A 72089-nucleotide genomic window follows, 5' to 3' on the forward strand; every position below is an offset into this window, starting at 1 on the left:
AAAAAATCTCTCTCATTAGAATTTTCAGAAGCTAAAAGTCAAAGAGAAAAATGTACCTTAGGGGAGCTTTAAATAGTACACAATTTTTTATCGCATGAGAAAAGCAACTATCTAGTATTAAGATGCACAGGAAAACTTAGCAGATATTTGACATAAACTCTCAATCATATATAAGCATATTCAATTTATGCACAATGAATTGAAATATCAGGCAAAAACACATACAATATCTGAAAAGCTATCAAAAATAAAATAAAATTCTGCATCTTCTCCCGCAATTTTTTTTTTTTTTTTGAAAAATAAAAGACAAAAACAACAAAGACATGCTTAAGAAGGAAAAGAAGATATGTCTAGACAAAGCATGTAGGTAAGAGCAAACCTGTCCTCAGGGAGAGAGGTTTGACTATACCAAGACAGAAAAGCAGTGACATGCTTTCTTTGTCATCCCTAGAATGTACTTGCAGAAAATTCTCAAAGCAACCAAGAGAAAATCTAGGGATAGAAAAAAAATTGTTCCATTTCATGCACAAGATATGACAATATAAAATATGCAATGCAAGTGTACCTGACATGCCCTAGGATTTAGTAACCACAATCCTAGGCATGGGAGCCCTCACCTACTAGGTGAGTCCACTCCCCCTCAAGGGGTGAATGGTCTCATCCTTCCTTACCCATACCTTCTCTACCTGTGAGGCAGGGGTGTGAGCCATGTCCAAATTGATCAGTCTGACTATGACACTCTTCATCATGTTGACAAGCCCTTCATTGGTTTGTTTCTTCTTGGACTTGTGAGGCTTCATTCTAAAGCATTCGGCTTTGGTGTGGCCATACTTACCACATAGACGACATGAGGGAGAACCCTTTTGAGGATAATGCCGTTGTTGCCGAAAAGAATGATGAGGCTTGGAAGGTTTAGAGCTAGACTTATCAGTCTTTTGCTCTGTTTTCCTGATCCGAGGCTGTTGATGTTTGGATCTGAGGACAGTGTGGCTTGATGTGTCCAGAGACACCACAATGATAGCAGGTAGGTTGACTTTGTTTGCTGAAATGCTTCTTGAAAGACTCTGCAAATTTAAGATTAGCATTTTCACAAATAACAAAATCCTTACCTCTTTGAGATATACGCCTCCTATGGGGCGGGATATATTTATCTGAAGAGGTTTTCTCAATAAAGCCCTTTTTGGAATCCTCTTGCTTCTTCTAAGGTCTGTGGGATTTTAACAGATAACACTTTGGTCTAATGTGACCAATCTTCCCACAATGATGACAAATAGGAACAAACTTATCTTGTGTTCCTGAATCCTTGGAGCTAGGCTTCACATAGTTATTTAAGCAAGAAATATCTAACCAAGCTGTATCTTCTATCACAGGCTTAATATCAAAAGAATCTAATTCAGAATCAGAAGCATGTGAAATAAAAGTACTTAAATCATTAACAATTAAATAAAGCTTGTTAGAAATATCTGTATGAATACAAATCATGCTTTTCAAATTATTACTAGAGAATTTTTTCAAGAGATCCTCTGATTCTTTTAATTTATTCTCTAGTGCATCAACAATATCAAACAACATGGTATTCTCAGATTTCAAAGAGTCAATCAAAACATGTGATTCAGATAATTGTAAAATCAAAGACTCTTTTTTTTGCTTAATCTTCTTGAGTTCTTTATTGGATTTTTTAAAGAGTTTACCTATCAAAAGGGTATCTTTAGAGAAATCATACATATCATCTTCAGAGAATTCATGAAGATTTACGTTAGAAGAAGTCATGGATCACACTTAAGAAATAAATCTAAAACACAAGTGTAACCTGCTCTAATACCAATTGAAAATAATTTATTGACTTCTAATTTAAACCAAGTGTGTGTTTGTGTGCAAGCAAATATCTTAAATGCGAAATTTAAATGAGACAAGATATTTGTTACGAAGTGGAAACTCTATGAAGAGAAAAAACCACTCCCGGGCAGTCAAACCCAGGAAATCCACTATCCAAAAACAAAGCTAGTTACAAGACACTCATACTCACATAACCCTATGCAGTAGTCATACCTTTAACTCTGACGTGTAGCCCAACACGAACGCTTCCCAACCAGATCTTCCACCCGAAGGGGTTTTTGATGGATTCCTTTACCTTATGGCCGACCCCTAATATAGACTTCACTCGAACACTTGAGCACACACCGGCAACGGCTTGAGAGCTAGCAAATCTTCGATTCTACCTAAACACCCTCTCAAAGCCCTATGGAATTCGATACTGAATTTATACAATTTACAAGCCTAGATCCCCCTATTTATAGGCTTAAAGAAACCCTAAATCTGATAAAAAATGGACTCTGACTGTCGACCGTCCGGAAGGCATTTAGCCCCGTCCGGACAGATTTCTACAATATCTTTTCAGAAACAGCACAATCTTGGAGGCCGTTCGGACGCTACTCTCTTTCCATCTGGACGGTGGGCCATCCAGACGTTTTCTGGACGTTCAAGTTGTAGGATTTTTTCTTAACTCTCCAACGATACCAATTTCGTCTCAATCCGATACTCGAGCAGAGAATTATGATAAAAACACTGAGACGTGCGCATAAATCTTCCTGGAAGCTTGAAATGCGTCCGGACGGTTAACTACAACCGCCTTTCCAAAATAGCACAATTATATCCTTATTAGGTCCACGTCCCGACAGCTTGGCCGAGCGTCTGGACGATCTTCGTTGTATCTCCTTTCCATGCTCGTAAAGGATACCTGGAATATTCTGGAATGCTGGACATCGTCCGGACGTGTTGCCACGTCGTTCGGACGTCTTGCAGAAACTTCCCAAACAGTGTCGACTGCTGAAATCTAACTACGTGTAGAAATTAGAGAAGCTTGACCTAGCGTCTGGACGGTGTTGCTCTAACGTCCGGATGTCTTCAACGCTGAAGCTTCTAGACACTGTGGGGCGTTCGGACGCCTTCAAAGGCCCGCCCGGACGGTTGCACAGGAACCGACTGTTCTGACTTGGAAATTGCATGGAATCTTCATGGACATCTTCTTAGAAACTTGTGACCATACACATGGCATGAAATGAGACACTGTCCATATTACTTGAAGACTCTGAGTAGAACCGATAATCCTGTTAAAAAGCAACCGTTATATAAAGTGTTTTTGTTAACCAGAATGTTGCCAATATAAAATACTAACACTACTCATTATGACCTATTGGACCACCAAAGGGAAAGGGACACGCGTCCCAAACTGTGACACAAGCACGAAGCTAAAAGATCACAGCTGCCAGAAGTTCAGGGCATAAGCACTCGAAGAAAATGACAGCACACCACTTGTAAAAGAAGAAGGGCAACCTAAAATTCTGGAGTTAAGGAATGACCAGATAAGATTGAAACTCAGATTTAAGTCTCTGGTGCCCGGATCGATCATCCGAAATTCTGGAATTAAGGAGTTATCGGACGAACTCAAAACCCAGACCAAGACCGAAGATTAGATAATTCCCTTCTCTCAAACCATAGGCTCGGATAAGGGAATTAGGGGGTAACTGTTGAGAATATTCCCATTGATACCAGCCCATAAAGCATTTGGGCCGGCCCATCTTAGGGAGGTACAAATAGAACCTGCGAGTTAGGTTCTTGGCCCAGAAGGCCGGACAAGCCCATGGGCCTGAAATTGTAGGGTCTAGGCCCGGGTAGCAGAAAGAAGGCCTTGACCCATAGTGAGGATGAAAGGTCATCCTCACCCTCTAGAAAGGGCACAAACACCTAGACGCTCAGAAGGAGTGACAGAAGCGACGTCAATTCCCATCATCAAAAGGAATATCGGGGCCCACAAAGAGTGAAAGGACAGTAGCAGTGTAGGGGGAGGTGCTGTCCCTACTAGATCATAGTTCGGTCAATCCTATGCAATAGGAGCACCGGAATACCGTCCCTATGAGGTCTCAGTAACAGATAGCCCTGGCATAGTCGGGATGCTGGGCATATGCAGAGAAATGATGGCAGGTGATGCTGAGATGTTCATGCAGGTGTAGAATAATGATGATGGACAGAGATGCATTCCTTAGGGAGGAAGGAAGGTATCCAAGAAGGCGGTGGATGGTGCCAAGCCAAAGGATCTATAAATACAACTAAGTGACCAAGTATGAAGCATAGATAGAGAATACTCTCAAAAAAAATATACTCAGACTAACTTAACCATTGGAGGAGGCTCCGTCGGACAATCCCCGGCGCGCCTATATTGTTTTGTAGGAAATTGGATAGCAGAGGTGGGCCCAACCAGGAGTTGACGTGTCACCATCCCGAAAACTGTCCCAACACCTTCAAAAAATGCTTTGAGAAGGAAGGATGCCCATAAAATATAAACTTCACAAGTCTTATAACTCTTTGATATGGCATTCCACACATCCGTGAGATGTGTCATTCGGTCGCAAGAACTAAAGGCAATCCCTACTTCAACTTGATACATATATTTAATTGGTAAAATAGTGGCAGCAGCCCCACATGCACGGCAGGCGACGACAAAGGTGTTCCAATCGATCAGACAAAGATTTTGTTGAAGTATGAGAAAGGGGTGGTGAGTAGGGATTGAGATCCCCGGCAATAGCGAAAAAATTGCGATCTCAATCTGGTGAGTAGTGACTGGCATGGGGTGTGATGTGCATCTTTGTCAAATAATCAATTATTATAAAAAGCAATCTTAGCGGACAAACCGCGGTCGGTGACACAAAAGCGAGTCATCTTTGGAAAAAGCATGCAAGCGCGAGGCACCCAAGTCGTCAAAGTGTATGGTGCTGCCTGTGTAAATCTGAGAGGGACGGCAAAAAGAAAAGATTATCAATTCAAGTGAGGGCCGGGGAATCTTCAGAGCTAAAAAGAAAGTAGTATTATCCTAGCAAGCAAAGCAGCAAAAGATGGTAATATTAGAGGCTAAAGCTGCTTGCACACCAAGTTAAGCACCTTTAGTTTTTTTTCTTTCTTTTTTCTTCCTTTTCCCTCTTTATCTACCTTCACTGCGTACAATTTTCCTTAATTTTTCGTTTAAATTGAGAAAAAAAGGAACCAGAATTCCATTACACATATGCAAACAAGGTGAGTGATCGAAAGTGGCCAAAATACAAGCATCATTCAGTAGTATGGCGTCCACGGTTCGGAAACTGAGAGTAGAAGTAGTTGAGGCCCGCGATCTGTTGCCCAAGGATGGACACGGCACGTCCAGCCCGTACGTCCAGGTGGACTTCTATGGGCAGCGGAAGAAGACACAAACACGCATCCGCGAACTCAACCCAACATGGAACGAGGTGCTCGACTTTAACGTTGGCAAGCCCTCGTCGGTGTTCGGCGACATGCTTGAGGTCGACGTTTACCACGACAAGAACTACGGGCCGACGAGGAGGAACAACTTTCTGGGTCGGATAAGGTTGAATTCCACGCAGTTCGTCAGGAAAGGCGAGGAGGCTCTAATGTATTTCCCTTTGGAGAGGAAGAGCTTGTTCAGTTGGACTCAAGGTGATATTGGGCTCAGGATCTATTACGACGATGAGGTGGCCCCGCCACCATCTCCTCCGCCTCCTCCGGTTGAGGAAGTGAAGCCCGAGCCACCTCCTCCGGTTGAGGAAGTGAAGCCCGAGCCGCCTCCTCCGGCTGAACCGGCCCCTCCACCGGAAGATCAGCCAAAGCCGCCAGATGAAGCTGGAAAGCAAGTCGAGCCGGCGCCACCCGCTAACGGTGACAAGCCTAATGAAGAGCCACCAGCTGATCATCAAGCTCAAGCTGATGCGGCAGCAATTGCTGGGCCGGAAGCCGCGCCGCCAGTGGAAAATGCGGCTCCTGAAGTTGAGAAGCCAACAGAGGAGCCCCAGTCTGAGACTTCCCTGCCAACAGAAGAGAGTAAAGATCAGGTGGGCCAACCTCCCGCTACAGAGTCTGTGCAACCTGGTCCTGAGATCCAGATGATGGCAGCGTCTGTATCTAATCCAGTGCCAGAAGTCAAATTCGCAGGATTTAACGGTCCGCAGCCGATCAATATGCCGTTTGCGCGGAAGAACTTCACTACTTTGGACCCAACCGAAAGTATGACGATCGAACAGTCCTCATTCGATCTCGTCGAGAAGATGCACTATTTGTTCGTTCGAGTAGTGAAAGCGAGGTCGCTTCCCACCAATGGCAATCCGGTTGTAGAGATCGCGGCTTCAGGTCACCACGTCAGATCCAAACCTGCCCGAAAAACAAATTTGTTAGAGTGGGACCAGACATTCGCCTTCCTCCGCGACTCTCAAGATTCTTCGTCCCGCTTAGAAGTCTCGGTGTGGGACCCGCCTGCACCGGGGGATCACGGTTTCTTAGGTGGGATTTGCTTTGATGTATCAGAGATTCCGCTGCGGGACCCACCGGACAGCCCGCTGGCCCCACAATGGTATCGATTGGAGGAAGGCGGGGCCCACGGTGGGGACCTCATGCTTGCCACGTGGGTGGGCACCCAGGCTGACGAGGCGTTCCCGGACGCGTGGAAGACGGACACTGCCGGTAACGTTAACTCACGTGCCAAAGTTTACCAATCCCCAAAGCTATGGTACCTCAGAGCGACTGTCCTCGAAGCCCAAGACATTCTTCCACTAACGGCGTCAAAAGAAGTCTCCTTTCAAGTTAGAGCCCAGCTGGGATTCCAAGTCTCGAAAACCAAAGTCTCCTTCTCGCGCAACGGCACCCCGTCATGGAACGAAGACTTGATGTTCGTAGCTGCCGAGCCATTCAGCGACCACCTAATTCTCACCGTCGAAAACCGGCAACCCAAAGGAGCAGAAACTATAGGGGTGGCCAGCATAACACTCACGGCCATCGAAAGGCGCGTGGACGACCGGAAAGTTACGTCACGTTGGTTAAACTTGGAGGACACAAACGGCGAGAAGAGGGCTTACAAGGGTAGGGTCCAGCTCCGCTTGTGCTTCGACGGGGGGTATCACGTGATGGACGAGGCCGCGCACGTGTGCAGCGATTTCCGTCCCACCGCCAGGCAGCTATGGAAACCCCCGGTCGGTAAGGTCGTACTCGGCATCATCGGTTGCAAGAATCTGATGCCGATGAAGACGATAAACGGTAAAGGCTCAACTGATGCTTACTGCGTCGCTAAATACGGTTCCAAGTGGGTACGTACACGTACGGTTTGTGATAGTTTGGACCCCAAGTGGAATGAGCAGTACACGTGGAGGGTGTACGACCCATGCACTGTGTTGAGCGTTGGAGTATTTGACAGTTGGGGAGTGTTCGAAACTGACGGCTCGAAGGAAGCCACGCGTCCCGATTTCCGTATCGGAAAGGTTCGGGTACGTATTTCCACGTTGCAGTTGGGTAAGGTTTACAGAAACATGTACCCGTTGTTTGTGTTGTCTAATACAGGGGGGAAGAAGATGGGTGAGGTGGAAATCGCTATAAAATTTGTACGTGAGGCTCCCACGTTGGATATCCTCCACGTGTACTCCCAGCCCTTGCTGCCATTGATGCATCACATAAAGCCGCTTGGAATGGGCCAGCAAGAGATGTTGAGAAACACGGCCGTGAAGATTGTAGCCGCACACCTGTCACGATCCGAACCGCCGATTAGGCGCGAGGTCGTGCTTTACATGCTGGACGCTGACTCGCAAGCATTCAGCATGCGAAAGGTACGAGTAAACTGGTTCAGGATCATCAACGTGATTGCAGGTCTGGTCGATATCGCGCGATGGATGCACGACACGCGTCTTTGGAAGAATCCGACGGCTACAATTCTTGTGCACGCATTGCTTGTCATGCTCGTGTGGTTTCCTGATCTAATCGTCCCCACGTTGGCATTTTACGTGTTTGTGATAGGTTCGTGGAATTACAGATTTCGGTCACGGGACCCACTCCCACATTTTGACCCGAAGATCTCGCTAGTTGATGTAGTTGACCGTGATGAGCTGGACGAGGAGTTCGATGGGGTGCCGAGTAATAGGCCAAATGAGATGGTGCGGGCGAGGTATGATAAGCTACGCATGATTGGGGCACGTGTGCAGACGGCACTGGGGGATTTTGCGACGCAAGGTGAACGAGTGCAGGCGTTGGTGACGTGGAGAGACCCACGTGCGAGTGGGGTATTTGTTGGATTGTGTTTTGTGGTGGCGATGATATTGTATATGGTGCCGTCGAAGATGATGGCGATGGCGCTTGGGTTCTATTATTTGCGCCATCCGATATTCCGAGATCGGATGCCGTCACCGGCTTTGAACTTCTTCAGGAGGCTTCCTTCCCTTTCTGATCGAATTATGTGAGGCTAATGATATATAGGAAGGCATGCTGCGTGTTGGCCTATATGTTTCTCCAGGTTTTTTTGCTTTTTCTTTTTTCTGTTCTCTTTTCTTTTCTTTCCAGAATCGTGTAGTTCTTCTTACTTTCCTACCATCTCTTTTGCTAAATAACGATGGAAATTTTAACTAACAAATAAATCTCTTCGTTATACAAATTGCAATTGTTATAAACAAGCTGAATACCTAACAGAAAATAAGGAGAGAGAGAGAGAGAGAGTATGTGGAATTGTCTAATCCTAAGAAGTTGGGTTAAATACCTTTGATTCTTTTGGGGTTTAATTTTATTTGTTTTCATTTAAGTTTTAATTTGTATAATAAATAGTACCTTACTTAAGTGTAAAAACGGATACGGTCTCTCCATTTATAAGATTAACGGTATTACACACCAAGAGGAATGTAGGGTGAGGCGGCCTATAAGCTCATTTCTCTCGATCTTCAAGAGATATGCCCTTTTGAAGAAATGTGTTGGATTCATATTATAAAACTGTCTGCATTTACTTTTTTCTTTTAAAATTAATCCGATGTGTTGTGACTTCATCAAATTTCTCATTTTTCTTATTCTATAAAATAAAAAAAATTAAAAAAAAAAAAAAAAAGTACACTTGGCTATCCTTTAGAACATGACACATGCCCCATGGCTTATGGATATTATTTATAAATTAATTTTTTTAAAAAAAAAAAATAAACAACTTGAAAACACTAAAAAACAAAAAAGAATGGCGAGCCACCCCTTGTTCGTTTCTTCGTTCTTCTAAACGAGTGAGAGTGTGTAACACAGAAAAGAGAATCGAACTAGTGAGATATATAGACCCTGTGAGCGAAAGAATCAACGAGTTTCCTTCTCTATTTTGAATTGATTTAGAGTTTGAGTTAATTTTGGTTGATTTGGTGTTTTGGGGTTTCAATTGATTTGTGATTTTTTGTGGGTGTTATTAATTCTTGGTGGTTGATGTGATTGATTTGAGCGAAATGAGAAACATGAGTCGTTCTTGATATAGCTAAAAACGAAGAGAGGAAGAATCAGCTCGATCTTGGGCGATCAGGTTAAGAGCAATTCCAATGTCCCTTTGAAGAACGCCACGTTCACGCCGGTATCGTTGGCGTCGAACAAGAAGAGATGGATCAATTTGAGTTTGTGGAGTATTTGATGGGCTACAAGTAAAATAATGGAGAATGGTTTAATAAACCGTCTTATCTGAATGGGTATTTCCACAAGCCATTGATTAATTCAAAAGAGGTATATTGAAATGGAAGGGTATGCCCTCTCTGAAAGTTTTTTCCAGAAGAATTTGGTCCTCTCTAGAAATAGAGGATGAGTAGCGAAATAAGGAGCCTTATCGATGAGTGCTTCGCGGACTACTTTGGCGCCGCTTAAAATAATCAACGAGTATGGGTATGCAGAGAATGTATCTACGAGGGGAACACCTATCTCCTTTATGAGTATGCGGAGAATGGATCTCTGACCGATTGGCTTCACGACAACAAGTATCCAAGCTCTTCCCCCACTGGCATGGAAGAAAGAGAGTTCAGGCTGTTCCCCACTTGTAACTATAAGCGGGGAGGAATGCTACATATCATCTCCTTGTCCTCCTTTTGTCCTCCCAAAATTAATGTGACTCTTAAAATCACCATTGAATTTATGATAGATCATTGTTGGATTTTGATCAAATGGTGATTTTAAGAGTCACATCAATTTTGGAAGGACAAAAAGAGGACAAGGGGATGATATGTAGCATTCCTCGTAAGGGAAATACCATTTACGATACAAATTAAAACTTAAGTAAAAATAAATAAATTTGTTAAACTATATGGGATCAAATGTATTTAACCCTAAAAACTAAACTAAAAGAAAGTATTATATATATATATATATATATATATATTTTTTCGAATTAGAAAGTACTTTATAATTACAATGAATTGTTTCGTCCTACCGTGGTTCTTTTCCGCATAACTAGAAATAAATACTCACTACGGTGATTTCCCACTTACTCCAGCTCTGATATGTCGGAGTTGGATTCAGATCCAAAGTCGATTCAGTTGGAAAGTCAGAGTTTGGACATACTTGAAAAAAATTTAAAAATCTCATATTTTATTTCGAAAAAACAATGTCGAAAAATCTCAAAAACAAATTAGAACACTTACAAATCTCTTCTTTGTCGTCTCGTCCCTTCAAAGACAAAGAACTTATCTTCAATGTAGACAACGAAGAATCAAAGATCTCTTCATCTTCAATAAACAAAGATATGTAGTACTTGAACTTATTCATCTTCGACCTATTCTTTGTCTTGTGAACCAGGGAAGAACAAAGATGATAACAATGAATGAAGAAGGAAAATACTAGTGAGAGAGAGAGAGAGAGAGAGAGTCTATGGATTAAACCAAAGAGAAAAGTGAGGAGCTCGTCTATCTGGAGGACGAGAGTCAGACTCTCGTCCTACGTGGCATGCAATTTTACTTATTATATATATATATATATTTTAAAAAAAAAAAAAAATCAAAAACAAAAACTGCTGCATCACGTGTGAAAGCCTTCCCCTTTCCCCCCATTTCTTCCCCCAAATCCCCTAACCACCAACCACTTCCTCACCGAACGCATCGGCGATGCCCACCCACGGCACCAGCTCGAAATCCGACGACGCCCATTGACACAGGCCACGCCCACAGTCCAAAAAAGCAACGCACCGACGACGCCTACCCACGGCACCAGCTCGAAATCCAGCGACGCCCATTGACACAGGCCACGCCCACAGTCCAAAAAAGCACCGCCCACGAAGACAAAGGGCCTACCGACCGATCGCCGCCCACCAAGACGAACGGCCTTCCGACCGGCCAACCGACACCATCTCTCTCCCCTCTCTCTCTACGGTCCGTCTCTCTCTGACTTATTATTCATGGGTTTTTGAAGTGATTTCTCGATATGGGTAGTTAAGATATGGGTTTGTTTGAAGTTATTGATGCTTGTGATTTATTTTTGTTCTTGAAGGTTAGATTTTTTTTTTGGTTTATGAATATGGGGGTGGTTGTTTTTTTTTTTAGAAACAACAGATTTTTTCCTTGGATTGGTGTTACTTGCTCTAAACACTAAAATATGATGATTATAAGCTGTTCTCATTTCATTGCAAAACGATTTTACATTTTATTGACCTTTCGACAGAACAATCATTGGATTTTTTGTGTTCTCCGGAGCAATATTTTTTAATTGGATTTTTGTTCTTAGTCTCTGAGTTTTGGTACATGGGTACGTGAGATTTTTTTTGGGTTTGTGTCATCCTGTGGTTGAGACTGAGCCTCTTCTCAAGCTGATCCCACTTGGGAATTTTTGACAAAGTGCTGGATTCTTTGTCTGCTTTCTTGTTTTAAGTTCTTTGCATGGGAGATGTGCTTGAGCTTTTCTGTCTTCAACTGGGTTTCTATTGGGTATTCTGTTTAGTTCTGGTATATATTTGCTTTCTTGACATTGAATTGATATAACTTACAAAGAAAACTTGGTCTTGGTTCATTTTCCGCTTGTCTTCGCATAATTAAAGTTTGAATCTTTGGTTCTGGTTCTTTGTCTCTTTACCCTTTATGCGATTTCCATGTGAGGTGTGACTGAGCAGTTTTATCCTCAATTGGGTTTCTGGGCTTTTATTGGATTCTTTTCAGTTTTGGTATGTATTAGTTTTCTTGACATTGGATTGAAGTATCAAGTGAAGTCTTTTTGGTTCATTTTCAGCTTGTCGTGGTGGGCTTAATTATAACTTTTGCTGATCAATTTCACAATTCTTTTGCATTTTTCATTTACTGCCTCTAAGTTTTATCACTTGTATTGTTATGCAGTCTTGTAGTGGGTCTTGATGAACACAGGAATTAAGTATTTGATATTGGCTTGATGTAATGGATCTTCTCTTGCTTGTTGGCAATGAGATGGTGTGTGCTCTATTTTTCAACTTGAACTGTTGGCAGCTAAGATTGGTGCAAAATTAAATGGCAGTACATATCCTTATGCTATAATCACTTGCTGTACAGAAAAGCAGTTCAGGTTGCTTTGATCTTTTTCCCCTGCTTTGCCTAATTGTCTGATTGGTTAACTAATTCTGTAGCTTTATGTTAAAGCCTTAAAGGCATTAGTGTACTTATGATTATAGTTCAAGTTTAGGAATTTTAGTGTTTTATAATTTCACATTTAACTGTTAGCTCTTGGAAAGAGCGAGTTGGTGGTTGTGAAATATGTGATTATTATTGAGAGTAATTTCATATTTAACTTTCATAAGGTTTGTACTTATGATTATGTTGATGAATAATTTTATTTCCTATTTGTTTCAGGCTTTCAAGAATTCACAGTTATCATGTCCTGTAGTGTGAAGAAAGATATAGCCGTTGATGGAGCTGAATTTTTGGTAATTAGTTTGTTGGAGGATTTTTGGTCGTTTTCTCCATTTAGGTTCTAAAATTTTGGAGGCAGCTTAATGTGTCATTTGTTAGAGCAATTGTTATGTTGTAATTTGGGAAATAGTGATGAATGTTTCGTGTTTCCATCTTCATGTGGATTCTGATTTGAATGAATAAATTCTTCTTATTTTTGCTACCAAATACATAAGCTAACGTGTATCCAAAGAAAAAGGGAAACCAAAAAGAAAAACAAAAAATCTTAACATTTTCCACAGATGATGCTTAAGGACTTGGTTCCATTGCCTCATATCAACTACCATCAAGTTGTTGCCATTATGTCCATTAAAATACAATGCAATCATCTTTAGGTACAAACCAGAAGAAATATGGACAACACAAAATTAAATCTTGGCTGCATCAATTGGTCTCATCCCTTGCTGGTAGTATTGGAAATAGTTATCAACATAATTTTTTACCTCATTTCCCATCAAAGAACTATATATATATATATATATGTGCATGTAACAATCAAAGGCCATCTTCACCTCATTTCCCATCAAATAAAATTCTCAATGTTCAACAACTGAATTGAGGAAATAAATGCTTGTAGCACAACCGCATCCTAGACTTACGTAATGTACATCTTTATCTTTATTCTTTTTCTTCTTCTTCTGTACCACACCAAAACCCTCTTGCTTTGCATAACTCCTATAATACTCATGAAGTTCCTCTATGGAGCCAAATAGCGTCCCTTCCTTAGGTTCCTCAGCATTTTTAACTTCATCTATGAGCTTCAGCTTGGAACTGCAATTGTCCACATCATCTTTCAACTGTTCATCAGCTATAGTTTCTATTCCATCATCATCTATGAGCTTCAGTTTGGAACTGCAATTGTCCACACCATCTTTCAACTGTTCATCAGCTACAGTTTCTATTCCATCAATATCAACATAAATAAAACATTATGTGAAGAACCTAACCATGTTTTCTAACTTTCACTCTACTACGATATGTTACAAAAATTAAAAGTATGAATTAAAGGCCCAATATACCATTTTCAAGGTCTATTTGGATGGACACAACATCATCAAATTGTTCATGTATCAACGAACAATCTTTTTCCCATTGTGACTTCAAGGCTGATTGCTCAAAGTCCATCTAAGAGTTATTTCGCATAAAAACTTTAATCAATCAACTGTATTTAATCACTTGAGTGAATATAAAGCATATGGTAGAAACTAAAAATATATACATATACATAATATAGATCTTATCATAAGGAAGAACTAAGATGTTATGTGCATATAACCCAATCATAAGATCAAACAAAGCAGCACAATCTTAATTAACAAAAAAGGATCAAAACTAAAAGCCTCATTCCACAATCATAAAGGAGAAGTTAATATACCATCATCTTTAATTTATTTTTACACTACCTGAACAAAATTTAGGAAAAATTTCAGAAAAAACATTAACCACAGGATGACACAAACCCAAAAAAAATCTCACGTACCCATGTACCAAAACTCAGAGACTAAGAACAAAAATCCAATTAAAAAAATATTGCTCCGGAGAACACAAAAATCCAATGATTGTTCTGTCGAAAGGTCAAAAAAATGTAAAATCATTTTGCAATGAAATGAGAGCAGCTTATAATCATCATATTTTAGTGTTTATAGCAAGTAACACCAATCCAAGAAAAAAATCTGTTGTTTCTAAAAAAAAAAAACCACCCCCCACATATTCATAAACCAATATATATATATATATATATATATATATATATATATATATATATATATATATATATATATATATATATATATATATATATATATATATATATATATATATATCTAACCTTCAAGAACAAAAATAAATCACAAGCATCAATAACTTCAAACAAACCCATATCTTAACTACCCATACCGAGAAATCACTTCAAAAACCCATGAATAATAAGTCAGAGAGAGACGGACCGTAGAGAGAGAGGGGAGAGAGATGGTGTCAGATGGCCGGTCGGAAGGCCGTTCGTCTTGGTGGGCGGCGATCGGTCCGTAGGCCCTTTTGTCTTCGTGGGTGGTGTTTTTTGGACTGTGGGCGTGGCCTATGTCAATGGGCGTCGCTGAATTTCGAGCTGGTGCCGTGGGTAGGCGTCGTCGGTGCGTTGCTTTTTTGGACTGTGGGCGTGGCCTGTGTCAATGGGCGTTGCCGGATTTCGAGCTGGTGCCGTGGGTGGGCGTCGCCGGTGCGTTCGGTCAGGAAGTGGTTGGTGGTGGGCGAAGGAGGAAAGTGGGAGGGGGAGATAGAGCAGCAGCGTGGGAGATTTTGAAAATTTTAGGGGATTTGGGGGAAGAAATGGGGGGAAAGGGGAAGGCTTTCACGCGTGATGCAGCAATTTTTTTTTTTGATTTTTTTTTAAATATATATATATATATATATATATATATATATATATATATATATATATATATATATATATATATATATATATATAAAATAAGTAAAATTGCATGCCACGTAGGACGAGAGTCGGACAAGCGTCTGACTCTCGTCCTCCGGATAGACGAGCTCAAAAGTGAGAGACGACGTTAACGTCTCAGCACAAATATGTAATATATACTCACCAAAACGACATCATTTTAAGTATAATTTTTTAAAAAAATTCAGGTCAATTCAAAAAAAATTCAGGAAGCATCCGACTTTTCACCCAACTTTTTTTAAAATTTTAAAAGGCTTCTGAAATCCGACCTGTGCAGGTAGGAATCAAGTCAAATTTCAGAATTTGGTTTTTTTCCAAACCCTGTTTAAGGAAAATATTTCAAAACTCAAAAGGGAACTTAAGATGTGTAAATGGGAGATTTTGAAGTCATTTAGAGAAATTCAGTGACAAAGCAAAGATATACACTTATAAAAATTAAAAAATTAAAAATATCTAAGATAAAGTCTCAACCGTGCGATTCAACAAATCAGGAAATTTGCTTGCTCGGCAAGTTGCAGGAAAGACAATAGAGATATTCAGCATACTAGGCTAAAGTAAAGCATAAAGCCAAAATTTAGGCTACATAAGAAGAAAGACAATGAATTTGAAAAAAATGGCATCTGGGGTTATGCAAAATGGTGATACAAATTATGGCACTGGAGAGGAATGAAATGCCCCTTAATTACTGCCACTAACGATAATATTATTTTATTATTTATTGTAATGGTTAATAAAAGAGATAATATGCAGATTATATAACCACCATGATCTCAATAATTGTTTATCACCAATGAGATCTTAGGAAGAATTCACATCAATTTTTGAGTAAGAGTAAAAGATCTAAATATACAATAGATATGATGATTATTTTGTACAAAAATTGTGTGATGCTATAAGTAAGAGCATATCATCAAGAACATGTTGAGATCTCAATAAGAGTGATGAGTGCTAAATATTGTCTATTTGGACCCCTAGATTTACACTAGTTAGACCTTTGGCTTTGTTATTTTCTGATGTTTTGGCTAGTTTTTTTGTTTTGTAGGTCAATAAGAGAGAAATGACAAAAATTTCATGTGAAAATGTTAGGAAATTCAGAAGTCCCCGAAAGTCGATCGATCGAACTCAAAAGTCGATCGATCGAATTTTGCCCGAAGTTGATCGATCGATCGAATTTTCCTAGAACTGACTGTTGCAGAAGCGCGCCAGAACGCCTAATCAAGAGCTTCTCCACGACAAAAAGCAGTTCTGCCTCTGATTTTCACAGCAGAACACGCTGGTTTCGTGACCTTGGTTGTCTCTAGCAAGAGAGGAACCCTAGAGGGGGTTAGAGGAGTCATTTTACATGGGTTTCTAACCCTAATTTCCTTCTATAAAGCCATAGCCATGCCTCCTTGTTGGAGGGAATTTTGAGAGCAGTAGCTAGGTTTAATTTCGTGCATTTTGTAGTTTATTTCAGTAGCTCTTTTCTTTGGACATTTGTCTTTGTAAAGCTTTTCTTCTATTTTCATGTTTGTTCTTCAAGTTTTTGGGGTGTTCTTAGTCATGGGAGGCTAGAACTCTCAACTAAGGTTGAGGATGAAACCTCTCCATTGACGACACTCACACTCTTATAGTACTACTTGCACATTTAATGCTATATCATTATGTTGTTCAAGTTCCATTCATTTAATGCTTTATCTTTTGCAATGAATGTGGTTGGTGGTAGAAATTGGACATTTAATGTGTTTCAACCGATGGATACATTGTTTTATCGGTTTGAAAGATGATATCCATTATGATTTATTATTTGAATGGATACAATGGATGATTTGATTTCAAATGGGTACTCTTTGTGATTTATCTTTGAGTTAGATTCATTTAATGGTTCTAAGGTTGATGGTTAAGAGACTTGAATGACACCCTAAGCTTAATGTTCTTTGGGTGTTCAAGTGGAAACCAAGAGTGTGAGTTGTTGGATTTGGTTTAGTGAATTCCTTATCCTTAGTCCCTTTTTACATATTTCATTTCTTCCTCTTTACTTAGCATTTTTAGTGCATGTTTAACCCTCAAACTCTTGGAACTAGGTTAGAATGAGGTTAATTAAACAAGACACTGATTTTTGACCATTTCCCTGTGGGATCGACCTCGCATATGCAAAACACTATATTGCAAACGATTTGTGCACTTGCGAGTATTAAAATTTGCACAACAGAGAGTTCATTACAGAAAGAACAATATTCATCAGATCAAGATTTGAGAAAGAGTAAAATATATAAATCTACATTAGGTATGGTGGTTACCTCATACAGAAATTATACGATGCATTTGTTAATATGTTCCATGAAAATGTCAATATTTATTTTATATGTAATCAATAATGTATCAAGATCAAGATCTCAATAGGCCATCTCCATCATAAGTAAATGACGCCGTTTCATACCACGATTAGTCTGATTTAGTCTTTATTTATTTATTTATTGTAAGTTCTAATTTAGCGTTTAGGTTTAGGGTTTCAAACAATTCACCTTTCGATTTGTCCCAACCATGTCCACCACCACCATGAGTCCATGACAGCAAGTGAAGAACCACCAGACCTAATCACCTCCCTCACAGACGACGTTGTTTTGGACTGCTTGGTGCTAGTCCCGTGCTCCGACCACCACACCCTATCCCTGGTGTCATGTCAAAATATTTTTTCAATTAAAAAAAAAAATCTTTAAGGGATATCAATCACCATTCCTATGCTTCAGTTTTCTGCTTTGGATCCTCATTTCTCTGCATTGCAGCGTTCTGCCACTACTAGACAAGACATTTGGCCTTCACATCATGAAGCCAGCCGTTTGGAAATCCTTTGATACAGCTTTTTGGATATGAAATTATTTCCAACGACGTCCCCTAATATACAGCTTTTTGGAAATCATTTGGCTTTCCCATGCGTGATGTGTGACTACTAATCAGATGAGTTGAAAACCATGTGTGGTGCTAGGACTATATATCCTTGACACGGGAAGCATTTCTACTTGGGTGTGTTATCTCCTGTAGGCATGTCCACAATATTCATAGTATCCCCTCATATCTGCGTCTAACTCAGTCGTGAGAAGCATCCAAACTATGATCCAATTGATAGATATAAACAACTCAAAAACCAGTAGACATATGAATGGGGAAAAAGCTAGTATGTTGCACATCTTTTCACATGATGCTGCAGATTGCATTGGATTTGAAAATCGAAATTGACTTCTAAAATAAGACAAGTTTGTGTGAACAGTGTGCAACAAAATATTAAATGCGGAATTAAATGAGATAAATATTTTGTTGACGAAGTGAAAACTCAATTAAGAGAAAAACCACTTCGGGGCAGCCAAACCTAGGAATTCCACGATTCAGAAGACAAAGGTAGATACAAGATAGTAACACTCACATATACCCGATGCAGTGGTCGTACCTTGCTCTTTGATGTGTAACTCAAAACGAACACTTCCCAACCAGGTCACCTACCTGAAAGGGTCTTCAATAGAATCCTTTACCTTAGGGCCAACCCCTAAGATAGACTTCAGATGTAGCGCAGCAACAGCACACTTGAAATGGCTTCAGATGAAATATCACGTCTCTGAGCAGTTGTGGAATTCAATACCGAATTCTTGCAGTTCTCAATGCCTAGGGGCCTCTATTTATAGGTTGAGGTGTAGAATGGGTGACTGTTGTAATATGTACGGACGTCGTCCGGACGGACAACTGTGCGACAGGATTTTCTGAAAATTTCGCTGAAAATCTTTACTGTTTAAGAGCCACGTTCGGACGATGAGACACTAACGTCCGGATGGTTGCACGTCTGCTGCAAGTAATTTCCATATAAGACTTCGCGCTTCCGGACCAAGGGGGAAGACCGTCCGGACAGCTGAACTTCAACACGCAATTTTCATATCTGCTATGAGCGCGTCCGGACCATGAGAGGCAGACGTCCGGACGATTAAAGTCGAATCGGCAATTTCCTTAACTGATAACTTCTCGTCCGGACCAATGCTGACTGATATTTGAATTGCGATTCTTGCCTTATTTATGAGCGCGTCCGGACGGGAAACCACATCGTTCAGTCGGTGTATCAATCTTCCCATATTTTGAACTTGGAAAGAATCTAAAGCTGATCGATCACTGATGGACGTCCGGACGGGCTGCTGAGACGTCCGGACGGATGCAAGCTGGAATAGAAGCTTCTCGATACAGTGGAGGGTTCGGACGAAAAGATACGTCGTCCGGACGGATGATGCTGGTCTGTCTGGCATCCAGACGGTATGACACGTTGTCCGGACGAATGGAGCAATGGACAGATGGGTGTCCGGACGGGATAAAACGTCGTCCGGACGGCTGACAGGGAATCTGAAATCTTCTATCTTTTTCGCAGTTCAGAGTCTTCTGAAAACCCTGTTTACAACATCTTTACACATAAGTGATTTTGTCCAAACACAGAATGAGGCCAAAATACTAACAGGATTTACTAATCAATTTCGCCTCATTGTTTCCACTTTGAGTCGGGTATGACTTGCAAAAAAACGAATTTCCAAAACTGTTGAAGAAAACTTGAAAAATATTGAGTTTCAGAAAATACACACAACACATGAATTTTCTAAAAATTAAAAACAATTGAAAATAAAACGACATCCAAACATCCATTTAATTATCTCAAAACCAACATCAAATCACGCATAAGATCCATTTATTCATTAACCTCAATTAAACATTAAAGATAAAAACTTTAGTTTTTTTTTTTTCTTAGTAAATTCCACGAACCCTATCTTCATTTTGTTTTGTTTTTTTTTTTTTTTTTTGTTTTTTTTGTTTTTTTTTTTTTTTTGTAAAAATATTTTTTCAAAATTTGAAAGTTTACACCTAAACCCTAATTTAACATTATCCAATGAATCCAAGCATATTACTACGTAAGAATTCTTGCGTTTAAATCATGTTTAACCTTATTATAAGAAAGGTTGTGTTCTTTGGGCCATTAATGTCATTACATGCTATTTTACTATATTTTTCTATTTTTAAAAACTCATTTCAACAATTTATATCTAAAACACTTGGCAACCCTAAAAATACACATATTCGGTAACCTTCAAAAAGCAAATTTTACTTCTTCTTCAAATATTATTTCACCATTATCTTGAACATATTATGACAATGTGATAACATGTGTAAATGCTCCAAAATAAAAACACCTTAAAATTAATTTTATAAATTCAAGAGAACAATTAAACAAAATTTTGCATATATTTTGGTCACTACGCCTTTTCTATGATTTTGATTTCTTCATCATTTTGCCAACAAAATGTTGGCATTATAACTGTATGAAAATCATAATTTAAACATTTAAACATCTTTATAAATTAAGAATTCAAGATAGTTAATCCAGAATTTTGCATATAATTCCGGCATTATGACTTTTCTATGATTTTGATTTCCCTTACTTCGCCAACAAAATTTTAGCATTATAACAATATTAGGATCAAAATTAAAGCTTCATAATGGTGCATAAAAATTAATTAACGAAATTTGAATGATTTAACTCATAATTGAACTAATTTAAGAATTAAATGAAACAAAATAGCAATTGAAGATTAATAAGAACTCAAATTGGAAGAGATTTGAGAGAGGGATCTTATCAAAAAATATCTTCCTCCTCTCTTCCCACGTTTATCTCTCTCTCTCTCTCTCTCTCTCTCTCTCTCTCTCTCTCTCTGAGCTTTTTTTTTTTTTTTTTTTTATTATTATTATTATTTATGTCTTCCACACTTTCCACACTCGCTAACACTCCTGTTGGTCGTGGCTTGCTTGATTGAATGAAGGAATGAAGGGGGAGGGGCCTTAGGTATTTATAGGCCATGTGAAAGCAATGGATTTGGACTCTCCATTGGTTTGGCTAAATGGGCCTTAAGAGCAGTCCCAGCAGCTTATGGGAATTTTGAGTAATAGGTAATTAAAACCTCTTTTTGCTATCTTAGATAACCAGTTTTCAAAACCTCATCCAACAGCTTATCTAAAATTTCCTCTACTTTATTAAAATAATCATTTTTTAAGACAGGCCCAAGAATCCTCAAATCCAGGAATAGCTTCGCCCCCAGTCTTCTTCTTCCCCTTCCCCACACCCCCTCCTCCTCCTCCAACCATCAAGCTGTTTTGTTGTTGTTTTGAGGCGAACTGGATCCTCCGATCAGGGGCGTTAACGCGAGCGGCGGAGACCCAGCCGGCCTCCTCAAGCGAGGCCACCCAATGGTCTTGGAAGAAGAGCCACCCGCCTTTCCTCCGACCAAATCCCATACCCATCCTCCAACTAATTGCATAAACAACCCAAAAAGAAAACCCAAATCCAAATCCTTTACCAGACGAATGGATCGACGGGTCGGCCATAGTGGTCCAGATCAGCGACGTGCTCGACTGCGGCGGCGACGAGCTCAAGATCCTATATTTGCTGGAGGGACTAAAGCGGCAAGGACCGGCGGGACCATGATCACCATGAACAGCAACCACGAGATCATGAACGTGGAGGGCGACTTCCGGTACGTGACGAGAGAAATAGGAAGAAAGTGAAAGAAACAACAACTCTGAACCTTGCAGGAGAAAAAGGCAAGAGAAAAAAGTAATAAAATAAGTATCCATTTGTGCACAGTGTGGCGTGATACTGTGCACAAATATAGAAGAAATCTTTTCTAGCGTTGGGTTGCATGTGGCGTGATACTGTGCACAAATGTAGAAGAAATATTTTCTAGCGTTGGGTTGCATAATCTGTTGGACGAGGGTTTTATCGATTTTGCTATCTACTTTAGCCAAAAGTTGAGTTTACATAAGCTGCTGGGGATGGTCTAATGGGCATCTTTTTATCACATTTTATGCATTTTTGTTGCCTCCAAAAAATTCCTATTGGTTTCAAACTGAACTCAGGTTTTTGGTATCTCTAAAATGGGGGTTATTGAGCTTCACTTTGACTGAAAATCTCATCCTAACAAAGTTTGGCATGAGAAAAAACCAATCGGGCCCAAAACTAGCCCACTAGGCCCATAAAACTAAGGAAAAATAATTAATGATTATCTTCGGTTCCAAGGGTTTCAAAAACTTTCTATAGGCCCAACATTCTTCCTAATACTTCAAGAATAAGTTTCAAAATTTTATGAACGCATTAAATAATTTTTCTCTAATTTATTTATTAAATTGGGTTTTATGCGAGAAATTCATTTTATTATTCTAAAATTCAATTTTAATTAAATTTCACTTTATTCTGAGCTTTATAGAAATATTTCATTCCAAATTCACTATTATGAACTTTATGGACTCAAAATAAAGTTTTTTTTTTTTTTTTTTTTTTTGAGATTTTGAAACATTTAGTAGGCATTTTTCATAAATTGCATAAATAGCCAAAAATTCAACAAAAAATCATTCCTCACTTGTTTTAATTTTTTTAAAGAATAAAATTATTTCATGGCTGAATAGTCCAAGTTTCCCAATGACATTGTCCCTAGCTCACAATTTTAAATTTCTCTTTTATGGCCGAATATATAAATACTCATAATAAATCCACTAATTATTCTAAATTCTTAGAAATTCTAATTTAAACTCCTGAGGGCTCCTAAAAGTAACTAATTTTTTTTTTTTTTTGAGTTTAAATAATTATTTCTAGGCTTAAAGCGAGGTATTAGTGTATTACACTTCAGGCCCATTATATAGACTAATGACCAAACCCTAACTATAGTCTAATTGATTTTGGGCAAAACCCACTTATTGAAATACAAAACAACACATTTGACAAGTAATGCTAGAAGTTACTATTTTCCCATTCTTGTGTTCCTCCAAAAATAATGTGCCTTATTATAAATTTAAAGCACCACATCATGGATGGATGTAAGCATATTATTTGGTTTTCTTTTCTTCTTAATCAGTTGTGGGAGTAATTCATATTTAAAGAGGCCCGACTGTATTAAAAAAATAAAAAATAAAAAATCAAGAGCAACAAATTTGTTAAATTTAAAAAAAAAATCTTTTTAATAATTTTTTTATTAGAGTTGAGGGTTAGGTTGGGGGGGGGGGGGGGGGGGTTGGGTCTGTGCTTGGTTCCGTCTCCTAGAGTAATAATTCAATATGGAATCAATCATCATTTGATTTTTAACAACTCGAGCAATAAATGAATGTTTGAGTTTGTGATTTTATAAATAAAAAAAAGTGATTTTAAATCAAATTATAGGAAATAAAATATTTGAGAATTGTTTTTTCTTTTCATTTTCAAATCGTAGATAATGTAATTTTTTTTTGAAAGCGTAGAATTTTAAAAACTAACATGTAGTCTTACATGTCAAACTGCGATTTTATCAAATACTTAACTGCGTTTTTAAAAATCACTTTGTTAAATCGCACATTTTAAAATTAATATTTTTAAATCCCAGCTTTTTAAGTTGCAAACCTATACGAAACTTAAATTTTATCAAATTATTGAATCTTTGAAAAACTTGGTGTTTTACCGAAGAGAAGTGCTATATATATTTTTATTGTCATTTTCTCTTTCTCTCTTTTTTTTTTTTTAACACACATTTTCAAAATTGTCATTAAATATGTGGGGTCATGTGTGGTATACACTTGGTCCCCACATATCTAATAATAATTTAAAAAAATAGGAGGATCAAAGAAAAAAAGAAAAGAAAAAAGGAATAATTTCACTTTAGCAAAATATGGTAGAGGTGGCAAAGGTGAGGATGACAAAAGATTGCGAACAGAAGCTATATATTAATATATATCCGACATGATGATGTGAGTGATTCGCGTTGAAAGTTCAAGTTAAGAATAATAACAAATGGACTTTCAGATCCCAAAGGAATCAAAGGATGAAGTCATTACTAGTTTTAGATAATGTAAGCAACGTGGAAAGCGAGTGACGACAAATTGCCAATAGGGCTGCGGTAATGTTAGAAATTATCCTTTTTTCTTGATGTCATAAAACTATGTGGCAAACGGTCAGTACGTTGCTTTCCCATTCACATCATCAAGGACGCTACTGATGTTATAGTTTTCTTTCTAGAAATGAATGACTAATGAAAAGATAAAGAGAAAACGAAGCAGCAACAGTAGAAGTAAATGGCTTCTTCCGAAAGCTGAGACAATTTTGAAAATTCTTTTTGCGGCCAAAATGTTACACTAAAAAAAAACCTAATTTTAAACGGTTTACAGTTTTCAAATTATAGTTTTGCAATCAGTTTTATAAAATCTTCAGTAATTTACTGACGGTTTTAATAAAACCGTCTGGAAATTAATTTTCAAATAAATTTAGAGATGATTTTTTTGAAACAGTCTGTAACATTTTATTATTATTATTATTATTATTATTATTATTTTCCTGTTTCTTTCTTTTTAAAACAAAAGCATCGATCTTTTTTTTAAAACAAAAGTCATCTCTCTCTCTCTCTCTCTCTCTCTCTCTCTCTCTCTTTTCTTCCTCTCTTTGGCCAGCGATTGAAGACGAGCAACGAGATCTGGACGGTCGGTGGGATCGGGGCGACGGGATCTCGCAACTGTAAAGAGTGGGTTTTCAGTCGGATCTGTCAAACTTATGCCGATGTACGTGCATGGGTTTAACAAATCCGGTCGAAACTGTCAAACCTACGCCGGTGTACGTGCATGGGTTTGACAGATCTGATCGAAACCCACGCTCGGTCGAATCTCTAGCCGGAATACAAAGAGAGATCCGGCTGGATCCTTTTTTTTTTTTTTCTTTTTTTTTGGGTAAGTGAAATTTTTAGGTTTGATTTACATTTTGTGTTTGTTTTGGGTTTGGATTGTGATGATTCACGACTTAAAGAAGGGGTTGTGAAAATTTTTAAATTTGATTTGTGAAGGATTTGTGAAAATTTTTGGGTTTGTGAAGGGTTTGTGCAGAAGCTAGGCTCAGTGTGGGAACGCTATCTCCGTCGTCGACCTGGTGACACTGTTGAAGAAAATGAAATGCGATAGAAAAAAATAAATAAATAAAAATAAAAATTCTGGAAAAGAAATAAATAATTAAAAAAAAAAAGAAATATTAATTAATGATATATATATATATATATATATATAAAATCGAAACCGAAAAAAAAGAAAAAAAGAAGAAGAGAGAGAGAGAGAGAGAGAGAGAGAGAAATTATTAATTCTAGACAGTTTGGTCCCAAACCGTCTAGAACTAATTATGGACGGTTTTTCCAAACCGTCTAGAATTAATTCTGGACGGTTTGCCCAAACCGTCCCTAACTCGGATTAGCGACCTATTTTTCTGGACGATTTGAAATTGTCCATAATTCCAATTTTTTTTTTAGTGTTATGGGCATCAGGATGCTGAGATTTAAAGAATTTGCAGAGAAAATGAAAGTTTGAAAAGAATGAAGAAAAGCATCAAAACAATGAAAAAAAGCATAAAAAGAAAAGTAGCGTGTGACTAGGGAAGAGAAGACAAAGCGTTGGCAGAGCACATGGGATGCAAATCCTGAGGCTCATGTGTCAGTGTGTTAGTGCGTCGTGGACTGATTGAGAAGGCAGTAGATTGTTCAAGAAGGAACTGGCCGGCATCCACTGATATGTGTGGGGCGTTTTATGTGTAATTGTTTGCATTTTGATATTTTGTTAGAATTTTAACGTGCATTTTGTAACAAAATAATTGGGTTTTTACTTTTGTATCAGTTAGAGTTTACGAGGGCTGAAAGGTAAAGTGGATGATAAAGCCAGTAAAGGATTATAGTGGATGCTGGCTGCAATTGTTTGTTTAATAAAAATAATATTGAAGGATATTATAGTAAGATAGTTAATTAGTTATTGTGTGCTAGCTAGTAGCTTTTGTCTTTATTCCCAAAATCGCAAATAATTATTAGCTTATTTTATATACTTATTGTTATAGTAAAGTAAGAATCAAAATTAGTAATTATATATTTATATGTTGATTTTTCATATGTTATAATAAAGTACTAGGTATTGGCACGGTAGATAGTTACCATTTGTAATTTATAACATATATGGACTAAGATTGTATATTAATGAATAAATCTTTGATTTAATAAATTAGTCTAATATAAATATATATAACTAATTGACATATTAATTTATATAAGTAATATTAACTAATTAACTAGTAGAGTAATAGGTTAATAACACATATTTAGTAAATAACTAATTAATATGTTATAGGTTAGATGGTTAGTAACATATTTACTAATTGATATATTAACATATGTTAGTAATACACTAACATATTAATATGTTTAGTAATTAAATAATTAACATGTTTTATGTTAGTAATGTATGTTAGTAACATATTAAAGTAATATTAACTAATATTAACTAATTAACTAGTAGAGTAATAGATTAATAACATATGTTTAGTAAATAACTAATTAATCTGTTATATGTTAGACTGTTAGTAACATATTTACTAATTGATATATTAACATATGTTAGTAATACACTAACATATTAATATGTTATTACCTAGTTAAGTAATAGGCTAGTAACATATTACATATTAATATGTTTAGTAATTAAATAATTAATATGTTTTATGTTTTACGTCAGTAATACACTAACATATTACATATTAACATATGTTAGTAATATACTATATTACTAACATATTAATATGTTAAGGAGGAGTTGCATACACTCCTTGAACAAGAGGAGTTAAAATGGAAGCAACGAGCCAAAGAAACCTAGCTCCAATTTGGGGATAGAAATACAAAATTCTATCATGCATGTGCAAACCAGAAGAAGAGAAGGAGTCAGATCATGAAGATAAAAGACAAGGATGGCCGAATGTGTAATGATGAGTACCAAATATTGTATATTCGGACCCCTTGATTTACATTAGTTAGACCTTTAGCCTTGTTATTTTCTGATGCTTTGGTTAGTTTTTGTATTTTTATGTTTTGTAGGTCAATAAGTGAGGAATGGAAAATTCATGTGGAATTGCTGGAAAAATTCGGAAGTTCTGAAAAACTAGATCGATCGAACTTAAATTCGATCGATCGAACTTTCCCAGAACTTACTTTTGCAGAAGCGCGCCAGAACACCCAATCAGGAGCGTCTCCATGACAAAAAGCAATTCTCCCTCTGATTTTCGCAACAGAACACGCTGGTTTCGTGGCCTTGGTTGTCTCTAGCAAGAGAGGAGCCCTAGAGGGGGTTAGAGGAGTCATTTTACATGGGTTTCTAGCCCTAATTTCCTTCTATAAAGCCATAGCCACACCTCATTGTTGGGAGAGTTCAGAGAACAGTAGCTAGGATTTATTTCGTGCATTTTGTAATTGATTTCAGTAGCTCTTTTCTTTAGACATTTGTCTTTGTAAAGCTTTTCTTTTATTTCCATGTTTGTTCTTCATTTTCTTGTGGTGTTCTTAGTCATGGAAGGCTAGTAACCTCAACTAAGGTTGAGGATGAAACCTTACCATTGATGACACTCACACTCTTGTTATACTACTTGCATATTTGATGATATATCATATTTGTTGTTCAAGTTCCATTCATTTAAATGTTTTATCTTTTGCAATGAATGTGGTTGTTGGTAGATATAGGACATTTAATGTGTTTCAATCGATGGATACATTGTTTTATCGGTTTGAATGATGATATCCATTGTGATTTGTTCACTAAATGAATACATTGGATGATTTGATTTCAAATGGGTATTCTTTATGATTTATCTTTGAGTTGGATTCATTTAATGGTTCTAAGGTTTATGGTTGAGAAACTTGAATGACACTCTAAGCTTAATGTTCTTTGGGTGTTCAAGTGGAAACCAAGAGTGTAAGTTGTTGAATTTGGTTTGGTAGATTCCTTAGCCTTAGTTCCTTTTAATTTGTATATTTCATTTCATCTCGTTTATTTAGTCTTTTGTTCTTGAATCAATCCTCAAACCTTTGGAACTAGGTTAAAATGAGGTTGATTAAACACGACACCAATATTTGACTATTTCCCTGTGGATTCGACCTCGCCCTGGCACACACTATATTGCAAATGATTCGTGCACTTGCGAGTACTCATTAAAACTCACAACAAGTTTTTGGCGCCGTTGCCGGGGAAATCGGTTCAAAAATTGGTTTTTGTTTGATTGATTTTGTTTTTCTACTAGTTAGATAAGTTTTTGTTTCATTTTTTCTGTTGTTTAGCTTCTGTTTTGTATTCTAAGTTCTGTCTTTGTTTCTCCCGGATCTGTTCTGCAGCTTCTGCAACTTACTGGGTGCCCTGAAGAATCGATCGACCAAAAATAAATTTGATCGATCGAGTTTCGATCGATCAAGTTAACATTTGCCTAATATAAAGTCGATCAATCGAAAATATATTCGATCGATCGAAATAGACTTCGATTGAACGAACTTTCTGCACAGCAGCAGCTCGGAACAAGGTGAGTATCTCTGTTCCAGTACTTCTTTTAGTCCATTTTCTTCATTTTGTTCATAATTTGTTTATTTTTAATAGTATTTTGCTGTTTGTTTAATTTTCTTGTAGTTCATTATAATTTAGTTCAAATTTTGTGTAGTTTGTGTTTCATATTACCCTCAATTGTTTTGTTTTGTTCTAACAAAAAAAAAAAAAAGAAGTTTATGTTCTGTTTTTGTTTCTGTTCTTGCAACATTTCAAAGATTCGATCAATCTACTACAATTTGGATCGATCGATTTTCGATCGATCGACCTGAACTCAGAAGGCAGCTCCTGGATAAGATTAGTAGCAGAAATTTTTACCAAAAATTCTTTTTGGTCCCAATTTGTAAGTATTCTTATTTTTACTTTTGCTGCTATCTTTGTGTAAATTGTATGCATTTTTGTTAGTCTTTACCTTTTTATCTTAGTTGTGTTATTTTTCTTTTGATTTAAAAAAAAAAAAAAACATTTTTGCTAGTGTGGGTCTACTTAGCTATCTAAGGGTAATGACAAGGTGAATTCTGGCAAGGAAAGGTCTTGGGATTTAAGTGTGTCCAGTGTGACCCCCCTCACCTACCTGGGAACTAGCCTAGATTGTACTTTGGAGAACTTTGCTCCCCATTAGCAAATTCTTTTCTTTATTTTTGTTTGTCTTTTGGTTAAACATTTGTGTATGTTTGGTTTATGCTTGGTAGAAGATCTTTGAGCCTAGACTTGACATCTTTAGATCCCGAAATTGAAAAAACTCTTAGGAGAAGGATTAGAAATTCTGTTGAGATGGGATATAACATGCATGCGGATGAGAATGAGAGGAATCGGGGATAAAACGTTGATCATACTAGGACACTTAGGGATTTGTTTGCACCCGTTGCAACAAATTCTCCTTCATGTATAGTATTACCCCCAACCAATGCCACTCACTTTGACCTCAAGCCTCATGTCATCCAACTCCTACCCACATTCCATGGCTTGGACCTCGAAAATCCTTATAGCCATGTGAAGAAATTCAAAGACATCTGTGCCACCTTCAAATTTCAAAATTTTTCTGAAGAGTTTGTGCATCTTAGGCTATTTCCTTTCTCACTCCATGATAGAGCCAAGGCATGGTTGGATTCAAACATGCCTGGTTCCATCACTTCTTGGGAGAACTTGCTAAACAAGTTCTACAACAAATTCTTCCCCATGTCCAAAGTCAATGAGTGTAGGAAGGAGATAAGCTCATTTACTCAAGAAGAAGATGAGAAATTTTCTGAGAGTTGGGAGAGATTTCAAGATATGCTGATTAAGTGCCCTCCACATGGATACGAGAAGTGGAGACTCGTGCAATTTTTCTATCAAGGATTAACTCAATCCTACTGTAGCATGATCGAGTCGATGAACGGAGGCGCATTTATGAGTTTAATGGGAGAGGAGGTGTATAGGACCTTAGATCAGTTAATCGACAATTCCCAACAGTGGGAATTTTCAAGCTGTCGAGATAAAGCTGCTCGCATTCAGAAGAAGGGAGGCATCTACGAGGTTAAGGAGGATTTAGAATTAAAAATGAAGATAGATGCTCTCACAAAGAAGGTCGAAGCTCTAGTTGTAAGCAAATCCACCAGTGCTGCCAACCCATTCCACACTGATTGTTGTTCCATCTATGCTAGTCCCATGCACTTAGCACAGACTTGCACATCTTTGCCAGCTTTTGTCGAGTCACCAATGGAGCAAGTGAATGCTTTCAACGACTATAGGAAGCAAGCCAATGGACCCTTTTCCGAGACCTACAATCCAGGGTGGCGAAACCACCCTAATTTCTCATGGAAGCAGAATCAGCCAATGACCCAAGGGGGAGCTCCACACCAAAGCCATACTCAATACCCCCCGGGATTTCATCAGCCGGTTCACCATCAAAGCCGTCCCTCCCAGCCAGCACCGACATACCAAGCCCCTGCTCAATCCTCTGCCTTTTCTTCACAGTCTTCTTTGGAAGACACTCTTAAGGCCTTCATCCAGCTCACAGGCCAATCCATCAATGACGTGAAGAATGCTACCATGGTGAACACTCAAGCTATTGCCAAGATGGAGACCCAGATCGGGCAAATTGCTAGTCACCTGGGGGAGAGAGAGAAGGGAAAGCTCCCTAGTCAGCCTGTGCCAAATCCAAAGTTGCAGTTCCATGAGGGAAGTTCATCAAATGCAGTGCATGGGTTGGAGCATGTACAAGCCGTTGTCACACTTAGGTCAGGGAAACAAGTAGACAACCAAGTAGTTCACCCTGAGGAGAACCCTGCTGCACAAGAAGGACAAGGAAGCAGAAGCGTGGAAAAGAGAGATGCCGAGCCATCTACATTAGCTCCGACCATAGAGACTACTCCTAGGTCATTCATACCTAAGGCGCCATTCCCTGATAGACTTCTCGCGCCAAAGAAAGGAGGAAAATTTGAGGACATTCTGGAGGTGTTCAAGCAAGTACAGATTAACATCCCGTTTCTTGATGCCATCCAGCAGGTTCCATCTTATGCCAAATTCTTGAAGGATTTGGTAACTGTAAAGCGGAAAACCAATGTCCCGAAAAAAGTTTGCTTGACCGAGCAAGTCAGCTCAATCCTCCAGTGTAGGCTGCCTATCAAGTATAAGGACCCCGGATGTCCTACTATTTCCTGCACAATAGGCATCTGCCACATTGAGAAGGCACTGCTAGACCTTGGAGCCAGTGTCAATCTCCTACCCTATTCAGTTTACCTGCAATTGGGGTTAGGAGAATTGAAGCCCACCTCCATGGCACTGCAGTTGGCTGACCGGTCAGTTAAGATACCACGGGGAATAGTGGAGGATGTTTTGATTAAGGTGGACAAGTTTTATTTCCTCGTGGATTTTATAGTGCTAGATACTGAGCCGACAGAACGTTGGAGTTCAAATACTGGTGATCCTCGGGCGACCATTCTTAGCTACGGCTAACGCCCTGATCAACTGTAGGACGGGGGTAATGAAGATCTCCTTCGGCAATATGACAGTGAAGCTAAACATCTTTGACATCAGCAAGAGGCCGAGGGAATACGATGAGATCAGAAGTGTCTGCTTGATTGAGGAGATCATCGAGGAAGAATCAAGCACCAAAGACCTCCTGGAGGCATGCTTTGCTCAGTTCGGAAAGGATCTAGACTTGGATGCGTTACTTGAGCAAGCAAATGCCATTTTAGAGTTTGCTCCTCTGGAGAGCAAGGAAGAAGAGGAGGTAACAGTACCTGAGCCTCCAAAGAAGGAACTTAAGCCCCTGCCGGACAATCTTAAGTATAAGTTCCTAGGTCCAGCCAAAACTTTTCCTGTAATCATAGCTTCGGATCTACATGCTGCTCAGGAGGAGAAATTGTTAGACGTGTTGAGAGAGCATAAGGAAGCTATAGGCTGGACCATAGAAGATATTAAGGGAATCAGCCCCTCGGTGGTTATGCACAAGATACATCTGGAGAAAGACACCAAACCATCGAGGGAGCCACAGAGAAGGCTCAACCCGACCATGCAAGAAATCGTCAGAGGAGAAGTAATCAAGTTGTTAGATGCTGGCATCATCTACCCAATCTCTGACAGCAAATGGGTGAGCCCCATTCATGTCGTGCCCAAGCGAGCTGGAGTAACAGTCGTGCAGAATAAGGAAGGCGAGTTGGTCCCAACTCGAGTACAGTCTGGATGGAGAGTCTGCATCGACTACCACAAGCTAAACACCGCCACCAGGAAAGATCACTTTCCTCTTCCATTCATTGATCAAATGGTGGAGCGATTGACCAGGCACGAGTATTACTGCTTTTTGGATGGTTATTCTGGATATAACCAGGTCCTTGTGGACCCTGAAGACCAAGAGAAGACGACCTTCACTTGTCCGTTCGGGATGTTCGCCTACCGACGCATGCCCTTTGGGCTATGCAATGCACCCGCTACTTTTCAGCGGTGCATGATCAACATTTTTTCTGACATGGTGGAGCGTTTCCTGAAGGTATTTATGGACGACTTCTCAGTCTTCGGTTTATCTTTTGAGGAGTGTTTGTACCACCTCACGTTAGTCTTGGTGAGGTGTAAAGAGAAGAACCTGGTACTCAATTGGGAGAAGTGCCATTTTATGGTACAACAAGGAATTGTACTCGGGCACGTCATCTCTCATCGAGGGATTGAGGTAGACAAGGCGAAGATAGATCTGATATCCAACCTTCCGCCCCCACGAACGGTGAAAGAGGTTCGCTCTTTTCTGGGCCATGCAGGATTTTATCGGCGATTCATCCAGGACTTCAGCAAGATCGCCCGGCCCTTGTGCATACTGTTGGTGAAGGAGGCTCCTTTCATTTTTTACGAGGACTGCAAGAAGGCATTTGGGGCATTTAAGGCAATTCTGACGTCCACACCTATCATTCGGCCCCCGAGCTAGGGTACACCTTTCGAGATCATGTGTGACGCGTCCGATTACGCCGTTGGAGCTGTGTTGGGGCAGCGCATTGATAAACTTCCCCACGTCATTTATTATGCAAGTCGAACTCTGAACAACGCCCAGCTGAATTTTTCGACCACTGAGAAAGAGCTGTTGGCAATCGTATTTGCTCTGGATAAGTTTCGATCCTACCTACTAGGATCGAAAGTCATCATCGACTCGGATCACGCGGCATTGAAGTATCTGTTCTCCAAAAAGGATGCTAAATCTCGCCTCATCCAGTGATTTTGCTCTTACAAGAGTTTGACATTGAGATTCGGGACAAGAAGGGTTTCGAAAACGTGGTGGCTGATCATCTCTCGAGGATTACCGTGGACTTCACGGAAGAAGCCGTCCCCATCTCTGAGACCTTCCCCGATGAGCAGTTAATGCATATTGCTCATGCTCACTCACCATGGTTTTGCTGACATAGTGAACTATCTTGTCACCGATCAAATGCCTTTGCATTGGGGGCGGCAAGATAAGTCCAAATTCATGTCCGTGGTGAAGAATTTTTTCTGGGATGATCCTTACTTGTTCAAGTATTGTCCCGATCAGATCATTAGGAGATGCATTCCCGAGCCTGACCAGTCCAGTGTCATCTCCTTCTGTCATGATCATGCCTGTGGAGGCCACTTCAGTGCAAAGAAGACTACTGCAAAGATTTTGCAGTGCGGTTTTTACTGGCCTACCATCTTTCAAGACGCTCACACTTATTGTCTTTCATACGAGCGCTGTCAGAAGCTGGGGAGTATTTCACGCCAAAATATGATGCCCCTCAACCCCATTCTTATTGTTGAGATCTTTGATGTGTGGGGCATCGATTTCATGGGACCTTTCCCACTCTCCTTCGGCTATCTGTACATTTTGGTTGCAGTGGACTACGTGTCCAAATGGGTAGAGGCGGTTGCCTACAAGACCAATGACCACAGAGTTGTGGTTCAGTTTTTAAAAGACACTATATTTGCTCGTTTTGATACTCCTCGAGCAATTATTAGTGATGGTGGAAAGCATTTCTGCAACCGGGTCTTCGAGCAGCTGATGAAGAAATATTGCATCACACACAAGGTTGCCACTCCCTATCACACTCAGACGAGTGGACAAGTGGAGGTTTCAAACAGAGAGATCAAGAGGATTTTAGAGAAGACGGTGAACCCGTCAAGGAAAGATTGGTCTCTCCAGTTGAACGATGCATTATGGGCATACCGGACAGCTTTCAAGACGCCGATTGGCATGCCACCTTACCGTATAGTGTACGGGAAAGCATGCCACCTGCCTGCGGAGTTGGAGCACAGAGCCTACTGGGCCATTAAACAGCTGAATTTCGATCTCACAAAGGCTGGCTTATAGAGGAAGCTCCAACTCAATGAATTGGAAGAGCTGAGGAACGATGCTTATGATTGTGCTAGGATGTACAAAGCACGGATGGAGAAGGTTCACGACCAGAACATATTGAGGCGATTTTTTGAGCTCGGTCAAAAAGTCTTTTACAATTCACGTCTGCATCTGTTTCCAGGGAAGCTTCGATCTCGATGGACAGGCCCTTTCATAGTTCGATCAGTGTTTTCTTATGGGGCTATTGAGATTGAGGATCCAAAAAATGGCAGCACATTCAAGGTGAACGGGCAACGACTGAAGCCATTTTTGGAGTTACAGAGCTCGGAGGTTGAGACGACCCTTTTAGAGGATCCGAGTTACTCGGAGTGATTGTCGTCAGGATGGAAAGTCTGGCTGAAGACTGAAAACTTAGCGCTTGTGGGAGGCAACCCTCATCATTTTTCCTTATCATTTGATTTTATTTCTTGTGTTTTAGTTGTGATTTTCAGGACAGTGAGCGCTTTTCTTGCAGTGTGCCCAACTTGCATCACCATTTCGGGATTGTATCTCTAGCCACATTGGGGATAATGTGTCATTCTAGTTTGGGGGTGGGGTAGACATTTCTGTCTGTTTTCATTTAATGTTTTCTTTGTTAATACTTGTTAATATATATACCTTATTGTTAGTTGAGCATGGTTACATCTTACTATGGTTTGCATCTCATTGGTTTGTTTAACATGTTGAATTTTGCATATCATTAAAATCTGAGATCTTTTGACTCATCTTTGGATTAGAAAGACTTGACATGTTTAAATTGTTTATCACAAGCACATTAGCATTGTTTTTGCGGGGTATGAGATTTGAATTAAAAATTATGTGTCTTGAGATTTGTAGGATGACTTGTTGATGAAACCTTGGCTTATTGTTATATATCTATAAAAAAAAAAAAAAAAAAAAAAAAAAAAAAAAAAAAAAAAAACTGCTTAGAATAATATCACCAATTTGACTTCTCATTGAGTAACCGGGCCCCTTGCCTCATTAAGCATTGGGTGTTCGCGTAAAAAGATGAGAATTTCAGCTTGGATGTTTGTTTGGCTTGTTTGACTTCGTAGCCTTTTTGACTTGAGTAATTAAGCCCTTAGGGATGTTTTTACATCTAGTGCCCCAAAACCATCTGGTTTGGGAGTTACTGGCCCAACACTCGTTACATGGGTCAATTAGAAAGCTTAATGGAGTCAAGCATTGCACAGCCGACACAAAAATAATAAATAAATAATAAATGTAAGTTAAGCCTTGGTTATTTTTATCTGATGGAAGTCCTGCGAATTTTTGGATATATGTGCTTTGAGAAAAATCGAAACCCCATGACTCTATGTTATTCACACCTTACACTTTTGAACATGTGTTGTCTCAATTTTCCATCTATGAGTTGATTGATTTTTGATAACATGATAATATGATATTCATTTTGTTAAATATACTCATGATGTGTGTACCATGTGTTTGAATGATGATTTTTACTCAATTGATAATTCAATACTTCAATGTTTGTGGGTATTATTTTTGACAAACCCTCACGAGACTTCACTCGTCCACTAGGGAATCCTATGGGTTTAAAAGGCTTGTTGCATATGCTAAATGCAATCGTTTTTCCCACGAAAGAGGATTTATGTTTCATGCTTTGATTTAGTTTTTCATTTTGTTTTGCTAAGAGACTAGCAAAATGTAAGTTTGGGGGTATTTGATGAGTACCAAATATTGTAAATTCGGACCCCTTGATTTACATTAGTTAGACCTTTAGCCTTGTTATTTTCTGATGCTTTGGTTAGTTTTTGTGTTTTTATGTTTTGTAGGTCAATAAGTGAGGAATGGCAAATTCATGTGGAATTGCTTGGAAAATTCGGAAGTTCTTAAGAACTCGATCGATCAAACTTAAATTCAATCGATCGAATTTTGCCCAAAGTCGATCGATTGAATAAAAGTCGATCGATTGAACTTTCCCAGAACTTACTTTTGCAGAAGCGCGCCAAAACACCCAATCAAGAGCATCTCCATGACAAAAAGTAGTTCTCCCTCTGATTTTCGTAGCAGAACACGCTGGTTTCGTGACCTTGGTTGTATATAGCAAGAGAGGAGCCCTAGAGGGGGTTAGAGGAGCCATTTTACATGGGTTTCTAGCCCTAATTTCCTTCTATAAAGCCATAGCCATACCTCCTTGTTGGGAGAGTTCAGAGAACAGTAGCTAGGATTTATTTCGTGCATTTTGTAGTTGATTTCAGTAGCTCTTTTCTTTAGACATTTGTCTTTGTAAAGCTTTTCTTTTATTTCCATGTTTGTTCTTCGTTTTCTTGTGGTATACTTAGTCATGGAATGCTAGTAACCTCAACTAAGGTTGAGGATGAAACCTTTCCATTGATGACACTCACACTCTTGTTATACTACTTGCACATTTGATGATATATCGTATTTGTTGTTCAAGTTCCATTCATTTAAATGCTTTATCTTTTGCAATGAATGTGGTTGTTGGTAGATATAGGACATTTAATGTGTTTCAACTGATGGATACATTGTTTTATCGGTTTGAATGATGATATCCATTGTGATTTGTTCACTAAAGGGATACATTGGATGATTTGATTTCAAATGGGTACTCTTTGTGATTCATCTTTGAGTTGGATTCATTTAATGGTTCTACGGTTTATGGTTGAGAAACTTGAATGACACCCTAAGCTTAATGTTCTTTTGGTGTTCAAGTGGAAACCAAGAGTGTGAGTTGTTGGATTTGGTTTGGTAGATTCCTTAGCCTTAGTTCCTTTTAATTTGCATATTTCATTTCATCTCGTTTATTTAGTCTTTTGTTCTTGAATCAACCCTCAAATCTTTGGAACTAGGTTAAAATGAGGTTGATTAAACAAGACACCAATATTTGACCATTTCCCTGTGGATTCGACCTCGCACTGGCACACATTATATTGCAAACGATTCGTGCACTTGCGAGTACTCATTAAAACTCACAACATGTAATACACAAGAGGAAATAGAAGTAGCCTTTGTTTCCTATTACAAAGAGCTGTTCACTGTGGGAGAGGAGCTAGAAGCGGAGGCCTGCATTGGAGCACTTGACAGAAAGGTTACCCCAGAGATGAGCCAGAAGCTCTTGACAGAATTCTCAATTGAGGAGATCTCCTCTACCCTGCATCAAATGCCACCTTTGAAGGCTTGGGGACTAGATGAATTCTTGGCATGTTTTTACCAAACCAATTGAGCCATTGTCCAACCTGAGGTATGCTCTGCCATTCTTCCTTCGGGTAAGATAAATACCACTTATATTGCTCTTATTCATAAGTTACAGTCCCCTGTGAGTGTGACTAAATTTAGGCCCATTAGTTTGTGTATTGTGATCTACAAACTAATTTCTAAAGTTTTGGCTAGCCGGCTCAAAGTAGTGTTGCCAGTTATTATCTTTTATACATAGAGTGCTTTTATCCCAGCTCGGTTGATATCGGAAAACATCCTTGCTGCCTACGAAATAATGCATTCTATGTAGACTAGAATGTGGAGCAAAGTTGGCTACATGGGCATAAAGCTTGACATAAGTAAAGCTTATGACCGGGTGTCATGGCCTTTTTTGGAGACGGCTATGCTTAGGATGAGATTCTCAGTCAGATGGGTCCAATTAGTGATGAAATGTGTCTGCTCAATGACATACTCAATTCTAATCAATGGGAGCCCAGTGGGGAATATACAGCCTATCAAGGGGATAAGACAAGGGGATCAAAAATCCCCTTATCTGTTCCTTTTATGTGCAGAAGCCCTCAGTGCTTTACGCCATCAAGCCAAACTAAAAGGGATAATCACAGGGGTTCCAACCTCCCCTAAGGGCCCCAAGATAAGCCACCTAGCAACTCAGTGGAATGGAGACGTTTGCTTAGAATTTTGGGCACCTATGAAGCAGGCTCTAGGCAGAAACTCAATTTACAAAAGACATCAGTCTTCTTTAGTCACAATGCGAGTTATGAAAGAAAGCAGAAAATTCTTAGTCTTTTAGGATTAACAAAGGCTCACCGTATAGATTCTTATGTCGGTTTGCTTACTTTTGTTGGAAAATCCAGAAACCTAGCCTTCAACTCATTAAGGAGAGAGTCTGGAACAAGCTCAACAACTGGAATGTGAAATTTTTATCTCAAGCAGGCAAAGAGGTGTTGTTGAAGGCAGTAGTGCAGGCGATCCCCACCTATTGTATGTGTGTTTTTCAGCTTCCAATTTCTTTATGCAAGGAATGAAATGGAATGATGCAAATTTTTTGGTGGAGTCATATGACAAAAACATCCGAGATTCACTGGATGATTTGGGACAAGATGGCATGATCTAAATCGGTGGGAGGACTTGGTTTCAGGGACTTGGTATTATTCAATCAGGCACTACTTGTAAAACAAGGGTGGAGATTAATTCAACACCCTTCTTCTATCACAACTAAGATCCTCAAAGCTAAGTATTTCCCAAACTCTTCATTCTTGGAGGCTTCTCTAGGTTCTCGGGTTTCTTTTGTCTGGAGGAGCATTTTTAATGCCAGGGACCTACTGAAATAAGGTTTAATCTAGAGAGTGGGTGATGAAAGATTGATTAAGGTTTGGCAGGATAGGTGGCTACCAACACCTATTACTCATATAGTCCATTCCCCTCCTAGGATCCTTGTTGATAATGGCCTAGTCAAAACCTTGATTAACCAAGAGAGCGGATGCTGGAATGTTGAGCTTCTTAAAGAAGTGTTTGTAACAGACGAAGCTCAAGTGATTGAAAAATATTCCATTGAGTCCATTTCTGCCACCCGATCAGTTAATAGGGAAGGGTACAACAAATGGTGTCTTTATCATTCAGAGTGCTTATCACCCGGGCAAGGAAATTCTGGAAAGGGGGGGAGGTCTTGAATGTTGCACATTCAAGCCCCATAATTTGCTATTGTTAAACCCTTAGCCTCATTGTAATTTAACATTTTATCTTGTTTTAGTGTTTATCTTATTTTTAGGTCCTAAAGGAAAATACACGCAAAATCATTCTAGATTGGCCTAAAACTGCATCAATAAAAGCTGAATAATGAGCGCGATAAAATTTGCTAGAAAAATTGAGTTGTACGGCTGAAATTGATTGTGGGCACCGACTTGAAGATATTTGAGCCCACTTGCACCAACTTTAGGAGAGATGCGTTCCAATTATACAAAAGATAATCAAGTCGAAGAAATGATTACATTGTGATATTTTTGAAGAGCTTTGTGCGGCTGTAGCAATGCACGGAAAGTGGAAAGCAATTCAACTTGAAGATTCAGCCCATTTTATTGAAAAGAGGTGTCCCACTTGATGATTTGTAGCTGAAATCAAAAAGCCACTTTCTTGATATTTTAAACCTGTATAAGACTTTGTCTGATCCTTGAAAATTAGATGTCATCGTTACACTTTTCTGTGGCTGGAATTCAACAAGTGGGCGGTAGCATTTATACATTTCCTGGCTATGAAGAGATGGGAGATACCATGAAGCAATCTCTTCCTCTATAAAAGCAAACTGACGTGGGGCTCATGTTGTTTGGTGAGAAGGGAAGTAGTTAGTTACAGTAGCTGAGTTTTGAGGAGGAGTTGAGTGGAGTTGTAGTTTTTTTAGAGAAATAGAACAGAGGACAGAAGGGGGAGTTCCAGTACCATTTTATATCCAGATTTTCGGTGGATAGTAGTGTGGATGGACTGGGTTTCGACGCCAAATTGTCAAAGGACCTTCATGCGTGGCTAAGCTCTCCCTAGGGTTTTGATAAACCCTATCCAAGTATCAATGGCTTAACTGTGTTTTATTCTTTGGGATATTTTATTTTGGGCATCGATGATTGTATTACTATGAGGATTACATTTTTGTAATTGGTTTTAATGATTAATGCAACCTTGATAAAATGTTTATCTCGTCTATAAGAAAGCTTTTTATTTTGGTTGTACTCAAATTTTATTTATTGTTTAAAAGATGATAAGTATAATGGTTATGCAATGACATTATTTGAACATACAACAAGAGATTTTGATAGTTCATGCCTATGATAGACAAGTCATGCTACACCCTAGACTAGTGTAATTTAGGTAGATGATTTGTACTAATCCGAAGATGAGCTACACTTAATCCTTGTTTGTTTGTAACCAAGTTAATGAATTTGATAGTCCATGCTTAACAAAGATGGATTACACTTATTTATTAATGATGGTATTTTCTTGACAATTTGTTGTGTGCTTGACAACCACACACAAATAATATCAGGCCTAGAATGAATATCCCATATTAATATGATAACCATTCTTACGAGGATTGCGGTGAAATCAATTCTCTAATTTCCATCTCATTAAGTTTAACTTTAATTTATTTTCCAGTATTTATTTTCCGTTGTTAGTTTATAAATTAAAAATCACAAAAGCATCATTTTTCTATGGGATAAATTAGGATTGATTTTATTAAAGCTTGATACACGCAACTAATACAATCCCTGTGGATCGACACCCTCAATATAGACACTATCCTACAGTGATTCCTGTTATTACGAGAAGTATTATTATTATTGAAGTAAAAACGATCACATCAAGGTCAAAGCTCACATGTGGAGAAGGACCAGGGTGTTTGGAAGGAGATATGGTCGATGGGGGTTTCGAATCCAATGAAGCTATTCATATGGCGCGCATGCCATAATTTGCTACCCACGAGAGCAAACTTACTCAAGAGGAAAGTGGTAGAAGACTCAACCTGTCCCTACTGTGGGGGAGAAGCTGAAACAGTTTTACATGCACTGTGGACATGCTCTGCGGCTCAAGATGCTGGGGGGGGGGGGGGGGAAGAACTCCTGCTCTTAAAAGTGCAGTAGTGAGCAGTAGTGAGTGTTCCAATTTTGTGAAGCTTTTTGAGTTCTGCCTACAATGTTTTAGTAAGGAAAATGTTGACCTAATGGCTGTGGCTGCTCGAAGAATTTGGCTTCGAAGGAACTCCTGGGTTTTTGAAAGGGTGTTTAGGCACCTTAATGAAGTCTATGCTGACGCGGTAAAAAGATTTCTCTGAATTGTATTTCAATCGTGTTATTCACTGGTTGCTTGCACTTGTATATATAGAGAATAAGTTACAAGAGTTAGAGATAGAGAGAGTTTCTATCTAGGAGTGTTTACAGAGATAGAATTACACTATAGGATAGGTTTAATTTAAACCTATTCTGATCTAAAACAAATGCAACTGATTAGAGTTCTACTCTAAGTCTAACCGGTTTGTTTACAATTCAAAACTAGAAGTTATCTCTTATCACTCGGACTTTTTGATAAGAGTCAGTGTGCTTTAACATACCCCCTCAAGGTCAATAGGGAAGCTTGCATGTTGAGCTTGGAGCAAAACCATGGAAATCGATTTGAAGCAACCGGTTTGGTTAGAACAGCAGCAATTTGTTCTTTGCTAGGAATGAACAGAATTTGTAATGTCTTGGCAGCAACAAGATCTCGGACAAAATGGAAGTCTATTTCCACATGTTTGGTTTTAGCATGAAAAACCGGATTTGCTGCCAAATAGGTTGCTCCAATGTTGTCACACCATAGCTTTGAAGGAGAAGAAAGCTGAATACCAAGATCACAAAAGAGAGATTGAATCCATAATAATTCGGCCGTGGCATTAGCAACCGATTTGTACTCAGCCTCGGTACTTGACCTGAACACAATCGAGTGCTTCTTAGAACTCCAAGAGATTAAGTTTGAACCCAAGAAAACACAATATCTGCCAGTCGACTTGCAGTCATCGGGGCATCCAGCCCAATCCGCATCTGAGAAAACTTCAAGATTGGATACATTGGATCGAGTTAAGAGTAAACCATGAGACAACGTGTGGTTGAGATAACGAAGAATTCTTTTGACTACTTGCCAATGGAGTTTAGAGGGCATGAACTGGCACACACGGTTTACTGCAGAAGCCAAGTCTGGTCGCATGAGAGATAAATATTGTAACGATCCCACGGTGCTGCAATATATCAGAGCATCTTCCATTGGATCTCCAGCAAAGACGGACAAGGAACTTGAGGAAGCCATTGGGGAAGATATAGGCTTAGCTTCTAGCATGTTGGTGTGCTTGAGTAAGTCCAGAATGTAGCGCCTTTGGGAGAGAAGAAAACCTAATTTCAGTGATGTTACTTCCACTCTAAGGAAGAAATTCAGCTTGCCAAGATCTTTGACTGCAAAGGATGTCCGAAGTTGCTGTAAAAGATCAGGAATTGCTTCTGGAACAGAGGCAGTGATGATAATATCATCAACATACACTAAAGAAACATAGTTAGTGATGGATTCCGAAGAATAAATAAAGAGGAATCTACCTTTGAGCTAATAAAACCAAGATCACATAGTTTGGTACTAATTCTGGAAAACCAAGCCCTTGGTGCTTGTTTCAAACCATATAGTGCCTTGTGTAGCTTGCAAACATGATGTGGTAGAGTAGGATGAGAGAAACCAGGTGGTTGGGACATATATACCTCTTCATCAAGAAAGCCATGTAAGAATGCGTTTTGAATATCAATTTGATGCATTTCCCAACCTCGAGAGTAAGCCATGGACAGCACAGTCCAAATGGTTGTTGGTTTAACAACAGGGTTGAAAGTCTCTTCATAGTCTAGGCTAGCCTGTTGATGAAAACCTTTAGCTACAAGTTGTGCTTTATACCTTTCAATGGATCCATCCGCCTTTTGTTTCACTTTGAATACCCATTTGCAGCTGACTAGATTGTTAGCTTGCTGAGGAGGAACTAAAGTCCAAGTCTGGTTCTGAAGAAGAGCATTAAACTCGGTCTACATATCTTGTATCCATTCGGGTATTTTGACAGCATTTGTATAGCATGTGGGTTTTGCAATATCTGTATTTGAGACAGCCAAGGGAGCACGGGGAATAGGGTATTTGAGTCGGCCATCTGTGAAAATTCTCAGTGGCACAATTTGATTCTGTGAACGGGTGACCATGGGATGGATTCGAGTGGGAGTAGGACAGGGATTGGGAGACAAAGAGATTGGGGAATTAGATGCAGAAGGAGACTCTGTGGAACTTGAATTAGAACTGGATGTAGAAAGTGGTGAAGGACTGGAAGGAATAGTCTCGGATGCTATAGGTTGGGAACTGACCGAGTGTGAAGGTATTTGAAAGGAGGATGGTAAATAGTGGTAGGAGGCTGCAATGTTGTCTAGGAAGCCGAAGAGTGGGAAGAAAAAGGAAATGTTGATTTGTGGAATACAACATCCCGAGAGATGTACATACTACCAGTGGGAAGATGAAAGCATTTGTAGCCTTTGTGATTTCTGCTTTAACCTAAGAAGACACATTCTTGGGATTTGAATTCGAACTTATGTTGATTATAAGGACGAAGATTGGGAAAGCAGGCACATCCAAAAATTCTAAAAAGCTTGTAATCGGGGCCCTGATTAAAAAGATTTTGGAAAGGAGATTTGTGTTGCAAAGTGGGTGAAGGAAGGCGATTGATTAGATAACATGATTTTTGGCAAGCCTCATCCCAAAAACTTTCGGAAACATGACTTTTAGCAAGCAATGCAAGAGTTGTATCAATGATATGTCAATATTTTTGTTCGACACAAGCTTGCTATTGATGTGTGTAAGGACATGACACACGATGGATGATGCCAAGTTTATGAAAGAAGGTGTTCAAAGAACGAAATTTCCCACCCCAATTTGTTTGAACTTGTTGAATTTTAGTATTGAATAAATGTTCAACCATAAGAAGAAATTTATTGAAAACTGAGAAAACATCTGATTTGCATTGAATGGGAAACAACCAAATAAATTGACTAAAAGCGTCAACAAAAGTAACATAATACTTATTTCCATTTGATGAAAGTATAGGGGAAGGACCCCATACATCTTAAAACAGTAATTGTAAAGGACGATTAAAAACTGAAGTAGATGCCGGAAAAGGAAGCTGATGGGCTTTGGCTTGCTGGCAGGAAGCACAGGAAGAAGCCGGTTTATTTGAAAAAACTGGAAGGGAAAACTTGGAAATCACTTGCTTCACAGTACAGAGAGCAGGATGACCCAAGCGTTTGTGCCATTGTTTAACAGAGGTCCTTTCACCAACAAGAGAGTAGAGAAAGGTAGAGGAGGTGAGGGAGGGCATCAACTGATATAGGCCATGCTAAATAGGACCCTGATGGAGGATGGACCTGGTTCGGTAGTCCTTGATAACAAAAAAAGAAAAATGAAACTCAAAAAACACATAATTATCATGAGCCAATTTACTGATAGAGAGCAGAATTTTGCAGATGGAAGGAACATGAAGTAAATTTTTAAGAATAAAGGAATGACGTGGACAAGAGATACATGTAGAACCTATATGATTTTATAGACAAACCTATACCGTTTCCCACACGAATATGGTTAGAACTCGTGTATGCATCTGTGGAGATTGGGTGGTGAGTGGCACCTGAATCCAGGTACTAGCTATCATTAGTAGGTAGATTGGGAGAGGAGTAAAAAGCTTGCTGTGGAGACTGAGCGTCATGCTGAGAAGACTAATCAAAACGTTGGTAGCAGGTGCTGGCATAATGGCTAGGCTTGTTGCAAATCTGGCAGATGGGTCTGGAGGAACTGGCGCCATGAAATTGTTGGCCACGGCCACGTCGGCCAGAGGAAGAACCATGTCCACTAGGGAAGGTACTATGGTAGCCATGGCCATTGAGGAATCCACGACCACGGGCAGCAATGAAGCTGCGGTCACGTTGGCCAGAATGGCTAGTATTGCGAGCAGTGACATGAGCAGTAGCATTGAAGAGATCTGTGGTGGCCTTTTGCTGCTCAAGTCGCATCTCATGACCCAGGAGAAGGCCATAAATATCATTACTGGAGATAGGGCTATGTGAGTAGTTAAAGAGGTAACCAAGGGATGAAACTTAGATCCAAAACCAGCCAGCAGGAAAGAAACAACCTCAAAATCATTGAGGGGTTGACCACAAGCAGTAAGAGTGTCATTGATAGTTTTCAATTTATGAAAATAGTCAGTGATAGAAGAGTTACCTTTCTTCAAGGTAGCTAGCTGGAAATGCACCTACATGATGCGAGCATGAGCTTGGGAAGCAAACATCTTCTCCAGTGATTCCCATAGTGCATGAGAAATGGTGCAGCCAACATCATGGGAGACATAGGAATCAGATAATGTGGAGGCCAAAACGCTAATGATAAGCTGATCTCGTTGATACCACAAGAGGTATTCAAGGTTGGCACTCATGGCTGGAGCGCCAGGAGTAGTTGCTGGGTAGGAGGAAGAACCATGCCATCAATGAAGACATATACATCTTGGCCACGAAGATACGCCAGAAGGTGGAATTGCCAAGCCATATAGTTGTCCTTGGATAGTTTGATGGACGGGGAGTGATTCATGTGAGGAATATTGAAAATACGAGGTTGTTGAGCAGAGTTAGATTTAGCGATTACACTGGATTCGGCGATTGAAAGAAAGAAAGAAAAGAAAATAAGAAGGAATAGATGTTTAATCTTTGAGTGGCTCTGATACCATAAAAGGATTTTTTCTGAATTTTATTTCAATCGTGTTATTCATTGGTTGCTTGCACTTGTATATATAGAGAGTACGTTACAAGAGTTTGAGATAGAAAGAGTTTCTATCTAGGAGTGTTTACAGAGATATAATTACACTATAGGATATGTTTAATTTAAACCTATTCTGATCTAAAGCAGATGCAACCGGTTAGAGTTATACTCTAAGTCTAATTGGTTTGTTTACAATTCAAGACTAGAAGTTATCTCTTATCTTCGGTTGAGGGTAAGAGGTCTTTAGCACTCAAACTCTTTGATAAGAGTCCGTGTGCTTTAACACGCGGCAGCCTCTTTGGAGGAGTTCAAACACTGCAACCAACAGGAAATGCAGCTAGATTAGATACGAGAAGGGTTACCTCCAACAAGGCAGTTAAGATGGCAACCTCTTCCAACCAGAGTTATTAAAGTTAATTGGGATGCGTCCATCAATAGTAAGGAGCGATGCATTGGATTGGGGATTGTTGCACGGGATTGCATGGGGGTTTTTTGGGAGCAAGAAGTGTGATGCCGCTGATTGTGGTAAATTCGGAGACAGTAGAAGCTATCGCAGCTCTTTGGGCTGTGCAATTTAGTAAGGAAGTAGGCTTTTTTGAAGTTGTGTTTGAAGGAGATGCAGCTTAGGTTGTTTCTGAAATCCACTTGGAACCACCATACCTATCAAAGAATGACCACCTAATTGAGAGCATCATCATGGAGATACAAGGTCTTCGTTCTGCTCAGTTTGTTAATGTTCATAGAGAGTCAAATACTGCTGCACATTTGCTTGCAAAAGAGGCAGGGGAAGATAAGGTTGATTTTTGCTGGTTGGAAGATATTCCTAGGAGTATCTCAAATATTGTTTTTAGGGAACAAGTTTGTCCTTAGATCCTTCTGTTGGGATCAAGTTTTCCCCTGATTTTATCAATGAAGAAGTGATGATTTTTCAGTTCAATATATATATATATATATATATATATATATATATATATATATATATATATATATATATATATATATATATATATATATATATATATATGATTGTATGATCTTATGATATGAATTCTAAAGATAATACTTAATTTGTGATTACAATAAACATATTGTTGATTCTAATGCTAATTACTTAATTTTGAATTATAAGATATACCAATCACATTATCATTGTATATGGCTATATGAATAATAATAATCATGCTTATTTATTATTCTATACTTAAGCTAAAATAAGCAATAATTATTATTTAAAATTATGTGCTTAGAATCTTAGATAATACATAAATTTAATCAAATGTATTGTTAGATCATATCATCTTTTGTTGTTAGATCATACTTACAAGATCTCTGCAAAACAACTAAAATTATGGGACTCTTTCGGGAATCCCACTCTGATGCCTAAATTAGCTTTTGTAAGAAAATAATGCTCTGCGCATAAAAATTGAGTCTTAGTTTATACTTAAGGAATGAGCCTATTTATAAGCAAATAGGTAGAGATTTACCTGAGTTAGGTTTTCTGCTCATTGTTGATCTAGAAGTGCTGTCAGAGTTATACTTGGATTCTGATCCTTCATTAGATATTTGATATGATCACTAGGAGTCCCTTCCCGATTCTACCCAGAATATGACTGTTGATCAAACTATATTTAGACTAAGAGTCCTATCCTGATTTTATCAGGATATGACTACTGATCGGATTATGACTCTTACTTCAATTCAACTTGAAGTAGAGTCCTAATCCGGATTTACTGGGATAACTGATACTTGATTTCTCGGGAATAGCTGCTAAGTGTATATCTCCCAGGATAGGACTTCCCGGGAGTCCTGCTATTTCCTCCTTGGGCCGGGCTGAGTGGAATTTATTCCCAATAGTTACCCCCCAATTCTCTTATTTGAAACTAGCTTGAATAATGGGAATTCTATCTCTCAAGAAACCCGAGTTTTGTCTCATTCTAAAAACTTGCTCACTTGCAAACCTGAGGGTTAAATCTTACCCCCTTTGCCTTTTTGTTTTTTCTTAGGGTTTTCTTCTTGTTTCTTGGAATGGCTAACTCCTGAAAACCTGCAAAACCCAAGGGTTAAATCTGACCCCCCATGCCTTCTTGCTCTCGGTGTAGGACTAACTGGGAGTCTTTCTCCTTGCTCTCGGCAAGGACTGATCCGAGAAGCTTTCTTCTTGCTCTCGGCATTCTCAATGATCTCGAGTTTGCCCGAATTTTAAACAAGCCAAGCTTGAACACATACTTCATACTTCATAGCTCGTCTCGAGTTCGAGCTTTATTATTAAAGCTCGACTCATAAACGAGCCAGTTTCTTAAGCTCGGCTCGGCTTGTTTACAGTCCTAGATTTTGGATAAATCACTATTAAATTTTGATTCAATGATGATTTTAAAAGTCACATTAACTTTGAGAGAATTAAAGATAATCACTAACATTACTCATATTTGTATCTATACATGTCTTTTACGTCCAAATTTAAAGAGTATTAGCAAGGGCAAAACTACAGTCGGGGCAGTAACTTCGAAAATTTAAAAATGTCTCCACAATTATATATTTTTATGAGATAATTTTTCTATATATCTATATGCATGTATATACACACACACACACACATGCATGATTTAAAGAGTAGGCAGAACTACAGCCGGGTAGCAGCCCTCAAAATTTAAAAATGCATCTACAATTATGTACTTTTATCGGAATTTTTTTTTTCTAAGTTTTATTCTTTTATCTAAAATTTTAGTAGTATTAGGTTATCAAATATCTATAATTTACAGTACAAAATGACTTGTCAAGGTTCAACAGTGTTTTCAAGCATCACCATCTTAAACAAATGAACAATTATCTTCTCCCTACCTACATAGGAGCTTTTTTCATGAGTTAAGTTACTATTTTCTTTTTGGGGCTTGTTATTTGCACTTCAAGTGCACAACAGGGGCACAACACCCCCTCACATAGGGGTGGGTCCCAGTGTGTGGAGCCCACCCTCATGTGAGGGGGTGTTGTACCCCTGTTGTGCACCTGAAGCACAAATAACATTTTCCTTTAATTATCTTGGGAAACAAAAAGTGTACGTTAGATGCAATAGTTTAGTTTATTTCATATATTCCAAACGGAAAATGCTAATTACCACAACCTCGTTTTACTTTATTTTGTTGGGTTGATCAATTCATTAATTTATTTATTTTTTATTTTTTTAACAAGAATTGATGAGATACTCTCATGTCAGCCTAATATGAGATATGGGTGGGATTTTTCTACGCCAGACCTCCTTTTTTTTTTTTTTTTTATTATTAACAAGAGCTAATAAACACTATTATATTCAGTCCAATAAAATGACTCAAATGAGATACAAATGTTCAAAGTATGATATTATGAAATATAAATCATACACAAAAGAAGAGTTATGTTAGATACTTTATTTTTATCCTACAATTGTTCAACAATAGCACTCTAAATCAATTATTAGATTATATATATATATATATATATTATTATTATTTAAAAATGATTAATTAAGGAATTAGTTGAGAATATCATGTTCTTGTAGAATAAATATTAAATAAAATTACCCTACCTTGTATTTGTCAAGAAAATAAAATACCTTTTTAAAATAATGATAAGTTCTTTTGCCTTTTTTAGATAATTGGAAGAGCATGATTGAGGAAAATGGAAATACGCATTTCCATTATATTTTATTTGTTTACCATTTCCTAGAATCCTGATCAAAGAAGCTGGCTGGCACGTACGTGCCGCACGTCCAAGATTTGCCAAATCTCTCTCTCTCTCTCTCTCTCTCTCAGGATATAATATAAAAATTGCTTAATAAACAATATCATCCTTTTCAAAAGAAAAAATAAAATAAAATAAAAATAAACAAGATCATCAAAGTTTGAGGCCTGTAATACATTCTAACGTGAAGAGATCGATCAAATATCCAGCAGTGTCGTCGCTTACGTATAACAATCAGCTATGACAATAATAACATACCGACAATTCTCGTCTTCGCTGATCAAATTTCTTGTAGTAATAAACTTATATAAAAAATAAAAAAAAATAAAAAAAAATTCTTGTAGGAATAGCATAAGTTACGCTAGAAATTTAGTTCGTTTACCTTTGTCGGTGGCAAAGATCGAGCTGGACTGTGGACCTAAAGCAGGTGTGTGATAACTGATAAGGTTGTACTTATCCCGTCGATTGTGCCCCGTAATTTGTGACGTAAATTGGGCTTCACCTATTATTCGCAATAAATGATAAAAGAATAAAAAATAAAAATTCTAGCGTGCGCTTGATGACAACAGTAAGCAATAATTTTCCTCGGAGCAATCTGGCTTGCGAAATACAATATACTTTTAAAACGACAGGAATTTTCTACAAAATATGAATTTTTTAGAACTCATGTATAAAAGTAATATGTATTTTTAAGCATGTGAAAAATATATATTTTTTTTATTAATTTTATCAAAAAAGCATACAAGAAGTACATGTTATTAAAACAGAAAAATGATTATTTCACAATCCTTTTGTGCAACTTCAACACAATCATGACTACATGAGAAATACTAGACATCCCAACATTTTTTTTTTAAAATTTGGTTTCAACTTGATGTGTCACAATTCTATGAGATTGTGGCACACTTCCCAAAATGATATATCTCATAGGATTGTGATACATCAGGTTGGAACCAAATTCTGAAAAAAAAAAAAAAAAAAAAATGTTTGGTTGTCTAGCATTCCTCAAGAAACATTGGTAGGAATCATGCATGGTGGGACCCAAATGCATTGGTCCCACCAATATATCTTGGTTGTATCAAAGTTATGTAAAAGAGGTTGTATAAGAATCAATTAAAATAATATGTGCTTTTCACATGCCAACAGACACACGTCAATCTTAGATATGGTTTGTATGAAATTTGAAAATTTCTATCCCTTTTAAAATGGTTCTATAAAAAAAAAAATTAATGTACTTCTTATATATTAATTAAAAAATTATGTATTTTTTACATATTAAAAAAATACATGACAAATTTATAGATTGAATTTGAAAAAATTCTTATAAATAAATTTAAACGAAATTTTTATCCATATATTATAGCAATAGTGGTAGAATAGGAATGAAGCGGCGGAAAAATGCCTCTTCTGAAAGTATGTGTACTGAAAATCTTAAAAATCCTGTGATTATTGAAAATTTTAAGCGATATGTTTAGTGTCATTCTCCTACATATTTTGTCTATTATTTTTTTTTTTTAAAGTTCACCATTAAATTTGTAGAACTCATATATGGGTTTCGCATATTCAATTGATAGATTTACACAAAAGATGTGTAGGAGAATAAAAATATACATTTCTCAAATCTTAAATTTTTATTCATATGTTATAGCATTTTTCTTTTATTTAAAAAAATGAGTAGGCATAACAATTTCTTGAAAAAACTAATAAAAAAATAGAGTAATATTAAATATTACACCCTCATTCTTACTTTTAAATCAGCGATGATTAAAAAAAAAAAAAAAAAAAAAAAGCAAAGAAAAAATGTCAAAAATCTGATGTGGGCTGCTACATTTAGAAAGTAATGATATATTTGGGTGAGATGTCTTTTTCAAATTCTGTTCTTTAAAATTTTAAATTTTACTCAAATTTTATCATTTTGTTTTTTAAAATGTTGTCTTAAGTTTTTTAAAACATTTAAACGTAATTTTAAAAACTAAATTATCTCAGTATTCATACTTTTTTTCAAAAAAACACACACTCTCAAACCAGCCACAAAACACTTCCCTATCCAAGCCACACGCCTGTGGCCCAGCGCACCGACAGATTATAATCAATGGTTGTTATCAGTTTGAGTCTTTGTTTGGGACGTCAGTGAGATCTCTCGATCGCTTGAAAATATTGAATAGTATGCATCCTAAAACATATTTTTTTGGATGGTTGGGATGAATTAATTCTTTGATATTCATTTAATAAATTGAGGTGCAAAAGGATCAAACTCCTCCGCTATTCTTAGACTTCCCAATAGTTAATTCAACAAATTTCTTAATTTATAGCAGGTTGAATTCTAAACTCAAAAAGGAAGTAGAATATTATTAGATTATAAATATTATTGATAGAAAAGGTAATTTGAAGACTTGAAATCTAACTTTTACAATCATTTTACCAAAAAAAAAAAAGAAAAAGAAAAAAAAGAGAGAGGTGGTATTGGTTTAGTGGTCCCTTGGGCCATTGTATGAAGAACTTTATTTTGGCCCTATTTTTTTTTTTTTTTTTTTGAAAATTATTTTGGCCCTATTGAGACCAAAGATTTCTTTTTCTTTTTTCTTTTTTCTTTTTTTGGGATTAAGAGAGCAAAAATATTTCTCTTCTTGGCCTTCCTAAGAGCTAATATTTTTAAGAGAAATGTTATTTTGTATTCTTTTGTTTTTCTTTCATTATTTTTTATTCTTATATTTTAATTAAGATTGACCTAAATGTAGATTGATAATGCTACACCAATAAAAAAAAAAGATAAGAAAAGGAAAAAGAACGAAATATAATACATCTCATTTTTTAATAGGTTATGGAAGTTATTTCTAGTATTACTAATCTACCCTTCTCTAGAAGAAATTGAAGGGAAAATGATGGGATAAAAGAGTTTTAAAGAAAGGAATGTACTACCTCAAAGTCTTCAATCTTATCATCATCTTCTTTTAGAAATAAACTATTTGAGATAAAAAAAAATTAAGAAAACATCAAACCACTTCTTGAGTTTGAGACTTTTATCATATTACTCACGGAGTCTCTGTTGTTAAATTTTAACCAGTTAAGTTTGTTCACGTTATCAAATTGATCAATCCGTCTAATTTCATATAAATTTTGTTTTTTTTTTTTAAAAAAAGAAAATTTAGATAGGCTACTCGCGGCAATCTCTTTTGTCAGGAGGTGGTTGCGAGCCACCCCATCTAAGCAGAGTTGGCTCGCGGTTAACTCTATTCCAGTAATTTTGGTTTTTTGAAAAATATGATATGGGAGAGAACAATTTAACAAGGGAAATGGTAGGCAGGGGACACTCATCCGTCCCCTGTCCTACTTTTAATAATATAATAATATATTATATAAGCAAAAAGTGATAAAATTAAAGAAAATAAATGAAAAAGTAATATAATATATTATTATATTATTAAAAGTAGGACAGGGGACGGATGAGTGTCCCCTGCCTATCATAGCTCATTTAACAAAGTCCTAAAACTCAGATAATGATTAAATAACTTTTTTATATTTTATTTTATTTTATTTTTATGGTTACGTGGTCCAATTGATACGCCGCATGCGTTTGAGACTTTGAGTCAGTACCAAAAAACAATTCAACCCCACAAAATAAAAAATATTAAAAGAATTACAAAATTCTTCATAAATACCACCTGTATCCTGCCTTATTCTCCAAATTGCAGCGTCCCACTTTACACACTCTCTCTCTCTCTCTCTCTCTCTCTCTTTCTGAGGTAGCAGAGGCTCTTCCCATTTGGGTTTCTCTTATTCCTCTGTAAGTTTAACTTCTCTCTAGCCTACAAGTTGGTCCTTTTGTGTGCAAAATCTTTGATGCTCTGTTTGTTTGCTGAGAATAATGTCTGAAAAGAAAAAGATATTGTACTTCTTAATTTGGTTAATTTCCACATTTCTTGGTGCCCAGGAGAGCGTGTCTTCCATTCTACTGAGCATCTCTAAATGATTTTCGATGAGTATGTCATCTTATATAGAAACCAAAACAACGTAAACCAGTAGAAATCTGAGTTCCAGTTTCATTGTCTTTCCCTCAAACTTTCTCGGGAACCAAACAGATAGTTGTAGTCTGATGAACATGATGTTAATGAATAAGCTTTGGTTTTCCACCTTCCCTTGCTGGGTTTTGATCTCTTTTTTAGATTTTTCCTTTCCTGGACTTTGTAGAAAGTTGGATTTGCAATTGTAATTCAACCAAAACAAAAAAAGAGAAAAAAGAAAAAGGGAATTGCTTTTGTAATTTTCTGTGGTCCTAGGTGTACTTTGATTCGTTTCTTTGAATCGTGTTCATGGTATGGGTGTTTATTGTTTTCTTCAACTTTGTTTTTGGGCTTTTAACTTTCTGAAACTGTAGTTTTAAGTTTCTTCGTAGCCTTTGTCGTATGCTCTGTTTTTTCTTCCTATATGGTTTTTTTTTTTTTTTTTTTTTTCTTCTACTCTGGACCTTTACGTTTACTGTTTACACATTTATTGATGATGTCAAAATATGACAATAATAAATTATTATTATTATTTTGAAAATTAAGTTATTGTAAAAAGATGAATTTATTTATTTAATTAATAGATTAATATTTTTGGATTTGATATTATTAAGTTACAATATGAATGCAGTTCAGGAAATGGCGAGATCTCCCATCTCGTTGATGGGGCTTCTGCTCTTGTGTTTCTGGGCAGCCTCCACAGAAGCAGAACACGTGAAATATAAAGACCCCAAACAGCCACTGAATGTTAGAATTAAGGATTTAATGAGGCGGATGACTTTGGAGGAAAAGATTGGTCAAATGGTGCAGATTGACCGCACTGTTGCATCCGCGGAGGTGATGAAGAACTACTTCATTGGTAATTATCACCTTGCATTTTTATTTCTATGTAAGATTTAGGAAAATAAGAAAGACGTACAGTACTCTGCATTCAAAAATAAAAAATACTCTGTTTTGGGCAGGGAGTGTATTAAGTGGGGGAGGGAGTGTTCCTGCTAAGCAGGCTTCTGCAGAGACTTGGATTGACATGGTGAATGATTTCCAGAAGGGTTCTTTATCGACCCGTCTTGGAATTCCAATGATTTATGGGATTGATGCTGTTCATGGGAACAACAATGTCTACAAGGCAACGATTTTTCCCCATAATATTGGACTTGGAGCTACCAGGCAAGTAGAATAACTGGATGTTAATATTTTATCTTTGTTTGTTACTCCAAGTCCCAGTATTGAATATTTTAAATTTGTTTCGATTAGAGATAGCGATTCATGTTCATGTGTTGGGTTCGGATCATATATGATTATATAAGTCAATCCTAACTCGATCAATTTAATTAAATGGGTTAGACTTTTAAACTCTAACTTGTTAATTTTGTGTTGGATTTGTGGATTGTGTAAAAATTTGTTAACCCTTGTATTTGAAATGGAGAGGATTCTGTATTTGTTGGGTGTTAGGTTTGAGTTATGTGTAGGCATGTGTATAAGACTATATATGTTAGTGAGTCATATACAACATCTCTTTCTTTGATTTGTGGCTTTCGGTTTGTCGTAGGAGTTTAATGTTAGAAACTCAAGAAAGAATAAGAATGTATTAGTATCTAATTGAATCCATCGTATGGTTAAAATATGCTTCTAAATCTGTCATTCATGATCAACATCTTTTCAATAAAGCAGAGACCCGGAACTTGTTAAGAGGATTGGAGCTGCAACTGCGCTTGAAGTTAGAGCTACAGGCATTCCATATGTTTTTGCACCTTGTATAGCGGTAACTATGTTGAATCCAGTTAAATCACCACTTATTCTAAAAGGTTAAGCTTATCGAAAAGAATTTAATAATTTAATTACTACGGCTTGTTATCAGGATTGTTAAGATTTGTGTATAAATCTAAAATAGAATAAAAGTAGAACAATAGTGGAAGCAAGAAAGAGAAAAGAGACATGATTTATGTGGTTCAGTCTATAACTTACGTTCACAGGGTAAAGTTCAAAGGGATACATTGTGCTCAATAACCGTTATTATTTCACTTTTATTCTATTTTAGATTTATACACAAATCTCAACATGGTATCAGAGTCATCTTTCCTTAGCTTAAACAGTCCAATCACTCATCCATGCGTGGTCAAGAGTTTCTGCCTTTGAAACTCCGCCCCTCCAATCTCAACAAGGATAAACTACTCTTAAACTGTAAATTGTGAGTCCTGTAATTCTTGTGCCTCTGCAGGTTTGTAGAGATCCTAGATGGGGACGATGCTATGAAAGCTACAGCGAAGATCCAAAGCTTGTTCAAGCAATGACTGAGCTTGTACCAGGGTTACAAGGTGATATACCCTTTCACTCTCCAAAGGGTGTCCCGTTTGTTGCCGGAAGGTAATAGTTCTAATGTCTCTGTAGTGTTCTCATTTTATAAGAAAATGTGTAAGTTATTCACAGAATGGTCTGCACTTGGAAATTAAGATCATGCTTTGTCTATATTACATCATAGAAGTATGCGGAAACTTCCTGTTTTGTCTCTTTCAATGTTTGGCCCACCTCTCCTTAATCATACTGCCTTTGATTTGACTGAAGATCTGTTGTCCTAAATGAAAAAGAAAGATAATTTCATAGTTTATCCTTTTTTTTTTTTTTTTTTCAATGATCATAATTCAATACTTCTGGGTTTTCGAGCAGGGGGGACAACTTCATAAAAACCCCAGATTCGTATAAAGTTCTGTAAACTATTTTACCCAAGTAGTTGGTTCCACATGTTCTTGTGTTCCTCTGCGCAGAAACAAGGTTGCAGCTTGTGCTAAGCACTATGTGGGTGACGGTGGGACAACCAACGGCATAAATGAAAACAACACGGTGATAAGCAGACATGGATTGCTAAGCATACACATGCCCGGCTACTACCACTCCATCATCAAGGGTGTTGCCACCATTATGGTCTCCTACTCCAGCTGGAATGGGATAAAGATGCATGCTAACCGCGATCTTGTTACTGGCTTCCTCAAGAACACTCTCCGTTTCAGGGTAAAACAAAAAAGAAAAGAAATTTATTAATTTACCTTGATTTTTTCAATCACTATCGGATTGAAAAGAGCAACATATTATGAATGTTGTCACTTGTTTCAGGGTTTTGTCATCTCAGATTGGGAGGGCATCGACAGAATCACCTCTCCTCCTCATGCTAACTACTCATATTCTATCCAAGCTGGAATTCATGCGGGCATTGACATGGTTAGTCAGTGACCGCTATATTTACTGCTTAACCAGACTCACATTGATGCCTAAGATTGAGAAATAGAGCTTTTGTTTATAGAAAAAGCTTGAAAGAGTTTTTTTAGATAAAGTCTCATTTTCAAACTTTTTTAGAGCAAAAAAAGTGTTTTAAAGCTCCTTAACGCAATCCTAAATAGTCTCTAAGTGGTCAAGTCTTCTAATATTTGTCATGGACATGTTGCAGGTCATGATTCCATACAACTATACAGAATTCATTGATGGTCTAACCTACCAGGTAAGGAATAAAATCATCCCCATGAGCCGAATTGATGATGCAGTGAAGAGAATTCTGCGGGTTAAGTTTGTGATGGGTCTGTTTGAGAACCCATTGGCTGATCGCAGCCTGGTCAACCAGCTAGGAAGTCAGGTTAGTTAGTTACCTTTAAGTTTAATTTGTCCTCTAGATCTCACAGAACAAGAAAAACATCCTAGCCTTACACCGTTTTATGGCATTAATCACACCACTTTAAAGGAGCATAGAGAATTGGCTAGAGAAGCTGTTAGGAGGTCATTGGTGCTGCTGAAGAATGGCCAATCTGCAGACGAGCCATTGCTACCACTTCCCAAGAAGGCATCGAAAATACTTGTTGCTGGCAGCCATGCTGACAATTTAGGTTTTCAGTGCGGTGGGTGGACAATTGAGTGGCAAGGACTTAGCGGCAACAACCACACTATAGGTACATCCAAACTCACCCCTTTTTGATGGTCTTTTTATCATAAGAGTATCGCTATTTTTCATTGTCATGTCATCTCAAAAGAGTTTACCCGTTTCTACGAACCTTGTAACGAGCAGGTACCACAATCCTGAATGCCATTAAAAATACCGTTGATCCAGATACCAAAATAGTCTACAAGGAGAACCCAGATGCTGACTATGTGAAGTCAAACAAATTCTCCTACGCCATTGTTGTAGTAGGAGAACACCCATATGCAGAGACTGAAGGTGACAGCCTGAATTTGACAATCCCTGACCCTGGCTCAAGCACCATTAGCAATGTCTGTGGAGCTGTGAAATGTGTTGTTATCATTATCTCCGGCCGTCCTGTCGCGATTCAGCCATATATTTCCTCAGTAGATGCTCTGGTTGCTGCGTGGCTTCCGGGAACTGAAGGCCAAGGAGTTGCCGATGTTTTATTTGGCGAGTATGGTTTCAGTGGCAAGCTTCCACGCACATGGTTCAGGACTGTAGATCAGCTTCCAATGAATGTGGGGGATCCACATTATGACCCCCTCTTCCCATTTGGGTTTGGTATCACTACAAAACCTGCCCATGCCAAGTAGGATAGTCCACATTTTGTTATTAACAAAATAAGTCCCATTCATTGGGATTAATTTGATTAGTGATTGTTACAAACAAGAAGAATTACAGAAAATATATGATACTCCACAAGCTACAAAGATTGGTGCTAGAGTTTCATGTTCATTGATCACAACCTCAAGTGAAACTAAGGCTCCGTTTGTTTCAATGTAATATATTTTCTTAGTAGTTATTTAGTTTATAGAAATAAAAGTAAAAATTCAATCAAATTAAAAAGGAATGAATTGATTTTGTGATTCCTTCTTTCCGCTCTTCGCTTAGCTACACCGGCTTTCAGATGCCCATGCCCTTCATGGATTTAGGAGTTCATACAATAATGGCTAGCTACCGGGATTCTGCATTCAATCGGAGTTGCCTTGGTTTAATTTCGAAGGGAAGGCACTCAAGACTCTATATAGTAGTTTATGCCCTTACTTGGCTTTAAGAAGAATTAGAATCCCTTATTTAACTTACAGGGCAATCAAGGAATTGAAGCTACCATCCTAGGGGGAGGATCTATTATCTCTGTACCCAGCTCCTCGTCTAGCAGCCAAGAACAAAAGAGTGCAAAAGCGAGCCAGGCGCTAAGCATGTGCTTTCGAAGAAGGATTCACATAGTGCCAGCTCAATTTTGAAGCTTACGCGCCATCTCTAGTTCTCTGCTTGCTTTTCATTTTGTTATGGAGCGGGTGCTTGCTTTCACAGTTTTGGTTTGTATATTCATAATGATACCATGAGCGCTTTAGGGTAGAAAATGTTTTCTATATTTTTTTGGTGTTTGGTGCGACCATAAATAATAGTTAAATCGAAAATATTTTTCGATTGACCAAAAAGACTTCTTTAGTTTTGGAAAATGATATCCATATTTAAATTTCATAAATAATTTTCCGAGTTTGAGTTCCCCATTGTCAAATCGTCGGACCATTGTTGGACCACCACAAAGCAAGCATCGAGCCATTGCTGGACCACCACCAAGCCATCCTGGATCACTTTCGAACCATCGTCGAACCACCAATAGGCCACCTTTGGACCATCACCGGACCACTGACGAGCCTTTGCCAAACCACTGCTGAAACTCAAATTATTAGGTTAATTTTTTTTATTATTTTATATTAACATTTTTATATTGTGAATAAAATTTGATTTTTATAGGTTAATATGATTGAATAAAAATATAAAAAAAATATTTATGATTTTCTGTACGTGTCAAATGCCGAAAAATATTTTTCAGCGAGCGGAAAACATGTTCCTGAAAATGATTTTCATGAAAAAAATTTCCGGCAAAAAACATTTTACGTTGAAACAAATCTGCTTCATTTAAGAACCCTAAGAAAACCACAACTAAAAGCACATTGGAACGTAAGAAAGAAAGAATTAGAATCCGAATTAAACCTGCTAGAGAGCTTTTACGTGAGAAAATAACATAATTTTCTTAAGAATAGTGTTGATGGTTGAAGAATGAGAACCACCCATGTTACTAATGGACCATTATATCCCCTCTACTTACACTTCTATGTCATGCCTTCAGTTTCCGTAAGTTGCGGCAACTCGCTATGAAATTAAGTCCAACATTATTCAAATGCTTCTATTTTTCTATGAACTTAATAACGATGATCCTTATAAGCACCTCGATGAATTTCTTGAAATTTGCTTTACCATTAAAATGCAGAATTTCTTAGAGTATGCTTTGAGACCACGTCTTTTTCCCATTTCACTTAAGGATAAAGCCAAATATTAGTTTAATTCCTTGGAAGCCAACATGATCACTTCGTAGACTTAGATGCAACAAGAGTTCCTCAAGAAATATTTCCCCATTAGAAGGACTAACCAAATCCCGAGAGCCATAACTACTTTCTCCCAAAGTGAAGGGGAATTGTTTTATAAGACATGAGAAATGATGAAGGACCTTCTTAGGAAGTGTCCGCACCATGCTGTCCCGAGATGACAACTTGTGCAATGCTTCTATAATAGCTTGACTAAGCCTTATAGACAGATGATGGATGCCTCATGTGAGGAAACTTTTATGCTAAAAAGTGAGAATGATTCATGTACTCTTTTTGAGAATCTTGGTAAGAACTCAATACAACATGCTTCATCTAGTCATAGGATGCCTACTCTTAGAGCTCTTAAAACCGAAGGTCTTTTTGAGGTGAGCAATCAAGTGGATGTGACCACCAAGGTGGACGAATTATCTAGAGAGATAGACCAACACGTGGTAGCTGGCTTTGCACTTACCATTGCCTTTCACACTCCCATCCAGCATGATGCGTGTTCATTTTGCTCTAGCCATTTGTATTATGCGAAAGATTGTCCTATAGTTTGACAATTTTACGACATTTCTCATGAACAAGTGAATGCAGCTTTCTCTAGATTGAGTAATGATCCGTACTCAAATCTTACAACCTGGGATGGAGAAACCATCCAAATTTCTCGTAGCGAGCTCAAGCTACGGAAAATTCAGCACCATCTCAGGGATTGTCCAACCAAGCACATATGCAATCCTTCAATCCATCCTTGAAGTACTAACCCCCTAGCAACAATATCGATCAGCTCCTCCTTCTAGGAATTATACATTTGAGGACAAGGTGTAGAATGCTCTCAGCCTCTTGAGGCAAACACTCAGTTGCTACACTATCACTCTCAATCCATTGCGAAGCTAGAAACCCAACTTGGGCAGCAAGCTAATTCACTCAACAAGAGAGCAAAGGGGAAGCTTCCGAGCTAGCCAATGGCCAACGCCAAGGGACAATACATGATTGATAGGAATGCGTCTAACAGTTCTCATCATGAGCAGGTCCAAGCCATCACTATGCTGAGGAGTGGAAGAGTAGTTGATAATCAAGTAGAGGAAAAGAGGTCTGAACAAACTGGGCCACCAAAGAAGCCACATCTAGCCAATGACAAGGGAGTGAGCAATGAAGTTCCCTCTTTAGCCACTCCCACTCTTGAGACACCATATGAGCCTAAGGCTCCATTCCCTGAGCATCTCAAAGAGCCTTACCATTTTGGAAAACAATTAGAGAAGATCAAAGACATGATGAAAGTCTTTAAGCAAGTGAAAATTAAAATTCCTCTCCTTGATGCTATTTTGCAAATTCCATCTTATGCCAAATTTCATAAGCACTTGTGCATTCAACAGTGTAGATTTAGGAATCATATTCCTAAGAAAGTCCTTCTCAAAGAGCAATTTAGCTTTCTCATCTAGCACAGTATTCCTCCAAAGTTCAAGGCCCCTGGTGCTCCCACCATTTCCTATGTAATAGGAGACCATCAAATTGAGAAAGCCCTGATCGACTTGGGAGCTGTGAACTTGTTTCCCTACTTGATATATTTGCAGCTTGGCTTAGAAGAATTGCAGCCTATGACAGTTATCTTGCAACTTGCTGATCGATCTGTCAAGAAACCACGTGGGATCATAGTGGACAAGTTCTACTTCCTAGTAGACTTTATTGTTCTCGATACAGAACTTGTCCCCAATCTTGACAAGTTGATCCTAGTTATCCTCTGTCGTCCTTTCTTAGCTATGGCTTATGTGTGCATAAATTTTAGGACGGGAGTTATGAAGATCACTTTGGGAGTATGACGGTTAAGCTGAACATCTTTAATGCCTTCTAGCATCCATCAGATATGAGTGAGTGTTTCTTCCTAGACATCGTCGAAGAATTTGTTGAAGACTCACTCCCCCACCTTTTGATGAAGGACCCATTTGAGGCATGCCTCACTCATTTCTGTTTTGAAGACTTTGACACGGAGTAGTACATTGGCCAGGTTAACTCCTTGCTTAATATTGATGCACGATAGACTTTCGTCCTTTGAGAGCACCGAGAGAGTCTTTGCCTCTGACTTCAGGCATTCCTCCCATTCCTTCCACCTCATGCCTATCCAACGTGGTTGATCATCTTTCTCTGATTCTTCTTGAGTTGTCTCAGCCCATTCCAGTTCATGATTCCTTTCTGGATATGCAACTGTTTGAGATTACTAAGAAAGAGCCACCTTGATACGCAAACATTGTCAATTACTTAGCCATTGGTAAAACTCTCTCTCCTTGGTCCAAGAGAGTAAAGGACCAATTCTTCAAAAAGAAAGGGTGGCTCTTTAACTCTAAGGGCTTTAGTGCACATCAGAAAGTCTCGAGTGCAAATCCATGCGAGTGAATGCAGGAACCCACTAGCTTGATGAACTCGAGCGTAGTTGAAAACGCTTGAGCGCACAAAAGGGTTCGAGCACACCAACAACGGGCTCGAGCGCATTCATGGTGGCAGAACTACAGCAAGACAAAAACTGATTTAGGAGTTAGTTTTACGACTTCAAAACTACGCGTAAAACTAGATTAGATTAGATGTTTTGAAAGACACAAATCTGTGTAGGATTTCATTTGTACTCTATAAATACACCACATACTATTCCAAATTAAGAGACAACATTACATGGTTGAATTAAATAGCAACTTAATGCTTAGGTTTTAGAAAAGAGTGTAGAAAGTTTACAGCAGCTTCCTATGATGGATTTCTCTTCGATAAAGATGATTTTCAGCATTTTCATGAGCAGCTGATTTATTCATAGGGTATTGGTGTAACCCTTTCCAATTAATGATGGTGTAATTATGTTTTTCTTTGGGAATTTTATGCATATGAATGATGGTTGTTTAACCTTAAAATTATGTTTTAATGTTTATAATTAATTTTGATAAACCTCTAATCTTGTCTTAAAAAGTTGTTCATCTTTATTGAAGTCAACATTTGTATTTGCTATGATTATACGAATGATGGTTTTACAATGGTTTTAATGGATACCAATCAATAGAGTTTGATAGGCCATGCCGAGGAAGGATAAATTGATCTATATCCTAGTTTAGTTTAATTTAGGTAGACCATTCATGCCTTGTCAAAGATGTGTTATGCCTATCCATTGATTTCGTGTATGCTAAATAAGTTATTTTATAGTTCATACCTAGGGAAGACGGATCATACCACATCTTAGTAGTTAGGTAGACGATCCATGCCTTCTGAAGATTGGTTATTATTATTTCCTATTAAAAGTATTTTCTTGACGACATTGTTTGATGCTTGACAAACACACACGAGTCATCTCATTCATGTAAGTGGAATTCCCATATTAACTATAGTTTACCATCATTATGAGGTTAGTGGTGAAGTTATTCCCTTTTATCTTCTCTATCTTATCTTACTTTTACTTTTACGTTTTCATTTAGTTTTAATTGCAAAAGAAAATCAAAATCAAGCATTTTTACTGATTAGATTAGAATTAATTTTGATAACTTAACAACCAAAACCTATAGTCTTTTAGGTTCGACACCCTCACATAGACCTATCCTACATAGATTCGTACTATTGCGAGTTGTAATTTTTATTATTGATATACACATATGTTAGTATTTTGTATTGGCTACATTCTGTTTGACAAAATCACTGCTATGTAATGTTGTTGCTTTAACACGGATGCTGTATATTTCAGAATATTCACAATATTTAGAGTTTACGTCTCTAATACAGAAAGAGCCTCATTATGACAAGTTGCAGTGTCACAAGCTTCAAGAAGGCTATTCCAAGTGTTCAAGGAAGATTCAATGCAGTTTCCAAGTCAGAACAGTCAGATCCCAAGTTCTCGTCCAGACGTCTTAGTCAAAGCTTTCGGACGCTCATTAGTCAGCAACATACGTCTGGACGAGGTGGCATTACCGTTTGGATGCTATCAGTGTCTAGAAACTTTGAACAGTGCAAGGTTGCAACTGTTCGGACGACATGGCAACTCGTCCGGACGCTATTCAGAGTTCAAAAATGTTAGTATTTCATGTTGGCTACATTTTGGATGACAAAAACACTTTATGTAATGGTTGCAATTTAAATAGGATGATCGGTTCTTATTCAAAGTCTTCATGTAATATGGACAGTGTTCTTTTCAAGTCATGTGACTGATCACAAGTTTCTCAAAGATGTCAATGAAGATTCCTTGTGAAATTTAAGTCAGATCAATCGGTTCCTGTACAACCGTCTAGACGGGCCTTTGAAGGCGTCCGGATGCCCCACAGTGTCTAGAAGCTTCAGTGTTGAAGACATCCAGATGTCAGGGCAACACCATCTAGACGCTAGGTCAAGGTTCTCCAATTTCTACACGGAGTTAGATTTCAGTCGACACTATTTGGAAAGTTTCTGCAAGACGTCCAGACGACGTGGCAACATGTCCCAAATGCTACCCAGCATTCCAGAATATTTCAGGTTTCCTTTACGAGCGCAGAAAGGAGAGATAGTGAAGACTCTCCGGACGCTCGGCCAAGCTGTCCGGACATGGACTTGTTATCGGAAGAATTGCGCTATCTTGGAAAGGCGGTCGTTGAAGACAATCTGGCCGAGACTAACTTCCGTCCGGACGCCAACTTGCTAGAGTTCGAAATTGAGCAGAATTAGGTTTTCTTTAAGCCTATAAATAGAGGGCTCTAGGCTTGTTAATTGTAAGAATACTGTATAGAATTCCATAGTGCTTAAAGAGGGTGTTTAGGGAGAATTAAAGATTCGCTAGCTCTCTAGCCATTGCCGGTGTGTGCTACCATTGTTGGTATGAAGTTTATCTTAAGGGTCGGCCTTAAAGTAAATGAATTCATCAAAGACCCCTTCAAGATGAAGACTTGGTTGTGAAGCATTCACGATGGGCTTCGTGTTATAGTTAAAGCTATGACTATTGCAATAGGTTTTGTGAGTAAGAGTTCTTTGTAACTTGCTTTGTCTTTGGATAGTGAATTTCTTGGGTTTGGTTGTCCCGGAGTAGTTTTTCTCTTCACATAGTTTCCACTTCTTCAACAAGTATCTTGTCTCTTTTAATTTCCGCATTTAAGATATTTTGTTGCACACAAGCACACACTTGGTTATTTAGAAGTCTATTATTTATTTTCACAAAAGATTCTAGCGTTAAAGTTCATCCGTCAGGACGAAGTGACCACACTGTCCGAACGCCTTTCAGTGTTCGACAAGTAAAAGGATTTCTTTCCAAAACACAGATATGGGAAGACAGCTGCTATCGTCTGGACGATGTAGTGTTCTCGTCTAGACGCTATCCTTGATAAGGCAAGTCGTGCAGAAGAAGTTCAACCGTCCGGACGTCAGTCTTCACAGTCCGGATGCTCAAGCCTTAATATGGAAATAACATGTAGCAGAAGTGCAACAGTCCGGATGCTAGGGCAGCACTGTCCGGATGTGGCCCTATTCAGGAAAGAATATCAGCAAATTTGGAAAGCTGGTTGTACAGTTGTTCGTCCGGACGCCTTCAGCTACTGTCTGGACGCCGCCGAGAGAAAACCGAATCAATGTCAATTTAGGTCTTCTGTAGCCTATAAATAGAGGCCTCTAGGCATGTAATTTTTAAGAATTCGATAGTTAATTCCATAGAGCTTAGAGAGTATATTTTAGGAGTTGTCGTCCTGATCCGCCTACTCTCAAGCTGTTGCTAAGTGCTTTTCCTGTGCTAAAACTGAAGTCTATCTTTGGGGTTGGCCCTAAGGTAAATGATTCCATTGAAGACCCCTTCAAGTTGGTGACTTAGTTGGGAAGCGTTCACGATGGGTTTCATGTCAGAGTCATAGGGAGGATCGCTGCATCGGGGTATGTGAGTGTTAATTTCTATGCACTAGCTTTGTCTTCTGAATAGTGGATATCCTGGGTTTGGTTGCCCCAGAGTGATTTTTCTCTTCACAGAGTTTTTACTTCGTCAACAAAATATCTGTCTCTTTAAATTCCGCACTTTGATATTTTGTTGCACACTATTACACACACTTGGTAATTTAGAAGTCATATTTTATTTTCACCATACACTCAAATCCACACATTAATGCTTGGTGGTGGTCCAAGTGTGGTCCAAGGGTGTCTCGGTGGGGTTCAGGGGTGGCTCAATGATGGTCCGGCGTGGCTCAAGGATAGATAATAGAATACTAGGTAGATCCTTGAAGCTCTAGTGTTTTTTCCCATTAATTTTTCCTTAACTCTATTTTAGTTATTTTAAATTTGTTCATTTAGTCACTCAATTGCTCCACTTAGTGGTAAACAAAAACCAAATCATTTTATTTATTTTTTACACGATAATAGAAATTTTACTTGAGTGTTTACCAATCCCTGTGGATTGACCTTGGTTTTACCAAGAATTTTATTACGTGCGATAGCTTGCACTTGGGTTTTGCAATCTTTTTTAGGGAGCAATTTTTGACGTTGTTTCCGAGGATTGAGTTTTAGACACAAAGTTAATTTCTGTTATTAATTTTCATTTTCTTTTAGTTTTGTTTATTTTTTTAATAGGTACTTAATCTCATCTCATTACTGCTAAGGGTTAAAAAGGATCAGTAAAATTTGGAAAATTTGATAAGTTGTTGTAAACTCTTTAGGTAATATTGTTCTAATTTGAAGCTTAAGATTGACTTATTTGCTTGTGCATAAGCGTTTGACGATGTGATCGTACAAATAGGCTTTATAAGGTAGAGTTATAATTTTTTTCCTGTTGAGTTGTCTAATTTTTTTCTATAATTTTTTGACAAATCTATAAGCATGGCCGATGAGGAAAGAAAGAGTAATCAAGGGGAGGACTTTGTCAACAAAAAATGATGAACCTATTAGGACCCTTAGAGATTACTTGCAGCCCACTAGGAAAAGTACCCTTTATTGCATGGTGTTTCCCGCAAAAGTAAGAAATTTTGATATTAAGCCTAGGGTAATTCAATTGCTGCCTAATTTTCATGGACTTGATTCTGAAAGCCTATACCTGCATCTCTAGGAATTTGATAAGGATTGTGCTACTTTGCACCTTAACAATGTTACTGATGACGTTGTTAAGCTAACCCTGTTTCCATTTTCTTTGAAGGAGAAAGCCAAATCTTGGCCACACTCCTTAACGCTTGGAACCATAGGGACATGGCAAGAGATGACTAGGGAATTTCCCAAAAAGTTTTTTCCAACTCACAAGAGCAATACGCTGAGAATGAACATAATGAATTTTGCCTTAAGGAGAATGAAACATTTTGTCAGTGTTGGAAAATGCTTAATGAGGTTTTACTTGTGTGCCCACATTATGGGTATGAAACATGGCGAGTAATTAGTTTCTTTTATGATGGTCTGTCCTCAAGCATGAGGCAACTTGTGGAAATGATGTGTAATTGTGAGTTTATGAGCAAAGCACGTGACTAGGCTTGGAATTACTATGATCTCTTAGCTGAAAATGCCCAAGTGTGGGAAACCATAGATAAGAGTGATAAAGCAAAACCTGGACTTGGTTCTACAGTAGGTTTATGAAAAATAATTATGACTCCTAATAGATAAAATCAACCGTAAAACATGCAACCAAAATATAAAGCGGTAAAGTAAAGGACATAGATATTTTGGTTACGAAGTGGAAATTCTTTGCACCAAAGAGAAAAACCACTCTGGGGCAGCCAAACATAAGAAATCCACTATTCAGAAGAAAAAACTAGTTACAAGATAGTAGTACTTACAAACCTTTTTGCAGTAGTTGTACCTTGAACTCTGACACCTACCTATACATAAACGCGTCTCAACTAGACCCCCTGTCTGAAAGGTTTTTCAATGGATTCTTTTAACTTAGAGCTCCTATCTAAGTTAGACTTCAAATGGTTGAATCAATACAGTAAAATAAAACTCTAAGAAAGTTAGAACATCTAACAATTTCTGCCAAAACACCATTTCGTAGCACAATGAGCCTCTTTAAATAGGCTTATGAAATCCTAATTCTACTCAAACTCGGATTTGCATAGGCAGCGTCCAGACCTGCAACTAAAACTTAGAGTAAACACTGAAGCACGTCCGGACTTGCAACCTTAGCGTTCGGACGGTTGCATAAAGTACTTCCACTATTCGCAGTCATTACATCAGTGCTTGGACCTTCTTGTAGACTGGTGCTCTCTGTGGCTAGCATCTGCTAGGCCGTCCGAACTTCTTGAAGATGGATGCTCTCTGTGGCTCGTGTTTGTTGCGCCGTTCGTACCTTCATAGGACTCTGAGATTCTGAGCTAGGCGTTAGGACTCTAGCATCTAGATGTCTGGATAGGCTGCAGGGAAACCCGACTTTCTGAACTGTAAAGTCTTTAGAATATTTCTTTCACCAGGAAATTGCCTTCTTAGGGATATTCTGTGTAGATACTTCCTTGTTCAGCTAATTCCATATTGGAATTAATATCCTGTAAGAAATCTTCTGGATTTACGCTGTTCGTGTTATGAAAGTCCCTAATATGGAAGCGTTTTTATCAAACAGAATATAGCCAATTAAAATAAACCAACAAACTCTCCCTTTGGCATTCTAGGACAAAAACGATTTATACCTAAAAATAAAAATTACTCCCATTTTTTGTTTCAAAAGGACAAAGGGTAAGCAGAGTAATAAAGCCATTGAAAATAGACCATAAAGGTTTTAAGCTAATCAACAAAGAGCAATGTTTATCAAAAGTAGCATAGAGAAATAACAAGTTTTTATCAAACAACTGATAAAAAAAATATGTGACACAACACTTAATCTTGTTGCAACTTTCTGAATAAGGAAAACAAGCATAATTAATCTTTCACACAAATAAACATAATTTTTTGGAGAAAAATACAGAAAAAGAATTTTTCTAACGTTTGCTCCAGATCACACATATAATTAAAACTGATAAACTAGTCAAATAGCAAATCAAAAATATGCAAACATATAATTAAGAGTCAAGTAATTTATGAGCCAAAATTTCTTTGCAGATATGAAATTTAAACAATTTACTTGACTCATGCCATGTGTGTCGTGTGTGAAAGCTTTCTCAATAAGGCAAAATGTTCACAAATAAGGTTGAAAACAACTGAATTTTCTAAATAAGAGAAGATTATTGTTTGATAAGTCAAAAGTCAAACCTTATCTTACTAGGGCCTAGCCACCCTTATCTGAAACACGCTCTCTAAGTCACAACAATTTTTCTTTTACTTAGTCCGTTAGTGATCGTTTCTTTCTACAATGATTTGATCACTGACTCTTTCTATAAGGACAAGTACAAGAATAGTTTAATAGCACAATTAGCAGTGGATATTTTTATTTATCCATATTTTCTAAAAATGTATTGCTTTTTAACACTTGGTGCTACAACTAGAAAGAATGCCAAAATTTATAGGTTCTAGGTTCAACAAGCGAATTTGTCAATTTGACCATCTTAGCAAAAAAATCTCTTAACAGAATTTTTAGTGTAAAAAACTAGACGTAAAAAAAACAATTATCTTAGGGGAGCTTTGGATAGTGCATAAATTCATTACATGAGATGAATAAACTATCTAACTTTCAGATTGAGCAGAGAAACTCAGTAGATATCAGACAAAGAAATCTCAATTATATATAAGCATATTTCATTAATCCACAAAAGACTAAGATATCGGGTAAAGACACATGAGATATCTGAAAAGCAAAAAAAAAAAAAACCTTTTGTATTGCATCTCCCTTTTTTTTTTTTGTTGAAAAATACACCCAAAGTAAAAACAACAAAGAACATGCTTTTGAGAGAATCAGACTAAGATATCAAAGCCTAAAACTAGCATGTAAAATAAAGACAAACCTGTCCTTATAAAGAGGTTTGATGCTACCAGAAAAGCAGCCATCTCACATACTTTTTCTGTTATCCTCATAGAAACTTGCTTAAGATTCTCTTTAAGAAACTAGAGAAATATGAGGATAAAGTTCCAAACAAAGATGCAAAGCATGATCAATGCAATATGACAGTAAATGTAAGATGCAATGCTTAGATACAGACATGCTCTAGGATAGGAACCATGATCCTAGGATTGCCAAATACTCACCTTGACACTAGGTGAGTCCACTCCCCCTCAAGGGGTGAATGGTCTCATCCTTCCTTACCTTTGGGGCAGAGTTTTGAGCCTTACCCAATTTGTCAAATTTGGTCAGGGCATTCTTCATCATTCTGACAAGCCCTTAATAGAGCTGATTGTCCTTGGGCTTATAAGGCTTCAACTTGAAGCAGTCGGCCTTGTTGTGGCCGGTCTTGCCACAATGACAGCAAGAGCGAGCAACCCTTTGGGGGCATTACTACTTTTGCCGAGGAGCATGATGAGGCTTGGAAGGTTTAGAACCAGATTTACCTTTCTTTGGCTAGTACTTAGTGATTCGAGGCTTCTGAGAGCATATCTGAGGACAGTGTGGTCTGGTGTGACCAATGACACCACAATGATGGCTGGTTGGCAGGCTTTTTGATTTGAAATGTTTAATGACAGGCACTGGAGGTTTAATGTTAGCATTCTCATAAGAAATAATAACTGACGTACCTTTGTCCTTCAAGGTATTTTGAGGTTCTGCAACTTCAGGTTTCACAAAGATAGTCTTAGAAGTAGAACAATGTTAGAAACATTAGTTTTATAAAAACCCAGCCCAAATTTATCAGATGAATGTTTTTGCCCCGTTAACAAGTGAATCAATTTATTATCAGAAATTTTTTCTAATTGTAACTGTGATTCAACTAATTCATTTTTTAGGCTGTTGATTCCTTCAATATGCCTACTTCTTTCTGTCTCATAAAAAGCTAGCCTCTGAAAATTTTGTTGGTTTACCTCTCTTAATTTCATGAATTTTATGTATAGCATTTTGTAAACCTCCTCAAGACTTTCATCATCACTACTCTCAGAATAATATGATAAGGACTTATCAAGATCATTATGTGAAGTAGTAAAAGCTAAGAAGTTAGGATCCATACATGGAGTCTGTTCATTCTCCGAATCATCATTGAGAGTGGTGTTAAGAGCCTTTCCTTTTACCTACTTAAGATTTCCACAATCTTCCTGGATGTGACTATAACCCGAACATTCAACATACTTAGAACCATAAGGATCCTTTTTGTTAGATTCACCATCTTCTTGTTCAGCGCCTTTGGGGTCCCCTTTAGAATTCATCAATATTCTGAGATTCCTAGCAATCATAGCTATACCATCCTCATCATTAGATTCTTTCTTCAGAAGAATTTTTACCTTTTTCTTTTACAACCTTGAGAGAAATGGATTTATCTTTCTTGACAGGGGGCAAAGAAAACTTATAGGTTAGAAGAGACCCAACAAGTTCTTCAATCTTCATGCTGTCTAGATCTTTGCTTTCTTCAATAGTTTTCACTTTGATTCTAAATCTTTCTATTTAGGATCTAAGAATCTTCTTAATGGGTTTTGCATCTGAAACCTTCTTCCAAGATTAATTATAGAATTACGAATATCATTTATTTTGTCATAAAACTCATTAAATGTCTCATCTTCCAACATCCCAATCTTTTCAAATTGAGAAACTAACATTTGAAGTCTAGCAGCTTTAACCAATTTGGTTCTTTCATATGTGGTTTCTACGATCTCCCATGCTTCCTTAACAATTGTACAATTAGAAATTCTTGAGAATTCTGATGGTGAAAGTCCTGAGCATATGGCATTCATAACTTTGTCATTCGCAACACGAGTTTGTTTTTGGAGAGCAGTCCATTCAGCTATTGCAGTATCTAGTGTAGTCCATCTAGATTTGACAACATGCCAAATGTCAAAATAATGAATGGAGTCTAGGATCACACTTAGGAAATTAATCCAAACAGAGTGAACCCGCTTTGATATCAATTGAAAAATAATTATTTCTCCTAACACATAAAACCAACCGTTAAACATGCAACCAAAATATAAAGTGAAAATAAATAGACTCTTAATTTAAATGTGTGTGTGGTCAATTTGTGTAACAAAATATCTAAATGGGGAATTAAAAGAAGGCATATATTTTATTAATGAAGTGGAAACTCAATTAAAAAAAAAAACCACTTCGAGGCAGCTAAACCCAGGAAATCCACTACTCAGAAGAAAAAGCTAGTTATAAGGCAGTAATACTAACATAACCCGATACAGTAGTCGTACCTCTAACTATGACACGTACCTATACGTGGATG

The 72089-nt window shown here is 37.9% G+C and overlaps 2 protein-coding genes, 1 long non-coding RNA gene and 1 pseudogene across 3 annotated transcripts; all 4 read left to right on the plus strand.

Moving 5' to 3' along the window:
* Window positions 1-4931: 4931 nt before the first annotated feature.
* LOC133872893 (multiple C2 domain and transmembrane region protein 16) lies at window positions 4932-8452 on the plus strand. The gene has a single exon (XM_062310536.1). The coding sequence runs from the start codon at window positions 5112-5114 to the stop codon at window positions 8259-8261; it is 3150 nt and encodes a 1049-aa protein (XP_062166520.1). The 5' UTR covers window positions 4932-5111; the 3' UTR covers window positions 8262-8452.
* Window positions 8453-10814: 2362 nt separating this feature from the next.
* On the plus strand, window positions 10815-12858 carry LOC133872353 (uncharacterized). The gene is made up of 2 exons (XR_009901010.1): window positions 10815-11165; window positions 12606-12858. It is a non-coding gene; the product is annotated as an uncharacterized LOC133872353 (long non-coding RNA).
* Window positions 12859-30508: 17650 nt separating this feature from the next.
* LOC133872804 (uncharacterized) lies at window positions 30509-34288 on the plus strand (annotated as a pseudogene).
* An 18989-nt stretch (window positions 34289-53277) lies between these two features.
* LOC133872803 (uncharacterized) lies at window positions 53278-58319 on the plus strand. Its single transcript, XM_062310418.1, has 10 exons — window positions 53278-53381; window positions 54230-54457; window positions 54561-54765; window positions 55270-55360; window positions 55817-55962; window positions 56361-56604; window positions 56707-56811; window positions 57038-57220; window positions 57326-57530; window positions 57647-58319. The coding sequence occupies exons 2-10, from the start codon at window positions 54238-54240 to the stop codon at window positions 58132-58134; spliced, it is 1887 nt and encodes a 628-aa protein (XP_062166402.1). The 5' UTR covers window positions 53278-53381; window positions 54230-54237; the 3' UTR covers window positions 58135-58319.
* Window positions 58320-72089: the final 13770 nt, after the last annotated feature.

This window comes from Alnus glutinosa, chromosome 7 (assembly GCF_958979055.1).
Source record: "Alnus glutinosa chromosome 7, dhAlnGlut1.1, whole genome shotgun sequence".
Classification (NCBI taxonomy): Eukaryota; Viridiplantae; Streptophyta; class Magnoliopsida; order Fagales; family Betulaceae; genus Alnus; species Alnus glutinosa.

Bases quoted from the DNA above. Each gene is read 5' to 3' on its own strand.
- LOC133872893 (XM_062310536.1), top strand. From the start codon at position 5,112: ATGGCGTCCACGGTTCGGAAACTGAGAGTAGAAGTAGTTGAGGCCCGC.
- LOC133872803 (XM_062310418.1), top strand. From the start codon at position 54,238: ATGGCGAGATCTCCCATCTCGTTGATGGGGCTTCTGCTCTTGTGTTTC. The intron at 54,458-54,560 runs GTAATTATCACC...TGTTTTGGGCAG, and splicing joins GATGAAGAACTACTTCATTG to GGAGTGTATTAAGTGGGGGA. The intron at 55,963-56,360 runs GTAATAGTTCTA...TCCTCTGCGCAG, and splicing joins GTCCCGTTTGTTGCCGGAAG to AAACAAGGTTGCAGCTTGTG.